At 36.4% G+C, this 72,089-nt stretch overlaps 3 protein-coding genes and 1 long non-coding RNA gene across 20 annotated transcripts; 1 reads left to right on the forward strand and 3 right to left on the reverse strand.

Annotated features, from left to right (window-relative positions):
* Positions 1–22,219: 22,219 nt before the first annotated feature.
* On the reverse strand, positions 22,220–23,818 carry LOC125593017 (secreted RxLR effector protein 161-like). Its single transcript, XM_048768912.1, has one exon. The coding sequence runs from the start codon at positions 23,631–23,633 to the stop codon at positions 23,154–23,156; it is 480 nt and encodes a 159-aa protein (XP_048624869.1). The 5' UTR covers positions 23,634–23,818; the 3' UTR covers positions 22,220–23,153.
* A 3,472-nt stretch (positions 23,819–27,290) lies between these two features.
* On the reverse strand, positions 27,291–33,566 carry LOC106395766. Of its 17 annotated transcripts, none has more exons than XR_007328906.1 (11): positions 31,992–33,566; positions 31,791–31,890; positions 31,673–31,721; positions 31,418–31,586; positions 31,123–31,226; positions 30,934–31,038; positions 30,766–30,841; positions 30,523–30,662; positions 30,261–30,443; positions 28,415–28,563; positions 27,772–28,325 (listed from the first exon to the last, which is right to left on the reverse strand). It is a non-coding gene; the product is annotated as an uncharacterized LOC106395766 (long non-coding RNA). The 17 variants fall into 17 exon arrangements; XR_007328904.1 differs by having other exon boundaries at positions 27,772–28,357; positions 28,430–28,563; positions 31,992–33,565; XR_007328905.1 differs by having other exon boundaries at positions 27,773–28,357; positions 28,454–28,563; positions 31,992–33,565.
* An 18,275-nt stretch (positions 33,567–51,841) lies between these two features.
* Positions 51,842–53,320, forward strand: LOC106394263. The gene has a single exon (XM_013834846.1). It carries the CDS (start codon positions 51,842–51,844, stop codon positions 53,318–53,320), a length of 1,479 nt encoding a protein of 492 aa, XP_013690300.1.
* A 12,196-nt stretch (positions 53,321–65,516) lies between these two features.
* On the reverse strand, positions 65,517–66,679 carry LOC106395618 (actin-depolymerizing factor 7). The gene is made up of 3 exons (XM_013836021.3): positions 66,528–66,679; positions 66,111–66,370; positions 65,517–65,933 (listed from the first exon to the last, which is right to left on the reverse strand). The coding sequence occupies exons 1-3, from the start codon at positions 66,528–66,530 to the stop codon at positions 65,783–65,785; spliced, it is 414 nt and encodes a 137-aa protein (XP_013691475.1). The 5' UTR covers positions 66,531–66,679; the 3' UTR covers positions 65,517–65,782.
* Between the last annotated feature and the right edge of the window lie 5,410 nt (positions 66,680–72,089).

The following is a 72,089-nucleotide window of genomic DNA, read 5'->3' on the forward strand; positions in this document are numbered from 1 at the left end:
AGACTACTGGAAAGATGAGATGGCATGCCGAGCATACTCAGACGGATGGTGAGATGACTCATCCATCAGATGCAAGAGCCTGGAAACATTTCAACAAAGTACATCCGGATTTCGCTAGCAATAGCCAGAATGTGGATCTTGGACTATGCACATATGGATTTAGTCCGTTCGGAATGTCAGGGAGACAATATTCATTGTGGCCAGTCTTTCTTACACCATACAACCTGCCACCGGAGATGTGCATGCAACGGGAGTTGCTATTCTTGACCATATTAATACCTGGTCCGAACCATCCAAAAAGGTCCTGGACGTTTTCCTACAACCACTAATAAAAGAGTTGAAGGGTTTGTGGTCAACAGGGGTGAGGATGTATGACTGTTCAACGAAGGCGAATTTTACGATGCGAGCGATGCTTTTGTGGACCATAAGTGATTTTCCTGCCTATGGGATGTTGTCTGGATGGACTACACATGGGAGATTAGCCTGTCCATATTGTAATGGAACGACAGATGCGTTTCAACTGAAGAATGGTAGGAAGACAAGTTGGTTTGATTGTCACCGTCGATTTCTTCCCATTGGCCATCCTTACCGAAGAAACAAGAATTTGTTTAGGCACAAAAAGGTTGTCAGAGGCACTCCTCCTCCATATCTAACTGGAGAACAAATTGAAGCGCAAATCGACTACTACGGAGCTAACGAAACAGTTCGTTGGGGTGGTAATTGGCATGTCCCTCGTAATATGCCTGATTCTTACGGTGTTCATCACAACTGGTACAAGAAGAGTATATTTTGGGAGTTGCCATTTTGGAAGGATCTTCTTCTGCGCCACAACCTCGATGTGATGCATATAGAGAAGAATTTCTTTGAGAACATCATGAAAACAATATTGAATGTCCCAGGGAAGACAAAAGACAACATAAAATTAAGGTTGGACTTGCCGGATATTTGCTCAAGAAGCGAGTTACATATTAAAAGCAATGGACAAGTTCCCGTTCCGATATTCAGATTATCTTCAGAAAAAAAGTCGGTGTTGTTCAACTGGGTGGCATCAGAAGTGAAGTTCCCTGATGGATATGTTTCGAATCTCTCTAGATGTGTTCAAAATGGTCAAAAGTTCTCCGGGATGAAGAGTCATGATTGTCATGTCTTTATGCAATGACTACTGCCCTTTGCATTTGCGGAGCTACTTCCAACAAACGTACATGAAGCACTTGCAGGTACGTAGTGTATTATATCACAATAATTTTATAACGGTCTAATTTGGAAAATAATATATGACTAACAATGTGTTTAATTTTTTTTGGATATAAAAGGCATTGGAGCATTTTTCAGGGATCTGAGCACACACACTCTTAAAGAAGAAGTTGTGGAACAGCTTCAGGAGAACATTTCCATCTTATTGTGCAACTTGGAGAAGATATTTCCTCCCGGAGTTTTTGACGTCATGGAGCATCTAGCACTCCACCTCCCATATGAGGCATTGCTTCGTGGACCTGTACATTACAGATGGATGTATCAGTATGAGCGAGCCATGAAATATTTGAAGGGAAAAGCAAAGAACCTCGCCAAAGTTGAAGGTTCTATAATTGCTGGAAGTTTGACGAAAGAAGTTTCTCACTTCACATCGTACTACTTTGCGTCAAAAGTACGTACCCGGAGAAGAGCTCCAAGAAGATATGATGATGGTGGTGTTGCGCCAACATATGCAGTTGCTGGTGTTCCAGACATCTTTAGCCAGATTGGGCGACTCGGTGGGAAGTCTAAAGAGGTTTGGTGGTCGAGTGAACAAGACGCTCATAGTTCACACACCTATATTCAACTCAATTGCGAGGATCCATTGATGCATTATTTTGAAAGGTAACATATATTGACACTTCGAAACACATATAAGTATAATTAATTATATAATTGTGAGAGATTCATTCCTATAAAATGTGATTTTACAGCATATTTGTTTCTCAAGTCGAAGAAACATTTCCTGGTATATCCACAAGTGACGTAGACAAAAGGAAAGATCAACACTTCATTAAGTGGTTGCGGAATCAGGTATTAACTTAAACTCTTTTTTCATACATGATCTGTATTTCATTAACATTCTCTTTATTTTTTGAAGTTTGATTATGACGACGACGATGCAGATTATCCTAAGTGGTTACACGAAGTAATTCAATCTCCACTTGTAAAGGTCACCACATCACAGATGTATTTCACACGAGGCTATACTTTTCATACATATGAGTATGGTAGACAGCGGGCGACCAGTAACTATGGAATATGTGTGAAAGGGGAAACAGATATCTACGGGATCTTGACGGAGATTATTGAAGTCGAATTTCCAGGGATACTGAAGCTGAAATGCGTCCTCTTCAAATGTGAATGGTTCGACCCCGTCGTCAATAGAGGTGTTCGGTCTAACAAATTCGGTGTAGTTGATGTCAACGGTGGACGAAGGTACAACAAATTCGAGCCTTTCATCTTAGCTTCACAAGCAGACCAAGTTAGCTTCCTTCCATACCCTCGGATGAGAGATTCAGGTATAAATTGGTTAGCAGTGATCAAAGTTACACCCGAGGACGAATCATCAGTGGAGAAGAACCATTATTGCAAGAAGAACAAATAAATGAAGTCGAGGAACCTGAACAAGAAATTGATGACATCCTTCTCATTGATCCGCATAATCACGAGTACGAAGATCTTACCGATGATGCCACAGACGAAGCTGTTGAAGACGAGTTTAAAGAAAATGATGATGTTTCTAGTGATGACGAGAATGTCGATGTATCCGATTGATGTATTTGTTTTATGAATAAGATGTGGGAGTTTGTTTTATGAATAAGGTAATGTGGAGTTTGTTTTATGAATAAGGTAATAATGTGGGAGTTTGTTTTATGAATAAGCAAATGTGGGAATTGTGGTTTGGAATGGAAATAAAGATGGGGTTTGGAATATATGAAGTAGAAAATAAGGAATATGGGGTTTGGGGTTTCGGATTCTAGGGATTTAAACATAACACTCGTTAATTCCACGTAACTAAAAATCGTCGTAAAGGACTCGTAGGTCAACGAGGAAATAACGACGAAATATAAAAATAAAGAACGTGGGACTCGTTAACTCCATGTAAGCGAACACCACGTAACACTCGTTAATTCCACGTAAGCGAACACCACGTAACACTCGGGTTTCGGGTTTGGAGTTTTGGATTTTAGGGATTTAAACATAACACTCGTTAATTCCACGTAAGCAGAAATCATCGTAAACACCACGTAAAAAGAATCATCGTAAACACCATGTAAAAGGATTTAAACATAACACTCGTTAATTCCACGTTAGCAGAAATCATCGTAAACACCACGTAAGCAGAAATCGGCGTAAATACCTCGTAGTGTAAAAACTAGAAAAAAAGGAAAAAGATAAAAATATCATATTAACATGTGGCAAGACTTCCAGCAATTATAATACGTAAGTCTCGCCCACATGAATTCTAATATCTTATCCTTTTCCTATTTTTTTCAAATATTTATAATTTGAATAGGATTTTGCTGAGGAATGTGATTTCAGATAGGGTGTGATTTGGGAGTTTGTGTGTGGTTTGAGAATGAGAGTTGTGGGTATATTTATAGGAAAGCAAGGCTCGTTAATTCCACGTAAGCAAAATCGTCGTTAATACCTTGTATATAAAAACACGGGCCTTTGTGATTCCTCGCAATTTCCTCGTACAAAAAAACACGGGCCTTTGTAACTGCTCGCTATTTCGTCGTAAACTTACGAGGAATTTGCGACGATATGTAATCTTATATATACCCCCGAGCGCTCACTCTTTCTTTCCTCTCTACTTCCTCTCTACTTCCTCTCCATTTCGTAGCAATGGTAAGCCTCTCTAATTCCTCTCTAATTTGGTTAGTTTAGGATAGATTAGGTGGTTAGTATAGGGAATTTAGATAGGTTTGCGGATTTTATGTTATTTAGTGTTGATTAGGTGGATAATGTTGGGAAATATATTGTTGATGTTAATTTTAAAAATTTAATTTTTTTCCCAGGTTCGAAAAGGAAGACTTACTGCCCATTACAGAGAGATCTTCGGTGAGCTGGGTAGTCGTTTAGACCCGGCCTCTTCTTCAGCTCCCGGTTCTTCGGATCAGGAGATTGTCCCCGAGACTCAGTACACTCAGAGAGTCTCTGGGTCTACTTCTTCTAGTGCACCATCGGCTCCTCATGTGCCTTCCCCGATGGCTCATCCGACGATGCCCCCTCCTGTGCCTCCTCCGATGGCACCTCCGATGGCCGCCGATATTCATCCCGATTTGATGGTGCCTCTGAGTGCTCCTTACTCGCAGTACACTGTAGAGGACATTCTCCGTCTGCCAGACAGAGAAGGTTTACCAGTCATCGACCCCGACCGACCGGACGGAACTTTGTGGTATGTTGCATTAATTTTTTTTTTAATTCGTTTAAAATTTTTTTATAACATTAAAAAATAATTTATATTTTGAATTTGTATTTTCCAGGTGGGGGGTTGACAACTGTCTTGCATCGGACGTAACCGACACGATCAAAGGTTACTTCTCCATGGCACATCCAAACTGGAGTAAGACGCCTCACTACGTCAGAAAGACGTGGTTCAAAATTTACACTGTAAGTTTCTATTAATTAATTATATATACTTTAATTTTTTCATGATTTATATATATACTTTCTAAAAAACTAATTGTTAATTTATTTTTTCCAACAGCAAAAATATAATTGGGCCTTGGGGATCACTGAGAGGGTGAGGAAGAAGTTTAACGCGATGGCGAAAGTTCGCTTGTTGGACACGGTCTCCAACTGGAAGGGTGACTGGATCATGAAGGGGTATGAGCGTGGCAAACCCGCTGAGCTCACCACGGATGTGTGGGATGGCCTCATCCGTTATTGGCGTCTTCCTGATTCCATTAGAATCGCCCAGTCTTGCTCTAACTCCCGTAACACGGTCGATGAGCACGGAAACGGGCTGGTGCTTCACACTACGGGCCAAAAACCCCACGCCGGTGTCCGTTTGGAAATGGTAATTAAATATTTTATTAAATAAATTTTTTAATATATATATTTTATTCTAACTTTCTTAAATGTTTTTTAGGACAAAGAGACGGGACATCTCCCGTCTCTTATGGAACTTTACGAGAAGACCCACAAGAACAAGGCGGGCGTATTTGTAGATGGCAAGTCCGAGCAAATCTACAACGACGTGGTTGCTCGGGTTGAAGACAGTCAGACTCAGCTGATCCAGCAGTCTACCGACGGATTACCCGTCACCTTATCCACACTTGAAGTGGATAAGATTTACGAGGAGGTAAATTTTCAAAAAATTTAATTTTTTATTATTCATTTAATATAACTTTAAATTTTTTACTAACAATATTTATTTTTTGTTTTTAAGGTTGTCCCTAAAAAAAAGGGACGGATGTTGGGGATTGGTTCCGTCAACGATGTTCCGAGAGCGACATCGTCTTATGGTCAGCGACGGGATGATGAAGTCACTGAGCTGCGTAACGAGTTGGCCGCGACAAAATCTCGTATGGGTGGAGTCGAGGGCTTCTTGGACGTTATAGCGGCCACAAATCCGGAATGGGAGTCCATGTTGAGGAACATGCGACAACAACATTCCATTCGAGGCGAATCATCCGACGTACATAACGAGGCGGATGTTACGAGGAGGAGTCATGAATTCTACCAGGCGATGAACGACCCTTAGTTTTTTTTTTCGGTTGTTGTATTATAAATTCAAAACTTATTTATATATAAAATATTTTCACATTGATTTATTTTTATTTTAAATTTTAATTTTATTAATAAATTAAATAATTTTAATTATTTTTTAATTATATTTTTAAATTCTGTAAAATAATAAAAACGAAGTAAATTCGTAGCTAATGTACGACCTATTTACGTGGAAACCTTACGAGGAAATGACGAGAAATAATAAACGAGTATTTTACGAGAAAACATTTACGAGGAAATAACGAGGAAAGATAAACGAGTATTTTACGAGGAAATCCTTTCGTGGTCGTTACGTGTATTTTGCGAGGAAACATTTTCAATGTATTTACGTGTAGTTTACGAGGAACTCGTTTCGAGGTATTTACGAGGAAATATAGCGACCTCCTCACGTGAAATATTGACGTGGTCTTTACGACAAAATGATCTACTTCGTCTTTACGACGAAATATATTCCTCGCTAAGTTACGACGAATTAGCGAGGAAATATGTGTTACGACGGATGAGTAACGAGCAAACGTGGTTCCTCGCTAATTCGTCGTAAAGCCTCTTTTACGACGAACTCACGAGAAAAACCGCCCTCGTTAAGATTATGTTTTCTTGTAGTGAAACACCAGTTATTTATTGACTTCTAGCAAAATTGTTCCAAATAATACCGAATAAATTAAAAAAACCAATTAGCTAATCATATGAACAAAGACAGTAATCTATTCTGTTAAAACACAAGTGTGACCTATTGATATTAGTTTAGTCCAACAAATATTTTCCTTGATACCTACCTTTTGATATGATAACTGTATATAAGAAAAATACAAACTTTATACAATAACCACCGCATCAGTTAACCTAATAACCACCATAACTGCATCAATATATTTGGGCATCAATAATATACCCGGGCGGGTCACTCTCTAGTTGATATCTTAAGCAGTAAAAAATTACATGGCACACGTAGCTCTGGATCATATTATAAGACATCATATTAATACTAAGTAACAAAACACTAATATCATATGCATAAACAACTGTATTTTTTTGGTCAAGCGATAAACAACCGTATATATAAAACCACAAATTCTGCAAAATAAAATACAAATGTTCATAGCACAAATATATGACATCCCGCGCGTAGCGCGAACCGACTCTAGTGTGTATATATAACACACATATACCCAAAATATATTTGTATTGTTTTGTAAATTTATTAATTTAGAACATTCAAAATAATTTATTTTAATAAATAGTCATGTAATATTTGCATATAAACGTGACTTAAACATAGCCCGAAAACAAACAATGTAAAAACGTGACTATTTGATCCACGATTAGTCACGGTTAATATTAGTTGCGATCATATATATATGGTTTTTTTACGTGGATTTTCGTTGCTTGGACAACGTATATGTCAGAATAAATAAAAAGGTAATCCAAGTCCCACATCGGATATTAGATAAAATTAAAGTCTGTATATATATATCTGGTCCAATCTCACTTATTATGAGACTTTTTGGGAGTAACGACCCAACAACAAATCCGTAAGGGCTTAGATTCAAAGCGGACAAAAGCGGACAATATCATACTAAAGGAGAGATTGGACTTCTGGTGACGGACGTCTGGTTCTAGTTGAGCGTCTGACCTCCAGCACAGACATCCGATCTGCCTCTAGTAGAAAATCTGGTCCAGGAGAACATCTGGTCCGTCACAACAGATTGGTTCCATGGTCCAATATCATACTAAGCGAGGAGGTGGACATCTGGTGACGGACGCCTAGCTCTAGTTGAGCGTCTAGCCTCCAGCACGGACATCCGGTCTGGCTTTAATAGAATATCCGGTCCGTCACAACAGTATAGACATGAAATAATACGTAGACACGAATATTTAATGTGGCTATATCACAGTTTTTTACTAGTGAAATCGTCATGCTCTTGAACTTGTCATATGGGATATGTAATATGAGCGCCATAATGAGATAGGCGATCAAACTCAGCTTGGTATTTTCTCACGGTCTTTCATTAGGCTTAATTAAGCTCTTCATACATCATCCTCATACTTGATCTAACAGACTCTGAAAAGTATAAATCCATAAATTCCCCACTAAAATCATCACAGCTCAACTCTACATTAGGACGGAAGTCATAATGCTTCCCCACCAGTGTTAAGCATCTCATGAAAGTTGTTGAGTAACCATTTGAAACTTAAAAGCCTCGGGTTTACCAAATATTCTTAGGCTCTTTAACCAGGTCAAGCCATATTTATGCGTCCATAGGGTCAAAAGAATCTTCGAAATTATGCAAACACACTTTCTTTTGAACCTATTTTGTAATACCCAATAGTCTGTATAAGGATTTACCTGCCGGGCCATCTGTGGATTAGCTGACTGAAGTAGCTGCTGCAACAAAGTTAGTTGGAAGGCGGCCTTTTAAGGAAACATTTGACCCATAGTTTGAAAACTATGTCGCATATCCTTCATAAGAACAACATTTGGTGCAGGTGGTGGAAACTGAGGACCATTAGGAACATAGGCAAGAGTTTCGGGTATAGCTAGAACACCTCGACCACGGGGAACAGCATGTGTTTGCTCTAGAGAAACACCTCGCAGACGTCCATTTGTAACCAAACATGATTAATTAAATACTTAAACTTACATTTAGGTATACTTTATCACTGGTGTTTTGCTCGCACATGCGGGCATAACCTTTTTAATAAGAATATTTATTAATTTATTTTTATTAATTAAAAATCATCACGATAAGTTATTAAGCTTAAAGAAAACATCAAATTATTTATATATGAAAAAATTAACTTTAAATATATATGTTTTTATTGTGTTAAAACTTTTAAAACCATCACATATTAAAAATATTTTAGAAAATATATTTATACAATTTTTTTTCTTAATTAATATTTAATTATAAATTGTTTTATATTTTACTTATAATTTTTTGAATATTAATTTTTAAATTTTATAATATGAAAAATATTATTTCAAGATAACAATACAATATATAAGAATTATTTTATTTTGATGACAAAAAAAAGAATTATTTTAAAAATCAGATATTATTAATATAAAAGTCGTTCTTAATTATATAATAAATTATATATATAATTTATTGAGGGTATCTAATAAAAATTTAAATATTTATTATTCATTAAGCTTATAAACGATATTAACTATCTAACTTTTAACGTGAGAGCTCGAATGCGAAAAATCACTTCGCAAATAATAGTATAGATCAAAAACTTATTAAACTGACATTCTACTTTCTATAGGAAAATAAAATAACTTTATATTTAAATTTCATCTTTTAATCATAAGTTCGTAAAATCATGCTTTGATAACAAGTGTATCATCTCCAAATGATTCTAAAAGAAAAAAAATTGGGAATAAATTATTAGATAAATTACTAAAACCGACAAATGGAAGAGAACTTGTACTTTGAGATTAAATATAAATAAATATTGTTGCTACATTTTCTATACATTAATGAGAACTTATTTTTCACAAGAATAATAACTAATTTTACAAATATATTTATATATTTCGACTGTCGTAACTTATTTAATCACCAACCTTGGCGAACCCATTCAACCTTGAATTCAGTATGTGTTGGATGTGTACATGAATTCGATGGTAGGTTATTTGAAAGATGCTTATTAATAATCAAAGAGACGATGACAAACAGTATTAACGAAGATCTAATGAAAAGTTGGTGTTTTAGCAAGAATAAGGTAAGGAGAGGAAACCATAATCTTGTGCCGAAAAGACAGTGTTTGTGAATAACTTCTTCGATCTTCAGCCTTCTCTTTATATACCAGGTCTTCTTACCTTTTTTAATGTCTCCAAGTCAGCGTTAACCCTAGCCGATTTTATTCAATTGAGCCGATTTTTATTTAATCGTCGGACCTTATCCGAGGGATGTAATTCATCTCAAACATACCGCCACCATTCTAGTGTTTATTACGACACTGTATGTTTTGTCTCTTTGATCTCTCTTTTTGATTTCCGAGAATTGCAAGAAGAACCGAAATCTTTTTGGGAGCACAATGATACAAATCATACAGTCTACACAGTTTTGTTTGATCCATTAAATGTGTACTTTTTAACCGTTCGGATGAACATTTGATCTATCACTGGGTTGTTGCAATGTGGGATACATAGAACGGTAGAAGCAATCTGGATCTACTATATACTAACCCCCGTACGTTGTTGTGCCAACCAGAGTGAAAATTGAATACACTCTGTGATCTCTATGATACATTTTTTCCCACTTAAGCTGTTATCTTCTGCAATCAAGAGTCGGGCACGAGGGAATTATATTGAAACATTTCTTTAAAAAAATTAAGAAAAAAAGATATATATATATTTGCGAAGGTTCCGTTGATAAGGGAAAAACTATTTAGGCAACTATTTTCAAGTGGTTGCTGCATTTTCTTTCGGCTTGCTCATCTTGTCTTTTTTAAGAATAAAGTTTAGTTCAAATAGCAACAATATGTATTAAATTTTTTGGTTTATTTGTCAAATTTAACTGAATACTAAAACATATATATTATATTTTAATTATTATGATTTACACAAATAAATTTATATCATAACAGAATGACAAAAAAATTATATCATAAACTATAATATCTTACACTATTAAAAAGGTTTAATTCTCAAAAGGAGAAGCATGCCACGTAGGATTAAAAATTCAGACCAATCAGGAACAAGTTGTTTGACATGTCAGATAAAATTAACCATGTGGGTTTAGTTATTTAGCTTAAGCCCAAGACTATCAATTTCATTCTCCGCGTGGACTTCAACGTATGGGCTTATTCAGAAACCCAAACCTACGAAGGATGCGTCAATTGTAGTAACGAACCTCCACCACTTCGTCTTCTCCGATCGAATATCATACAAACTCATTTCTAATCGATCCACTTATAATCAATCAATTCTCTTCTTTACTCTCGTCAATCATTATTCTCTTAATAAGTTCGTTTCATCTCTCTCTTTTTCTCCTTCTTTATATACTTTTTTCTTTGCTTCCTACAAAACAAAAACTCTAGAACCAGTTCTAATTAAACTCAAGTCATGGCGATGAAACCAAACGGCAAGTCCCCTGTCTCCTCCGTGATCATGTCTCCTCCGGCAATGATCACGAAGTTATGTTCTTCAAAGATATCTCACCAGGTCCCCACGAAACCCAGTTTCGCTACTGTCTGATACATTTCTGGGAGGCTCGAAATCCAGTAAAAAAACACTTATTGGTCTGGAAATGCTCCTCATCGACGAGTAGGTTCGTGAATTAAAATTATGTTCCCACTTATTTTATTTTAAACATGGTCGTCTTACATATTTTTCTTTTGTCTTATGTTAATCTTCACATACATGGAACTGTTATTCAAGAATTCATTTCATTAGGACGTGTTATAAAATATTTGCCTGACACGAAACAAGGATCAGTTTACAGCTTCTTAAACTTCTACGTATCCAAAAGCAAAATGCTATATCGGGTTGTTGATCATAGCGTAACCGTTTCTTTCTCACACAACACTGCCATTTCGGTTCTTGAGGACAGTCCAGTCTGTTGGACCCAATATTTGTCAACTAAGCTATTGGGCCCGAATGGCTTGGCCCACGCAACCACGAGAGGAGCCCAACTTCGGCGAAGCAGGAAGAAGACCGATCCAAGGAAACGGAGATCGCGGAACGGCTGCGAGCATCACCGGAGCAGTCCATTATAAGAAAAGATCAACACATAAGGAAAGGGCACGTTGAAAACCCTAGAGAGAGCTACACCCATACTTCGACCTTGTTTTCATTCATCTTTAGATATTTTCTCTTAACGATCTCGTTGTAACGCTCGATCTTGTTTTGCTCATTGTATTCGATCTTATTCATCAATAAAAGTACAATTTTGCCTACCGGAAACTGATTACATTGTTGTGTTCTAAAGATATCGTTGCCCACATCCTTTACCTTCCCTAGATTGAATCCCGATCACTATCAAATTCTTAGTGTAGATTTTAGGATCTACGTTTTCGCGCCGACTATGGGGATAGATAAACGAAAAACATCTTTTCTAAGAAACCGATCTAAGTTTCCTAAGCGTGACTATGGATCCTAATCACGCACGATCCGACTGCATCGAATCGATCAATCTCGACCTCTCTAGATCGGGAAAACCAAAGTCATCGAAAATCGTCCACGACGCGAAGGATCAAAGCATCTCTCCCCGAAGACGAGATTGTCCCTTCAGTGACCAACTATCCGACACCTCGCGACAAGCAACTAACGAGCACGGCGTCGCACCCTCCGAAGAGGCAATACGTGAAGTCGAGACTATAAATTCCAACAACACGAAATCGCAAAGCTCGACATACCTCACGACGATGCCCTAGTCATCACGTTGGAGCTTGCGGGCTCCATCTTCTCGAAGATTCTCGTCCACACCGGAAGCGCCGTCAACGTCGTTTCACAAAAGTCACTACGATCGATTAATCAACCGACCCCAGTAATTGATCACGAAACGACTCCCCTCAATAGTTTCGAAGGGAAGTCGGTCTGATCACTCGGGATCGTGCCACTGATCGCTAGAACTCACGACGTCGAACTGGAGACCCGGTTCACCGTAGTTGATCATTTCATGCCCTTTGACGTCATCGTAGGACGTCCCTGGCTACACCAGATGAGGGAGGTCCCTGCGGTTTACCATCAATGCTTGAAGTTTTTATCACCGACCGGCGAAAAAACCATACGCGGGAGCCAGAAAAAATCCCGAGCCTGCAATATGACCGGATTTCATAGGATGCCCCCACGAGGAGAGAACGTCTCACTCGTCCGTGATATCACGGTAAAAGACCCCGCCAAAGATCTATCGAGCATCATCGCTCGAGTCGAAAGCTCCCCAGAAAAAGGCGTCAACATCGGAAACGATCTCCCTCCTGAAGTCAGGCACGACCTTTTGTCTTTCCTCAAGCAAAATATCAAAACATTTGCATGGTCCAAAGCAGACATGCCCGAAATCGACATGAGTATCACCTCCCACGACCTAACCGTCGACCATACGTTTAAGCCTGTCAAACAGAAACGAAGAAAACTAGGAACCGAACGAGCCAAGGCTGTAAACGACGAAGTAGACAAGCTCCTAAAACTCCGTTCCATTCGCGAAGTCCAATACCCTGACTGGCTCGCATACCCAGTCGTAGTAAGAAAGAAAAATGGAAAATGGAGAGTGTGCATCGATTTCACCGATCTAAACAAAGCATTCCCAAAAGATAGCTTCCCATTACCACACATCGACCGGCTGGTAGAAGCCACAGCTGGACACGAACTACTTTCCTTCATGGATGCATTTTCCGGCTATAATCGGATCCTCATGAACCCCGACGACCAAGAAAAAACAAGCTTCATCACCGAGCGGGGCACCTACTGCTACAAAGTGATGCCATTCGGATTAAAGAATGCTGGAGCTACTTACCAAAGACTAGTAAATAAGATGTTCTCCACGCAACTCAGAAGAACGATGGAAGTTTACATAGATGACATGCTAGTAAAGTCATCAAGAGCCAGCGACCACGTTCTACAGCTCCAAGAGTGCTTTAACATTCTCAACAAGTTCGGAATGAAACTGAACCCTACAAAATGCACTTTCGGAGTAGCCTCCGGAGAGTTCCTCGGATACCTCGTGACTGAAAGGGGAATCAAAGCCAACCCGAAACAGATCACGGCGCTCATCGATACCCTACCTCCGAGGTCGATCCGAGAGGTACAGCGCCTCACCGGCAAAATAGCTGCATTAAACCGTTTCATTTTCAGGTTAACCGACAGATGCCTTCCTTTCTACAAGCTATTGAAAGGAATAAGAAGTTCGAATGGAACACCGAATGTGACTCTGCCCTAAAAGAACTTAAGGCATATATCAGTGAGCCGCCCATACTATCAAGACCGATCATAGGAGAGACCCTCTTTTTATACGTCGCAACTTCCGAACACGTAGTAAGCAGAGGGCTAATCCGCGAAGAAAGCGGAGAACAAAGACCGATATACTATGTAAGTAGATCAATGGTCGACGCTGAAACCAGGTACCCCGTAATGCAAAAACTACCACTAGCAGTGGTAACCGCGGCTCGAAAATTAAGACCCTACTTCCACTCGCATTCGATCACAATCATGAAATTGCAACCCCTACGGACAGTACTCCACAGTCCAAGCCAATCTGGAAGATTGGCAAAGTGGGCAATCGAGCTCAGCAAATACGACATCGAGTACAAACCACGAATGAGCTCGAAAGCACATGTACTAGATGATTTCGTCATCGAACTCGTTCCGAAGGAGGATAACGCGAGATCGAATACCCAAACATGGAAATTACACGTCGATGGAACCTCGTTGAGACAAGGGTCCGAGATCTGAATACAACTTGAATCCCCGATATGAGAAATGATCGAGAAATCATTTCGCCTGGGATTCAGCGCATCAAACAACGAAGCCGAATACAAATCCCTGATCGCCTGTTTACGACTCGTACGAAGCATCGGCACCCAGGAAATTAGCACCTTCAGCGACTCGCAGTTAGTCACGAGCCAATTCCACGGAGAATATGAAGCAAAAAATGAAAGAATGGAAGCATATCTTGCAATTCTACGAGAGATCGCTCAGCAGTTCAACAAATTCGAACTCACGAAAATCCCAAGAGGAGATAACACGCCGCCGACGCTCTAGCCGTGCTAGCTTCGACTTCCAACCCGAAAATAAGGAGAGTAATACTAGTAGAAGGAATAGAGAAGCCCAACATAGATCTTCCATGCAAAGCAATCGACCTTCAAGAAGATAATCCTCCTCGCATCGGCGCAATCATGACACGAAGCAAAGCCCAGAGAGCAAACAAGAATCTCGACGACAAAACCAACTGTGAGCTCGACGAGTGACCATCCCCTAACGAGCCACCCATCAGGACTAGGAGGACCGCGACCTCAGCAACTATCCCTGAAGAGGCCGTTCATGAAACTAACAGCGAAGCGCACAAAGCTTTCCAAAAAGGACTTGAGGCCAGACCAGACTAGAGAGTCCCAATATTTAACTACATAAAAGATGGCGAGCTCCTCAGAGAGAGATGGGAAGCCTGAAAAATAAAAGCCCGAAGTTCGCGTTATTGTATTATGGAATAAAAACTATACAAACGTAGCTTGAATGAGCCCTATTTTCTAAGTGTATCGCCCAAAGACGCGTTCACAATCTTGAAACAGACCCATGGAGGGTCGTGTGGGAGCCACTCCGGTGGACGATCTTTAGCAATTAGGTTAAAAAAAACTTGGCTATTTCTGGCCAACGATCGCCGATGACAGCGAGCAGTTAGCACTAAAATGCGACAAATGCCAAAGACACGCACCGATGATACATCAACCGACACAAAAATTATCTACGATATCATCGCCATACCCTTTCATGAAATGGTCCATGGATATAGTAGGTCCGCTGATATCATCGGGACTGGCCCAGTTACGATTCCTTTTGTTATTAACAGATTATTTCACCAAGTGGATCGAAGCCGAGGTATACCACAAAATAACTTCTGCGACGGTAACGAGCTTCATTTGGAAAAACATTATATGTCGACATGGTTTACCGTACGAGATAGTAACCGACAACGGACCGCAATTCATCTTGAAAATAATCAACGAATTCTGCAAAAAGTGAAAATCAAGATTAAGGCCGCAAGCCCTCGATATCCAAAATGCAACGGTCATGCCGAAGCCACAAATAAAACCATAATGAACAACCTCAAGAAAAGACTCGACCTCAAGAAAGAGAGGTGGGGCGAAGAACTGTACGGTGTCCTCTGGGCCTACCGGACAACTCCTCACACAGCAACCCAAGAAACCCCATTCTCACTATCTTACGGAATTGAGGTCGTAATCCCAGGCGAAATCGAGGCCCCAAGCCAACGACGCAGAATATGTCCAGAAGACATTGAGCTCAACGAAGAATTACTGATCGGTCAACTAGATATATCGAAGAACGACGAGAAAAAGCGGCAGTACGTGTACAAAATTACCAACAAGCCGCGGGACGTTACTACGACTCCAATGTTAGAAACCACAACTTTTCCATAGGCGACCTAGTCCTTCGAAAAGTGTTCGACAGATCAAAGGAACCAGGAGCAGGAAAACGGGGAACGAGATGGGAAGTCCCATACAAAGTAACCAAAGAAATCCGAACCGGAGTCTACGAGCTAGAAAAATGCAAAACTGGCCTCCTCGAAATGAGACCTTGGAACGCTTACAACTTAAAAAAGTACTACAAATAGTACAAACCCAAACCTCGACCAAGTCTATCAAGCTCCGAGCTGGGGTGCTACCGATCCACAGCTCAGTAAAAATGAAACAGAACTACGAATAGGCTTGATCCCTCGAAGAGAGTACGTGGGCAGCTCGACACCGAGCGCAGCCCAAACAACCAAACAAATTTTGTCACTTTCCTTCTATCACTTAGAAGACTTGAACTACTAGCATAACTGATATCTTGCATATTTACATTGTTTTATCCATTCACCCATGTGCATTTCGATCATATAGACTAGGATTTAGCCATGTTTAGGTTGCATTTTGCATACATGAGTCTTTATCAGGTATTGGAGTACCACATGGATATCCCTCAGAACTGGTTCGACAATCACTATACTACAACATTTGTCTTAGGAGCCTTGAAAACTCCTAACATCAATAACCCACCTGATCGATTGTGCCATCAGGCCGTATCAAGGCCCACAAAATAGATTCCTGATCAGTCTCTGTTCTACACCTTCTAAAGGTTAAAACAAACAAGCTCAATGAAGCTAAAGTTGAACAAAGCATTCGATTAGAAAGGTATTAACCCGATAATCCATTTTGAAGACATATATTTGTTTCTTCAACAAACCAAAAGAAAATTAAAAACATAACAAACTACAAACTCCAAAGCAAGCGGATGAATTCTCGCATCAATCTTAATCGACCGAATCACCAGAAATCTCAGGAAGTTCGAGGTGACTAAGGGAAGGATCCGACACCGAAGCAAGACCATAATCAACATCGGGTGAGATCTCCTGGTCTCTAAGACGCTCCAACTCCTCTTCGAGCTCGAAACCACCTTCGTTGTACTCGGTCAAAGCCTCAATACGAGCTCGGACCTCCTGCAAACGAATATCCGCAGCCGTCTACTTCTTCTTTTTCCGTAGCTTATCTTTCACCACGGCCAGAACCGCATCATATTCTCGAGCAAGAGAACGACGAGCAAGATTGCGTTCCTTGCGAGCTGCCGCGTCACGACCTTCGATCTCCCGCCTATGCTTCTCTTTCATCGAGTCGAGGTCATTCTGAACAGCGATCTTCTCTGTCTCAGCAGCAGCCAACTTCCCCTTCAATCCCTCAATCTCGACTTCACACTGCTGCTCCATCACTCGAACGGCCTCCAACTCACCTCAAAGTTGCTGAATCGTGAGAAGACGACTCCCGACCTCCTCTTTGCTGGGAAAATCAGCCAACCGCCTCTCCATCAAAGCGCCATATTCATTGCTCGCCTCTGTAGCCTAAGCAAAAGAAATAATAAAGTTCAGGCAACCATCATTTTATCCAATGGAACGTCAGAAGCAATCGCGGGATAGATTACCTTAGCGTTCGCGACCGCCATCCGAACATAAGCGTCACGTTCTCGCATGTCCCCCAAAGAAGGAAGCTTGCATCCCTTCTCTCTATATCTTACGCCAGATCAAAGCGAGACGCTCGGGATTCTCGAGGATCGGTACCTCGTTATCGTACGAAAATCTCCACGAAGAGATCTCATGCACGTCCGGAAGATGAGCGCTCGGGTCAACCTGAGAAGTACCTTCACCGGAAGTCCGCAACAGCGGAGGAAGCCCTGAGCTCGGCGAATTCGAACTCACAGAATTGATTTCCTCTAGAGCTCGACGTCGATGTCGGTGAGTCGATGATTCGACGTCGTCGTCAAGAGCTCGATCACCAACAGAAATGGCTGAAGTATTCGGCACCCTTCGGGTCCCACCCACAGGAACAGCCATCGACACCGGCCTAGCAATAAGACCAGGAGACTGAGCCTGCGACCTCGATCTAAGAGTCGGTCCGCGCCGAGCTTTCTGAGCTCGTTCCAACGACCCGACTCCAGAGGACTCGTCAGGACGATCCGGTAACGCCTCCTTCTCCCTCGCCCCTGAACGAAACAGATTTGGGGAATTGAGGAACACGCAAACAATCTATCTCTGATCTTTTCGAAAAATGAAAGAGAAGAAAAATCAGCTTGCTTTTGTTACGACGACCCTTACCCTGTCGAACAGGTGCCGCCATACCAATAGGGGTAGCACGGTTTTCACCCGGTGGAAGAGCGTAAACAGTTCTAATTCGATCCACAGTAAATGCGAGCCATCGAAGACTACCTCGCCGCAGAGTGGCAATTAGTCCACTAAGCTCGGGAGTCATAGGGGCAGGACCAAAGGGCTCTACAAATAAATGGAGAAATGTTGAGAACACCAAAAAGAGATCGAAGAGCAGAATCCACTTCGAAAAAGAAAAACTTACCAATCTCGTTGGATCACTCCCTAGGGATCCTTCCGAAATCGAAGTCGCCGACCGACGCCGGGTTGATCTTGAAAGTGAAAAACTTCTCCCTCCACCGGTCATCCCTGTTAGGGATACCGCCTATGATAGAACGGCCGGGTCGAGGGGCGAGAATCATTGTGCCGCGGAAGCCACTATTTCGCTTAATAGCAAACAGTTGCTTTAACTCCCCAAGGCCAAACTCGAGACCTTCCTCCAGAGCTCGGACCCACAAAGCCAAGAAGTAACGGAAGAAATTAGGCGCCATCTAGGCAAAAGCCATCCCAAGCTCCGCAAGCGCCTCAAGAAGAAAACGAGGAAGAGGAAATGACAAGCTTACGCCTTCAAAATGCGACATGTAGGCCCCACAGTACCTTGGCCTCACAGTCTCCAGAGTTTCATCATCGTCAGGAAGTTCGATCTCGACGGCATAGTCGACTCCCCAGAGTTCGTAGATGGCCTCGATATGTTTCACATAGAGGATCGTCGGGAGATGAGGACCAAATTTTTCAGGCGCCATAGATTCGAAACAGGAAAAAATACCAAGAGGAAGACAATGAGAGAAAGCAGAATCGTTGTGTTGAAGAAGACGATATATTCGGTAAAGTATAATATATATACACAAAAGAAAAAAACGGTTCCCGAAGCGTTTAAAATTAACCGGCCACGAACTATCGATCTCAACCACACGATTTGAAAAATGGCCACCAAGTCAAATCAAGCCGATGCGCGTGACATCCCACTTCCCGAGAATCGCGACGACGTCGGGTTATGTCAGTTCTCACCCTTTCGGTTTCCCCATAAACCAAAAGGGCTGGGGGACAAATGTTGGACCCAATATTGGTAAACTAAGCAATTGGGCCCGAATGGCTTGGCCCACGCAACCACGAGAGGAGCCCAACTTCGACGAAGCAGGAAGAAGACCGATCCAAGGAAACGGAGATCGCGGAATGGTTGTGAGCGTCACGGGAGCAGCCCGTTATAAGAAGAGATCGACGCATAAGGGAAAGGGCACGTTGAAAACCCTAGAGAGAGCTACACCCATACTTCGACCTTGTTTTCATTCATCTTTAGATCTTTTCTCTTAATGATCTCGTTGTTACGCTCGATCTTGTTTTACTCATTGTATTTGATCTTATTCATCAATAAAAGTCCATTTTTGCCTACCGGAAACTGATTACATCGTTGTGTTCTAAAGATATCGTTGCCCACATCGTTTACCTTCCCTAGATTGAACTCCCGATCACTATCAAATTCTTAGTGTAGATTTTAGGATCTACACCGTCCGTTTTGGCGAAGACCATTTCCGGTTCCATTCATATGAGGATTTTGAAACTAACTGTAATCTCAAAGGTGACCTTTACGGTAAGCTCTCTAATATTCCAAAGCATCTTTGAGTTACATTATTTTATGATTGGATGTAGTTTCTAGCCTTTGTTCCTGCTTAGATACAGTAATCATTCTCTGAAGTAAAGCTTCTATGAATGAAATTCGGTTGGTAACATAAAGTAGCACAACTTGTTGACATTCGCCCTTGATTTTTTTTATCATCAAAGCCTAGCTTACTGTAAATGGGATTTTTTGTCTGCCTTAAGTGAATGTGGGTTTCAATCTCATGTGTTGATAAAATATTAGAAATTTTATATTGGAGCCATCCTTATATTCTTCATGAACAATGTAATAGATGTTGTTGGCCACATAAAGCTGGTCAATGGACAGACTCTCACTGAGCATCTCATCCTTGACGAAGTGGAGATAGCAACTACGCGGCGTCTTTTGGTTCATGTGCAATCACATGAGTACATGTTTTCTTATTTATTAGTCACCACCTCTCTGTATTTCTCTTAACCCGCCAGTGTCTTTATTTTGCAGCGAACCTGTGGTGAAGCTCTACCTTTGGGACCAAACTGGAACAGAATTCTGCAAGAAATTCAAATCCTATGAAAAGACTCCCACCGTGCTATTGGTCACCACTGCTAACACGAAACATCTAGGAGGTTACCATTTCTCTCTTTAGTATAACTTATTCATTGTTATATATCTTCACTTAGTGTTATTTTTAATGGGTTTTCCATAATACAACATGCACCCTAGCCCTCACCTCTATATCCTCCTCACGGGTTTTTATGGACTATGATATCCAACCTACCATAGATTACTTCTCCTGGTAAGTATTTATGTATTTAACATTTAAACTTTGACAATTTCAAGTGATATGTAACCCCATAGCAGTGACTGACTGAATTAATGGTTTATACTTTGTCTCAGGTTGGGCTCTAACCCAGAGATTGCTAAGCAGGTTAATGCAGAGGAGGTCATTAAATTAATGGTTTATACTTTGTCTCAGGTTGGGCTCTAACCCAGAGATTGCTAAGCAGGTTAATGCAGAGGTGGTCACTAAACCTGAGACACTGACTATAGGGAAATATTCTCCTACATCAAGCAGGAATCTGCAGAGGTACAACTAAAGCTATATGTTTCTTACTCATAATGAAAGGCATAGCTATTTAGATCACTTGCTTATACACAGTCGCATGATGCCTTTTTTAGTGCACGGTTACGATTAATGATGTTGTGCACAGCTCTGCTTGGTATTTTATTGCCTGCAGTGGGTGAAACACTAAGGCTACCAAAGGCCCTACTTCGCTGATGTGTACAAAATGAGGGAGGGTTAACATAGCTGGTGTTGCACAGTATGAACTCTCGCCTCAATATTTAGTTACGCTTTTCATGCTATTGGCTTCTCATTTTTTCATAACGGGTACCGTGCAAAGATCTCTGTTTATGACAATAGTGACCAGGCTGTTTTTGTCCTACTTGGTGATGCTGGTCGTGAGTTGAATGGAAAGTATAAATCAAAATTAGTTAGCAGCTACTTTCAAGTAACTTAGCATCAGGTTATACATCTACCTCAAATTATTTAATCTTACACTGTTGTACTTGAATGTTAGGCCAATCAAAACCAAGGAGTTAACCATGAGGTGCTTGTCCCGGCTGTTGGAATTCATACCGGTTTATAACGATTTATAAATCAACCTGTGAATTTAGTTTGCCTAGATCTCATGAAAATACTGAAATAAATCTAGATCTTAGGGTTTCAAATATACCTGGAAGTTTTGCAGTGGAATGATGAATAAACCAAATCGAGATTTCTAGCACTCCAAACGTCGTGCTTCTACAGGTATCCACACACACACAAACTGGATCGATACGGGATGCTAGTACCGTTGAGACTTCTATCAAGAACTCACGAGCACTTCGTCTATATAATTAAGTTGCGGCTGAGGGAAAACCCTGCACATATCATAATATGTGTTTGGTATATATACACGTAACCTAAATCAATTAGGTTTGCTTATGGGCTCAGCCCATACTTAACTTTAACTTTGCTCTTTTAATAATAATGACCATCATTATTATTTCAAAGTAACGTGACCCTCTTTTATACTCACATCACGTATGTGAATATATATACATATATTATATCATATATAATATTTAGTATGAACCTAATATATATTAATGATCCAGTTTGCTTAGGTGTGTGACCCTGTAGGATCATATAATATTAGTAATGAATTCTCAATTCATAGACTATAAGCAGTTTTTAGCAAAACATTATAATCACCTAATATTATATGACGGTCGAATCTCGACGTTACGACTTTAACTAGAGTAAGTACAACAGATTTCAGGACATTCCCAACAATCTCCCACTTGTACTGGAATCATCTATTCCCATAATCCATTTGTCTCTATATCTCGATCTTAGCATAAGGCAATAACTAGTGTCATCCTTATTAAGCTAAATCATTTTTATCAAACTCTGATTTATACAGATAAAACAAACGACTGGTATTCACCTCGTTTGAACACGGCCATGCATTTTTCAGTATCAAATCTTCGATAGGCCCAAAGATATTTATCTCCAGTTATATGGGAGGGACAAATCCCATCTTGTTCCATCCATGTTCCTTACAAACTTCATAGAACACCTAATCAATGCCTTTATAATCACCACGTTTGACAAGGTCAAAGTGAACTAATCCACGAGTAAAGAATCATGATGAACTCAGGTTTAAGGACTATACTCTATAGTCATAATGAGAAACTCTTATGACACTCATGTAACAATCTTGTAGAGTTCTCACAGCGGGCCAGTCCGATCATGTGTTCTCTAACACATATCCATGTGATTGACTTCAATACCACATATTGAATGACTCCATGAAACTTAGTCATCAATCACCTCACATACTAATCATACTCGGTTGTTAATGTCCCAAGTTAACAACCTTGACTAGAGACCTCAATAATTTATAACATCTCTCACATATAGGGTTTCATGATCAAGTCACGTACTTGATGGCCTATAAGAATGATATAAATCATTTTGAGACTTTTATTTAATTATCCAATAATAAAATAAATCTGAAACAATTTCTTTAATTTTAAAACATAACCAAATGTATGTAAACCTGAACATCATATCATAAAAGAAAAATCTCCCACTAGAATCAAGATCACATCTTAAGAAACTTTATGCCTATAGCAGTAGTATGACTCTCATGCTTAGGTCGTCGAAGAGGTTTAGTCAATGGATCAGCAACATTTGCATCCGTTGAGACTCTGCTAATCTTCACATCTCCTCTATCGACGATATCACGAATGAGATGATATCTCCTTTGAATGTGTTTGGATTTTTGGTGGGATCTAGGTTCCTTCGCTTGTGTGATGGCTCCAATGTTGTCACAATAGAGATCCACTGGGTTAGAAATACTCGGAACCACACCCAGTTCAGCAATGAACTTCCGAATCCAAACAGCTTACATTGTTGCTTCAGAAGCAGCGATGTATCCAGCTTCAGTTGTTGAGTCTGCTACGGTGCTTTGGTTGGAACTCTTCCAACTCACTGCTCCTCCATTAAGACAAAAGATGAAACCAGATTGTGATCGGAAATCATCTTTGTCCGTCTGAAAGCTGGCATCAGTGTAACCACTCACAACAAGTTCATCACTTCCTCCATATACCAAGAACTTATCCTTAGTATTTCTCAAACACTTGAGGATAGTCTTGACTGCTGTCCATTGACTTTCACCTGGATCAGATTGGTATCGACTCGTCATGCTCAAAGCACATGCAACATCTGGACAAGTACAAAGCATGGCATACATGATAGATCCTAGAGCAGAAGCATATGGGATTCTACTCATGCGCTCTCGCTCATCATGTGTCGACGGACAATGAGTCTTACTGAAAGTTATGCCATGGGACATCGGCAAGATGCCTTTCTTGGAATCATGCATCTTGAATCTATGCAAAACCTTATCGATATAAGTATCTTAACATAATCCAATAGTCTTATTTAATCTATCTCTATAGATTCTTATTCCAAGAATATATGCAGCTTCTCCCATGTCTTTCATTGAGAAACAACCTCCAAGCCAAGTCTTTACAGAATTAAGCATAGAAACGTCATTTCCAATGAGAAGTATGTCATCTACATACAACACTAAGAAAACAACTGCGCTCCCACTAGTCTTCTTGGAAACGCAACGTTCTTCTTCATTTCTAATGAAATCAAACTCTTTGATAACCTCATTAAAATGAAGATTCCAGCTCCGAGATGCTTGCTTCAAACCATAAATGGAACGTTGAAGCTTGCATACTTTCCCAGCACTTCCAGGGACTGTGAAACCTTCAGGTTGTGTCATGTACACATCCTCTTCGAGATTTCCATTAAGGAAAGCTGTTTTCACATCCATTTGTCAAATCTCATAGTCATAATAAGCGGCAATTGCTAGGAGAATCCGAATGGACTTAAGCATTGCAACTGGTGAATAGGTTTCATTATAGTCAATACCATGAATTTTTTTGTAACCTTTAGCCACCAATCTAGCTTTGTATATCCGTATATTACCATCCAAGTCAGTTTTCTTCTTGAAAATCCATTTACACTCAATGGTTTTAACACCATCAGTTAAATCAACCAAAGTCCACACTTTGTTTACTGACATGGAGTCCATTTCGGATTCTGTGGCTTCTCGCCATTTATCGGAGTCTGGACCCATCATAGCTTCCTCAAAGGACATAGGTTTATCGCTCTCTATTATCAATAGATCATGATGATCTGTCACCCAAACCCCATATCTAACAGGTTCGTGACGTGTTCTCTCGGACCTATGTACCTCAGGTTCCACAGGTGTAGATTCTACGACTCTTTGTAAATCTAATTGATCATCTTACTGAGAGGATGAAACATTTTCCTGTGTGTCTCGAACTTCTTCGAGTTGTACTTTACTCTCATTGTTCTTCTTAGAAAGAAACTCTCTCTCAAGAAAAACGCCACTACGAGCAACAAACACTTTGTTCTCAGTGGAGCTGTAAAAGTAATAACCTTTGGTTTCTTTGGGATAACCAACGAAGAAGCATTTATCAGATTTTGGTCTAAGCTTATCTGTAAACATACGTTTGACATAAGCATCAGAACCCCAAATTTTCAGAAAAGACAAATTTAGAACTTTTCCAGTCCACATCTCATATGGAGTCCTTTCAACTGATTTTGATGGACATCTACTCAGTGTAAACGCAGATGTTTCTAGAGCGTATCCCCAAAAAGATGGTGGAAGATCTGCATGACTCATCATAGATCAAACCATATCTAATAAACTTTGATTTCTCCTTTCGGACACACCATTTCAATGTGGTGTTCCTGGAAGAGTGAGTTGTGAAACAATTCCACATTCTCTCAGATGATCATTAAACGCTTGACTCAAATATTCTCCACCTCAATCAGATCGAAGAGCTTTTATTTTCTTGTCAAGCTGATTTGTACTTCATTCTGAAATTCTTTGAACTTTTCAAAAGATTCAGACTTATGTTTCATTAGATAAACATAACCATATCTACTGAAGTCGTTAGTAAATGTAATGAAGTACTGATAGTTTCCTCTACCATGTATACTCATTGGTCCACATACATCAGTATGCAAAAGTTCCAACAAGTTTTTGGCTCTTTCACCGTGTCCAGTCAAAGGAGCCTTAGCCATTTTACCCAATAAACAAGGTTCACATTTTTCATATGATTCATAATCAAATGAGCTCAAAAGTCCATCACTATGAAGCTTTTGAATGCGTTTCTCATTTATGTGGCCCAAACGTCAATGCCAAAGAAAATTCTGATTCGTGTCTTTAGACTTGAATCTTTTAGTACTGATATTATAGATAGGCACGCTCTGGTCTAGAATAAAAAGTCCATTTTCTAATGGACCGCTACCATAAAAGATATCATTACGATCAAAGGAACAACACTTTTTTTGATCTAAAACTGAAATCCTTCCAGATCCAAATAAGGAATGGAAATAATATTCCTACTTATAGCAGGTACATAGTAGCAATTCTTAAGTTCTAAAACCAAGCCTGAAGGTAAAGGAAAGTGAAATGTTCCCACGGCTAATGCAGCAACTCTTGCTCCATTTCCCACTCGTAGGTCCACTTGACCTTTCTCCAAAATTCTACTATTGCTTAGGCCATTTATATTCGTACAAATATGAGCACCACAGCCGGTATCCAATACCCATGAAGTAGAACTAGAAGTAGTAACATTTACTTCTATAACAAAAATACCTCTAGACGATGTTTCAAAAGTCTTTTTCTTTTTCAGATCTTCCAAGTAGGGTTTAAACTCTTGTTTCAGAACAATTCTCGGGTTTCGATACCATTGGAGGAAATTTGATCCATTCAATTTGTCCTTCTCAAGGGCATATTGGAATGAAAATGGGTTGTAAGGAGTTAACATTGCTAGAATAGAATAATAGCGAATATTAATATGATGTTCGGGAATTAGAAAAATCTCAACGATTAAGAAAACTCATATTATATTCAAACAATTTCCTCAAACGAATATAATAATCCAAGATCCATATTTCACTAAAATTCGAGTGAGCTTTTGCTCATCGCCCGAATGTTTAGCTATTTAGGTAAGCAACACTTTGCTAATTATATCAAATATAATTCTTGGTTGTCAGACGACATCTTATGCCTTATCCAACCTATGTCTCTAAGCCCAAAACTGTTTTGATAGCCTAGTCATGTAAACCAATCTTATATTCATATGGTAACCGTTATCATCTACCTCACTTATGTAATTGCAGACACCTTGCTTTGGCAAGCCCATCTTACAACGAAACAAGCCTTGATAGTTGATAAGATTGGGTAGACATCAAAAGTACTTGAAATTAATTGAGGAACAAATTTTAATTCAATTTTAACTTATATTTAAAATTTATATCTAATATAAATATAAATATAACTAATACATATCTTATATGTATTTTAATTGAATTAAATAATTAAATTAATTTAATCTAATTAAAATAATTAATTATTTATATATTTGATTTTAGAATTTAATCTAATTAAAATCTGATCAAACGACCAACCCAATTGGACCAAACCAATTGTATTAAACAACCTAAACCAATCATTGGTTCAATTGGTATATACACATCTCATATGTGTTTTAGGTTAATTTAGAAACACGCATTCAAGTATTACAGTAATACGATTGCCTCTTGAAATTATATGTATGCAACATGAACAAGATCATCACATGACAACGCGTATATCTAGATATTCTTAATCGGTTAATTATAATAGTTGGATTGATCGCATCAAACAAAACTATTATCAATTAACAAATAACCATGCATTTTTCAATAAAGAGAAGCACTAACGCTTAATGGTTATTTTAACAACATATTGTTCTTACGCACGAATCAGATTACGCTTCTGCGAAATTGATAACTACGCCAATTTAATTCTCGTTGAAACTATAAGATTATTTATCTATACCAAATTATAGACTAAATAAGATTTGATTTCAGTATTACGCAAGTAGGCTCTGATACCACTGCTGGAATTCATACCGGTTTATAACGATTTATAAATCAACCTATGAATTTAGTTTGCTTAGATTTCATGCAAATATTGAAATAAATCTAGATCTTAAGGTTTCAAATATACCTTGAAGTTTTACAACGGAAGGATGAATAAGCTAAATCGAGATTTCTAGCACTCCAAACGTCGTGCCTCTACTGGTATCCACACGCACACAAACTGGATAGATACGGGATGCTAGTACCGTTGAGACTTCTCTCGAGAACTCACGAACATTTCGTCTATATAATTAAGTTGCGGCCGTGGGAAAAACCTGCACATATCATAATATGTGTTTGGTATATATACACGTAACCTAAATCAATTAGGTTTGCTTATGGGCTCAGCCCATACTTAACTTTGCTCTTTTAATAATAATGACCATCATTATTATTTTAAAGTAACGTGACCCTCTTTTATACTCACATCACGTATGTGAATATATATATACATATATTATATTATATATAATATTTAGTATGAACCTAATATATATTAATGATCCAATTTGCTTAGGTGTGTGACCTGTAGGATCATATAATATTAGTAATGAATTTTCAATTCATAGACTATAAGCAGTTTTTAGCAAAACATTATAATCACCTAATATTATATGACGGTCGTTTCGACTTTAACCAGAGCAAGTACAACAGATTTCAGGACATTCCCAACACCCGGAAGCTCTATTTAGCACCATTGGACAAACACATAAGTTTTGTGTGAATGTTTCAGAGCGCAACTTCACTGGCAAGACCCGAGCTATAACTGTCACCAATATCCTCTCCCTGGAAACTCCACCACCTATAGAAGCCTCTGTTGGAAACCGCTTTGCTGCAATGTTTGAGGAAACCTTGCAGGTTGGATATGATGTGTGTGAACCTTCCAAAAGCTGTGGAGATTTTGTAGATGAGGGAACTAAGAGGACGTGTGGCAGTGATAAGCCAGAGACAGCTAAACGCCCAAAGTGTGGGAATCAGAGCTTCCACTTATCTTCTCAGAAATTGCAAGGTTCATTGCTGTTTAAGTCTTTGTTTTGCAGTTTAATTGTTGACTTATGCTTTCCTTTCAGTTTGCACCTTTATGAGTTTTGTTTCCTTGCAAACAGTTTAACTACTTTAATTACACGTTTAAAAATGGTACGTAATGATTACCTTCTTCAGCATTACTCTGTTTTGTTTATAAAATAGTACTTCTGTTGTACTTCCGTTGTTAGCTTTGAACTGGAGTGAAAATGGTACTTATGTTGTTAGCTTTGAACCGGAGTGATTCCTTTTCTTAGATCTTCTTCAGCATTACTCATCTTTCAAAAAAAAATATATATAAACTGATATCACATTATCCTGTTTGCAATGATAAATTCTCAATTAGTATTCCTTTCTACGATGTAGTTATAGTTGCTAAGTTATGTACAAAATCACGTTACAATAATAGTCAGGTGACTGTATGCTAATCATGCATAACTCTTTCTCTCATCATTAATATTGATATCAGACAACTCTTCTAAGCTAAAAACGTCTACACTGCATGAAAGCAATGTTCAAAGTTCGAAATTTAGGCACAAAACCAAAACAAAACGGTCTTCGTTCATTGTCAATTATATGTGGCCTCTCATGGTAACTAGCAAAACTGGGTTGACAATCATAAAAGGAAAAGATTCACATCTACTAAAAGTGAAAAACATAGTCTATAAAGAAATCTTCGGCGATCTTCCACCGCACACGTAAGTAAAAAAATTAAAGTTTAGCGTTTCACTCCAACGGTTTCTCTCTCTTCTTATTATTAATTATTTCATTTAACAGATTGACGGTATTCTAGCTATCGACCGAAGGATAATATCACCGCTTAAGCTTGCCCCACCAAGAATTGCTACCTAACCACCGCCAAGTAGGTCTATCTATACTATAAATAATATGTCTCGATTTCTATTTAAATTCAAGTCAACTAATTGCTTCTTTAACTATTTCAGGTTCTCCTTTTCTTATGGTCGACAATACAGCTACCCGCCCTCTTTTAGAAATACTAGATTCTTTGTCCGCGCTACGCGCGAAAAATGGGATATATTAATTTCGTGGTTGATTTGACATATTTTATTACTATTAGTAATCTTTATATTAAGAAAAATTGGCTATTTCAATTTTGTGTTTGATTTAAAATGTTTTATTACTATTAGTAATTTTTATGAAATATTTGTAAAGTCAGAGCAAATTATTAAATTATTAGTTGCTCAATGAGGTATGTAACATGGTTAAGACAATACTTCACGACAATTGGCCTTGGTTTTAAATGTCGTGTGGCGAGGATTGGCGAAAGGAGGCTCGACACTCGCCACTCGCCATGGCGTTTCATGGCGATCGCATCGCGTATCAGCCGCTCAAAAGGTACCTTCTATTCCTAATACCATAAATTATATGAAACTTTGAAAAAAAACATAGTAAACATAATTTAAAAAGAATGTTAAGCTATGTATATAATACAAACTAGGTACATAAACGTATAAGGTTCTTAACACAAGCTAAGAAAATAACCTCTAACAAACAAAATGAATGATGCATGATATATAAGAGGTTTGCGTGAATAAAGAAGGTATGTGATAAAGAAGATATGACACTATGAGCCTTATATGTGATCAACATGATGTGGTAAACACTAAAACTTTAACTAACAAAACAAACCGATAAAGTAAAGAAGAGCTTATGCCGTCAGTAGCTTAGAGAAAGCAAGAGAACTTGTGAAAAAGTAAGGGGGACGTATTACTATTATATAGTACATTCACTTAGGGTTTTTATTTTTTAGATGGATTAGGGCATTCGGTTAGAGTATATTTAGCGTATATTTAGAGTATATTTAGAGGATATTTAGAGTATAATACACTTATATGCTATTTTACTTATTTTGAAACCAAAATTTTGTTAACGGTTTGATTATCAACAACGTAGCGACGCAATGATCGACTCAGTGTATACAGGTGTAGCGAGGAAAGACGGTCGACTCTCGTACCTCGCTTAGCATTGGGGTCCTGAGTCGTTTTGGAGGTCGCCTCAGGCCGCTACTCGCCATGGCGAGCGAAGCGGTCGCCTTTTAAAACCAAGCAATTGGCTTCTTTGATTTCAACAGGCTTTCCCTCGGCCTCAGACTGGAACCTTCTTGAGAAGTTGAGGAGAATCTTGCACAGAGAAGTTGCTACATTATACAAAGATTGTGTTAAAGGTTGCAAGAGGGTAATTAAAACAGAGCAAGAAAAGGGAAAGAGATGGAAGACCTAAGTTGTTGTCAAGGGTTTTAATGAACATGAGCTTTTGCCTGGCCCATTCTCTTTCAAGCTCACTCATCTGCTGCTTCAATCGCTCGTGTGAATCCTCTCTTTTTTACCATTTTTTTTTACTTCAATATGAATTAAGACTAGAATGAACACAGAATTCGGTTTATAAAAACACAGAGTCAGATGAAAATTCAGGACTCAGTGGTTAAGAGGTAAAAGAGTTGGAGATGTCTTCCATCACACCTTTTCCATCTTGAGCATCATAGTAGAAGAAGTTCTTTACCGGGTCTCCTTTCCCTGATACAGCTTTGATCACTTCCTGCAATACAATCAAACCTCTCGTGTCAGTCAAATCACAAGTTTCCAGTGCGAAGATATACAAATGACAAAAGAGAGTGAAGGAGAGAGAACCTGTGCTAATATTCCACCTACAATGGCACAAGCTGGTGGGAATTCGATAGTACCACTGATAAGTCTCTTCAAGAGACTATCTGGTATATGTCTCTCGCTCACAGACTGTCGCAGCAATATTCAGTTTCTCAGTGAGATTTGAGTAACATTTATAAAGAATTAAAAACATAAAACAAAAGAAACACTCACGTTAGCCTCACAGAGTTTCTTTTTGATTTCCAAGACTGTGGCAAGATCAAGCAGTGAACACTCTCCATGTTTACGCCCTTCACTCTCCTCAAACACTTCTATAACTGAAATAGTAACACCAAAGATTACTGTCTTTGAATGTATCTATCTCTTTTAAGATCCCAATTATAAATTGTGTGTAGATAGTAATAACTGTTACGGCTGTCTTTGAATGTATCTATCTCTTCTATTGAACCTATTCTCCACCATGAAGTCAGAAACGATAAGAAGGTTATATTTCATTTGATTTACGAACCTGAGATCAGATGTAAAGTTCAGCTTAACGTCTATTCTCTCTCTGTCACTCAATTGCAGGCAATGGTTGCCAAGAGAGAAGATGAAATCAGCAAGGCAATGAGACGTTGCTATGAAAAGCATGTCACAGATTCTGATGTTTCTATGTTTCTCTTCATCCTGCATAAACACTTAAAAACAATCCTTTTTAAATATAAAAAAACAAAGCCTGCTCTGAAGTCAATCATCATAAGTTATGGGAGTGATGTGTTGGCACCTGGCACCATACCGTCAATGTGATTTCCTTCTCCAGAAGGTATCTTTCACTGAAAACTAAAAACTTTAGAATATAAGAAAGAACATATCACCTATTGTGTAAGAGGATATCTAAGTACCATGATATTTGTATATGTGAAATTATTTCACTAACAGAAGTCGTCAGATCGATTTGGATCAAAATAAAGGTATCTTGGGGATCTGTAGCCTTGATTTCGTCTGATACCGAGACAAACAAACAAAGCATCTAGATTTAGACAACTCACAGATTCATGTTCAACGTTTCAAACTTCAGTAAAAGAACTATAGAATTTACTTACAGTAGATTCTGTTCCAAGGGATTCACAGCTTGTGACTTTCCGGTGGAGCTTTCCGTTGGATTCCATGGCCGTAGCTCTAATCCAAGAGAGGCTCCAGCTTTGGCTATGTTTTGTGTCTCCCAAAAGTTGATCGTCCTGGTGAGATGTCGTTGAAATACATGGTGACGAGAGATTTTCCGGTGGTTATCCGAGACTTCGTGGTGGATTTAATAGCCATTGATGTCGTTTCTGCCGAATAGTTTTTTTTTTATTTAGGATGGATTTAGGTTTAGAGATAGAACTTTATATAGGAGGATTATCAAGGAGAGGTAGAGAAATTTTTTTAAAAATCCCTTTAACATCGTCATTGATTGAGAAAGTAACGAGAAAAATAGAAGTTGGAGAAAATGATGAAGTGGAAAAGTCGGGAGAAAGTCGCGAAAATCATTTTAATAGATTCAATGCGAAAAGCCCATTTTTTCTCAACTGTACTTACGTGACCATATAATAATCTATGATTGGTTAATTTTTCATTCTGACGTGTACACCTTTAGAGGGCTTAGTATCCTCTTTTTAGTATAGTTTTGATTCTCTACCATTTTATCCAAGATTTCTGCTTTCTAACATGATATCAACTTTTAATGCTTTCATACATGATCTAATCATTATTTCAGCTACCCCACCTTTTTTAGAATATCCCTTGCGTACTCAGACACCATAATAACAGTTTGACACAGCCGACCAATCGTCTTATTTTCACCCACAAATATACATTAAAATTTCCAATCTTTGCTAATCCTATTAAAAACCTTAACAATATTTTAAAGAACACGCACCATAGCTTAAATATTACAATTCTAGTTAAATAACGCACCACAGATGAAAACCTACATATTTTCATAAAACTAAATATCCACATCACGCTCTTAACACTTAACAAACCTGGCCTGCTTAGGCTATGGCTAATTGTACATCTTTTTAACAACGGTCCAATCATACATATCTACAGAAAAAACAACCAAATAAACTAGCGTCTTCTCACTGGTAAAGCAACAACCCTTCAGACTTCTCACTTTCAAATACAACATCAAATCAAATAATTATTAAACTTATCATTTACATTTTTAACACTATTAACAAACCTGGCCTACTCAACTTATGGCCCAGTCGTACTTTATTTTAACAACGACCCAATTGTACATTTCTACAAAAAACCTAACGAACTACACACATTGCGCAAGCAACAATCCTTCAAACTCAACATTTTGAAATACAACATCAAATCAAATAATTATTAAACTTAGCAACTACATTTTCTATAGTTTTGGAGAGTTTTGACCCTGCGGTTAATATATTTATACGCATATTCTGTGCATAGCGTGGATATCGCCTCTAATTTAAATTATTAGTCTTTATTAGAAAAAATTAAAAGTGTTGTATAATAAAAGTGAGGTGGTGTTTATATTTATTATTGTATATATATTAATTAGTAGGTGTGTAAAAGTGACAAGACAAAAAAAAAGAGAGAGATGAGACAACGATGGAGAGAGAGATGTTGAAAGTGATTCAGATTCTTGATTAATTCATTTCTCTTTTACAACTCTATTTATAGAGAGAAAGAGTCGGTTTATTCACCGACTGATAAGAAAAGAACAAAAATATATATCTGACATCTGTACTGCTGATAATACAAAAACCTCTTGGAACATATGACATGTGGAAGTGATGAGGATGATATAAGACCGTAACAAGTGTCATTGGATAATTATTTATATTTTAACACTCCTCTTTGATTATCCAATCTTGTATTACGTAGTGCCTCGTTAAAACTCTGGTCATGGAAATATTAATTGGGACAAAAACCATGACAACGAAAAAAGAGTACACTGCTGTAATCTCTCCTGAGAATAGTAGACATAGTTTTCTCATTACAGGTCACGCAAATGCTGCATTCCAATACCGTAGACGTGTTTTCGGAATGTTGTACTTGGAAAAGCTTTTGTGAACAAGTCAACTGGATTGTCGCATGACCGTACATATTCAATGTCCACTTCTTGGTTATGTGCTTTGTTCTGTCGCTCTTGATATAGCCTTCTTTGAGTTGAGCAACACAAGCCAAATTGTTTTCAAATATTTTCGTCGGCTTTTTCTCGTTGACTATTCTGTTTGATTCTTGTATGTGGTGATTCATTGACCGAAGCCACACACATTCTCGACATGCATTGTGAAGCACAATAGTTTCTACGTGATTCGAAGATGTCGCAACTAGAGTTTGTTTCTGGGACCGCCAAGAGATCGCGGTTCCACCAATTGTAATACGGTTTGCGATCGAGCCTTATAAGGATCTAATAAGTATCCAGCATCTGCAAAACCAACCATACCAAACTCGGATTTTCTAAAATACATTAACCCAAAACCAACTGTACCTTGGAGAGAACGAATATGTTCTCGACGCCATTCTAATTTCCATGAATATGAAATGAGCATTGGAGTACTCAAAGGAGTTGCTTTGTCCATATAAAAGGGTTTCAATAACCTTTTCGTATAGTTTGATTGATGCACAAATATTCCTTCTCGGAGATGCTCAATCTGAAGCCCAAGACAAAACTTTGTCTTACCGAGATATTTCATTTCAAACTCCTCTTTCATATGAGTTCGAGCATCATCAACCTCCTTTTGAGTTCCAATTATGTTCAGGTCATCTACATATACAGCAATGATCACAAAGCCAGATGACGATTTCTTTATAAAAACGCATGGACATATCGCATTATTCACATATCCTTTACTCAAAAGATATTCACTTAAGCGATTGTACCACATGCGTCCGGATTGCTTTAATCCGTAAAGTGATCGCTGTAACTTGACCAAACAAATCTCCCTGGATTTTTCTTTCAATGCCCCTGGCATTTTCAATCCCTCAGGGAGTTTCATATATATATCGTTATCCAACGATCCATATAAATATGCAGTCACAATATCCATGAGATGCATTTCAAGATTTTTAGACGCCGTTAGGCTCATCAAAAATCTAAACGTAATTGCATCCATTTCCGGGGAATATGTTTCCTCAAAACCAATTCCCGGTCTCTGAGAAAAACCTTGGGCAATTAATCAGGCTTTATATCGTGTTACTTTTCTCACGACTACCCACTTATACCCAACAAGATTTATATTCTCAGGTGTTATGACTATAGGTCCAAAGACATTCCTTTTATTTAGGGAGGATAATTCAATTTGAATGGCCTTCTGCCACTTCTCCCAATCATGTCTTTTAACATTCCAAAATGGACCTTGGATCCGGATCATCATTTTCATGATCGATATCTTTGGACACAGAAAAGGAGAACATTCCATCAACATCTTTTATCTATTACTTTTCCTTAAGGGCGTAGTTGATGAAAATCTCATACTTTTATGTTCCCTTCTCGTCATCTGGATCCATATCTTTATTTGGTTCTTCTTGAACCTTTTTATCTATGCTTTCTTTCAGACATTTTCAGTATCAGGTTCTTCTGGAACTTTTCCACTTATGCCTTCTTTCATACATCTTTCGATATCAGGTTCTTTCTGAACCTTTCTGCTTTGCTCAACAATTTTTTTTCGGGGATTTTTATCTTTAGAACCCGCTAGTCTCCCCCTCTTTAACTGAACCCTAGGCTCATTCATTTTGTTACCATCAGTTTGTCTTTAGGAACATCAACTCTTGATGGAACATTTTCAGCGGGTATATCATGTCGTATCTGTGAACCCATTTGGTAACTGGTTTGCCAAATTATGCAAATGCACAATTTCCTGAATTTTCTGTTCTCTTTAATTCATAGGGGATTCAAGGTGTAACAACGATTATGTACACCATGTAACATCTTTAGGAATTTCTCTAATTGCTCCCCCTAACACTGGAAATTCATTCTCATTAAAATGGCAATCGGCGTACCGTGCCATAAACATATTACCAGTTACTGGTTCAAGATACCTTATATACGGCTTGTTCTAACTCTTACAGAGTTTTATACATTTCCGAGAGCATCTTTAACTCTCCAGGGACTTCTAAATATCAAGATGCAACTCAAGTCGTTTATGTCCTGCCAGATATTTCAATATATTGCATCTGTTTTAAAATTTCCCCAATGACCTTGGAACAAGGCGTTTTTCATACCTCATGGTCATCTTTCATTTCATTTTCTGGAGAAATATATATACCTTGGACTTTTAGTCCAAACATTTCTCGTTTTTCTAACGAGCTTTATATCGAATTGATGGCCAATCAATTCACTCTACCCTCATACATAGATGTAGATTCATAATCCTTATTTATAAAGCATTTTTTTTATTTTATTGTTGACAATCTATTTTCTCTTTGGTTTCATCTTTTTACTCGTACTGATATGGTTAATCGAGATATCTTTATCATCGATGATTTACTCAGGCACCTGACTATTATATTAACCATATCAACGGTCTCATTATGAGATTCATCCTCTATTTATATTTTTGCTCCTTTTCGAGGACTCTTTGGAACCAAAGTGGTCTATCACGTCTCTAGCGTGCCATAGACTCATATATCATCCGTTTATGACACATTTTATTTTTGGAGCCTTTTCAGCTGGAATATGAGATTTCATTATTTCATCAAAATGTCTGGCAGCCATTTTATAAATGGATTATCCTACTTTTCATTGTAATCCATTTCATATATCTCATTCCATCAGCTTATCATATGCTTCTAGCAAACTTGCGAGCATATTTCTAAGTATCCATATACTTTATCCCTCTGGATTGTATATGTCTTTATTACATGCACAACTGCATGTTTACACACAATCATGGAGATCATCTTACTTGAATTTACTTTATCAAGTTCTTTTTCGAGTGCGAACATAATTTTTTCAATGCTCCACTTACTAGGATTCTTTAATCATCTCCCTTGAGATGATGACACTCCATGTCTAAAATCTCGTACTAAATCCCACTTTAGAACCAATAACATATTCAGTTTTCCCATTTGAGACGAATCATGTTTCAATTCCTTTAGAGTGAGATCTTAATTTGGTGTCTGCTTAAAGAAATCACATATAGTAAACTTGTTTGATGATCCATCACCCATGATGGTTTCCTTTATTTTTTTGACATGCTATATGTGAAAAACTTCTGGTTTTTCAACATTTCACAATAATGGCGATAACATTATTGGAGATGGCTATATATCAGTAAACTTCAGGTTTACCACTCATTTATACTTTTGTCATCTTTTTTTTATACATGTCTTTTCATCGTAAGCTCCTCTAGAGCCAATAATAATTTTTATAGTAATAGATATTATACTTACTTATTTTGAGAGAGGAAAAATATTTGTTACCTTTAGTAGTGATGTACGATGACCCAATATCTGATAGATATAACCTCCATCCTGAATCTCAAAATCTTATTCTGGAAGATAATTTTCATATCACATCGATATTTTATTTTCATTTTCTGGACCAACCAGAAAATCTGAATTATCAAGATGAGTATTCAAGCTATGAAAAATGGTTTGGGCTCATAAGAGACGAAGTTTATTTCACTTCCTTTTTCTTTTTCTTTTTGATTCTCGATAGAGATCGGCAAAATATTTGGGAGTACGACAAATATGTACCCAAAATTCTTTCTTGCCGCATCTATAGCAAACATTTTCTGTTTGCTTTTTATCACCCGACCACTTTCATTTTTCGTGGAAGTTTCCATTATTCTTATAGGGATGGAATCTTCTTCCTCGTCCTCTTCCACGACCATGACAGCAGTTTCAACCGCATCTACACCCTCATCCTTTTCTAGTAAGACCGACTTGATGGTTTAGTATCATGATTTCATTATTTTTTTCAGTTCACTTGGAGGATTTACATCAACTTCGATCCTTTCTTTCAAGGATTTAACTATCAAAGACCTTCTAAATCTTTTTTCATGATACACCTCATCTTCTAAACCTTCATTGAATTGGTGTAAATATCATGGTTTTTCTTTTTCTTATCCGATATAGTTTTCAACTTGTCGATGATTTCTCAAAGCTCATTTTTTCTCAGGTACATCTTTGCACCCACTGCCCAAGTCTTATAATTATTTCTCGTAATATCAAGGGCATATATTTTTAGCTTAGTCAAATTTGACATGATAACCATATCCATAGAATAATAATATATAAAGACGGAAATTTAAATGCATAAATTAAAAGCATAAAATAAATGCATAAACTTAAATTACAGAAATTTAAAGAGCATAAATAAAATCGGGAGGCTTAGCCTACCACATGATCCGAGGAGTCATACACTACCATATTGATCATTTTTTCAAAATCCGAAGAGACATGGTTTACCATTTTGACTTTTACTTATTTCAAGGTCCGAGGAGATTTAGTCTGCCATTTTTGATTTTTTTTTTAATTCACGGAGGCAAAGCCTACCACTTGTTTCTTTGATCGTGAAGGCATAGTCTACTATAACGATCAGTCGGGAAATGCAGCGGTTATCATTCCGATAAATAGATGGAGAAGGCCTAGCCTCCCATTCCGAAATAATAATAAAATTTAAATAAATAAATATATTGAAATACATAAATTTAAACATTACTTCGACTGGTTTAAGAATTTTCAGATTGATAAATCTCAGTTGACCAGAGTTTTGGCGCTGATAACGTGTTGTATAATAAAAGTGAGGTGGTGTTTATATTTATTATTGTATATATATTAATTAATGGGTGTGTAAAAGTGACAAGACAAAAAAAAGAGAGAGAGATGAGACAACGATGCAGAGAGAGATGTTGAAAGTGATTCAGATTCTTAATTAATTCTTTTCTCTTTTACAACTCTATTTATAGAGAGGAAGAGTCGGTTTATTTCACCGACTGATAATAAAAGAACAAAAATATATATCTGACATCTGTACTGCTGATAATACAAAAACCTCTTGGAACATATGACATGTGGAAGTGATAAGGATGATATGAGGCCTTGACAAGTGTCATTGGATAATCATTCATATTTTAACAAAAAGAGTTTATAAATCTCTTGTCCAGCTTTGTCTGCAATATGGAGAGAAAAGTGGATTGGACAAAGGGGAAGATGATGAATAGCAGCTATAACATCCCGGTTTGTGGTTTATGAAAAAGTTTAAAAGAATTGATTTGGCTACCTATATCACCAAAGTGCACTTATCTTTTTCGTCACACATCCGTTTAGAACTCTAGGGTTAAGTGTGCTTGAACTGGAGTAGTGGAAGGATGGATGACCTATCGGAAAGTAATTCGCGATACCATACGAGTGAGGCCAAAGCACGGAAAAATATCATGTGGTGATTGCAGGATCAGTAAAGAATGATTTCGAACCTTCGGAAAAATTAACGGACCGACTGACAGACGGAATTGGGCCATAGGTCGACTGAGAGGGCATAGATGGCCCATTATCCGTGGATGGTCGAGGCATTACTGCAACTTTCATCATCTCGTCAATTCATGGGGAAATGCCTCATAAGGAGAGAGACGAGACCATTAATGTGTTTCCTTTATGCGGCAGTCACATTCTGATCACTATAGATGTGTATGTCACGTGGGATTGATCAGTACCGGTCCTGGGTACAAGATGGACAAGCAGCAGCTTCCGGCCCTAGATAAAATAACAATATTTTCGGCCCTAAATTTAACAAAATCTTTAATAGTTCTGGTGATTTAACTAGAAACTGATACGTGTTGATGTGAAGAGTTCGAATCACTCTTGAGTGTTTTTTTTTTTTACTTTTTCCTCTTTTTTCTTAAATTATTAAATTATAGGCTCACAATTTTTTTTTTGCTTCCAGTCCTTAATTTCTCTGGACCGAGCCTGGATTGATCACTACAGATCAATGTGTAATGATCTCGTTGATAAGTGATATTGTGTGGAGGCAAGAAACACTGGGACTAGTATGTCACCCTTATACTCGGAAGTGGAAGAGCTTGTCTGGACAATGGAATGCATGAGAAATTTATGTTAGTTTCATGTCAAATTTTCAACGGGTTGTTCTCAATTAATGAAAATGGTTACAGAACCAGAAGAATAGCCAGATTTTGCAAGTTATTTGAAAGATATCAAAATCTTGAAATGAAGTTTTCACAACTCAGAGATCATTCATGTACCACGAACACATAATCAAAGGACGGATAGTCTTGCACGTAGTGCGAAGAAAAAAAATCGTTTGTCGTTCACATTGATGCGAAGTTACTAGTGTGGTTTCCATAGTCCTCATGAGTCTATTTATGTTGTTGACAAAAAAAAAAGTATTCAAGTCAATGATACCAAACATTGAGTTAAGATGATTTCTTAAGTTGACATAACCATTAAACCAGATATTAAACCTCAGGCATGAATTCTTCTTATATTCATCTTCAGATGCACCTTTGTAATGATTTATATACTAGTTACTTAATAAACTTAGATTCAAACACATTAAAGAGTTTTTTCAGTTTTTGTAAAGAGGTATAAAATATTACTATACAAATATATATGCATTGTATTTTTGATACACACCATACCAATTTTCGAAGCAGAGATCTAAAGTCATCTAGACGTGATCCTACAAGCGTAAAGTATATATATGCTATATCCAATGTACATAATTCGATGTCTCTTACATCGAGTGATGATCGATATGACGTTCGACAAAATATTTGGATTTCTAAATTTTCAATGTTTTGTTTTGCTATAATCTTTTTTTTTTCTTGAGTATATAAATATATCTAATTTACATATTTTGTATTATTTTAAATATAAATACTTTGTACTCTTAAGTCTTACTCATAGATTTCAAGTTTGTAACATCACAGTTAGATTACATTTGATCTCTGATTTAGATAATTTCATGTTGTGCATCAGCAGTACGATGCATACTAGATGAGGCGCAAGCGCGAGGTGAATTTCTTATAGTAATGTTTGTTCATTAAATGATTTTAACATTTTGCAACACTAACATTTTTATCGATTGTAAAATAATAAATACAAACGTTTATCTCTTAAATGTATCATCGTTGTTGAAGAGTTAAAGTATTACAGCTTATTTTAGTTATTTTTAAAACTTCATACGCACATAAAAAAAATTATTTTTGCGACATCGATTGTAAAACGACGAAAGGGGATTAGGTTTTCTGCTTTCGATTTTTTACTATTGATTCTCCATAAGTGATTTTATTTTCTACCTCTACAAAATTGTGTTTTCGTTCTCGTTTTTCTTTTATTGAGATGAGTTTTGTTTCGTTTATTAACTTCTTCTACGAATTCGGTGAATTACATAAGTGTTAATTAAAAAAGATAGACATCTGTAAAAATTAGTTCCACTCCAGATACATATCTAAGAATCAAATTTTTGAAGAAAATCACCGACAAACTCTATTCACAGGTTAGTATTCAAATCTAATATATCAAGCTGTTATAGAATATAAATGAATGCTCAAAATATAAATGTCTGTCTAGTATATATTCACCAGTTCGGTCTAAAAATCATCTAATTCTAGAACAACAAAAAAATTATTTATTTTATTAACCTACGCTTTTGAGGTTTAGTTACTTAATATTATACCGATAAAAATATATATAATACTCTACCATTCTAGTTAAATGATTTATTAAATGATAAATCAAAAAACTTATAAAATAGTTAAAATCTATCGTCCTTACAGTTATAATAGATAGATAAGATGTTAGGGAGAACCGAATATAAGACAAATGATCAAATCTCTCATTCTTCAAACAAACTCAAAAGGAGGTGATTCGAATGTTGTCATGACCAGGGTTCTAAAAATCGGTCTAGGCGGCGCCTAGGCCCCCGCCTAGGCAGCAACTCAGTCCTATCCGAAATGATTTTTTTAAAAATCCGATTTATATGATTTAAATTGATTTAAACTGTTCTAAATCGGTTAAAATTGGTTAAAATCGATCTAAAATTTACTATATATGTTAAATAAAGCAATAATATTATTACAAATCTACAAATTTGTCTACTTTCTTTTGTTTTGTATATCTAATTTTGATAATTCATCACAATAATTTTATAATTAAATTTAAAAACTAAAATATGTTATACAAATGTATAAAATATATAAAATAAATCAACAATTTACTAACGCCTAGGCCCCGAATAATCCGCCTAGTCGCTAGTCCTCTATAAAGCGCCTAGTTACCGCCTAGCGATTTTTAGAACATTGGCCATGACATTTCATTAAAAGCCTTTTAGGAATAAAAATCAAGACTAAATTATTTAATCTGAATGAAATAATATATAAATAGTACTTCCAATATAAAGAATCACTTTGATTTGAAGAAGTGAATTTCTGGAATTATCAGGATCAAATAACATATTAGAAACCAAACATTTAAAAAATAACTTGTATACATAAAATTATATACATTAGAATAAGCATATAAATCAAAACCAATATCTTTTGTTAATTTACAATCAAGTTTTTTGTAAATAAATCAAAACAATTATTTTATTTATTTGATATGGTATATAATTAAACTTTAGTGATATTGACATGGATATATATATATATATATATATATATATATATATATATATATATATAATATTTTAGTATAAATATTTATTATTGACACTTCCTACTCATATGATTTTACTAACATTTGTATATTTGTTGTAACAAAAATTTAAACTATTAATCACAAAACTTTTAATGTGAGATTTTTCTATACAAATTTAAAAATTAAACATTAAGATCTCAATAATTTTTCACTGCAAATTTTGAAATTAACATATCAATATATTTTATGTAGTATATCATTTTATTTAAATGATATTAATATATATATATATATATATATATATATAATATAAATATCTATTAATGAGACTTCATTTTCATACGATTTATGATCATTTGTGTCTTGCTTGAATCAAAAAAAATTAAACCGTTGATCACAAAATTTTCAATGTGGGACTTTTACCAGTTTTAGTATTTTATAGTCGTTTTAAAAAATTTAAAATATAACATATAAAACAAATCTAATTTTTTATATGCTTAATGTTATTGTTTAATTTATTTTAATAATATAAAATTAAACAAAAATAAGAGAGAATACAAAAATTATTATCAAACATGTATTATTCATAATCATCAATTATCATATATATGTTAATCATATTAGGTAATTCCATAGCTTTTATTTAAAGAAAGAATTGAGAATATTTTTTTGTATAGTACTAATCAATTTGATATTATATTATACTTTTTATTAAACTAACTATCAAATTGATAGTTAGTTTAATGTAATGTAATGTAACGTTCTAGTAATATTTTACTATAATATCAATTTGATAGTTAGTTTAATGTAGTGTTCCAAGATTAATATATAGGAGATATGTTTGTCTTGTAATATTTTACTAGGTAATAACTCGTGCCTTGCGCAGAATTAACTATTTAATAAACGTAGATTGAAAATGTACGAAATTATAATCATTTTGTTAAAAGATATGTAGTTTACATTTACGGGACGTAACAACATTTAGGACAATTTGTCTTCATTTGATTTTAACATAAATATATATGTATACATTTTATCAAAAAAGGTAACTGATTGTATATCATATATATAAAAATACACTTTAAAATATAGATTATTAACATAAATTATAAACTTACGGTTTTAAAGGTAGTTTGTTAATATATAGTTATAGTAGTGAGGGATGTTTCTGTATACATAGTATGTATACGAAGCCTATTTGTATTTTTTGTATAATTATTACTACTAATTTGAAACGTTTTACATATATATGTACAATTTTTTATAATTTTTTATAATAAAATGTAAATATATATTTTCTTTTCAAATTTACCAAAAATAATAATCACCTTTTTATACAAAATATGATTCATTAATGTACATAAAAGGTATTTTTTAAATATAATTATCTTTTTCACAAAGGAAATCAACATTCAGTAAATATATATATATATATATATATATATATATATATATATAAATGTACATAAGTGAAAATATTTACCTTTCCAAATTTTAATTATTTCAAACCTCACGACACATAGCACTGAATGTTGACCATGAAGCTAGATAGCTTCATTAACATCTGAAGCAAATTTACCCCACAACACCAATGGAATTGAATAAAGTAATTGTACTCAATGTTGCGACGCAGTTCAATCCAAACTTTGTTACTTTCCCATTGACTGGCACAACTTCAAGATGTGTCACTTCCACGATATGTCCGATCAAATCTGCAAGATTGAAATAAAAACTTTGAGAACCATGGTAGTTAACATAAAAAAATTAAGGATTATTTAATAATTTACTTACTTACCAATCAAGTAATCCGAATTGAGAGTTCCCTCTAGAATGGTTTTGTAATTGAAGTCACTGCTCTTGGTAAATCTTCACTGTTTCTCACACGGTTGTTGACATGAAGCTTATCTTGTAAAGGTGTTTCACCCGAATCAAAGAGAAGTTTGTGACATTTTTTGATCTGCCTCCAGCCAGGAAAGGATTAAACTGGTTCGCTAAATCTTTTTCCAAACTTGCGTGAATCTTGTCACCCTATTTAAGAAAGAGTCAACAAATTAATTTAAGATCTTGTAGCATATAGAACTAAAGTTAGAAAATATTCATGTTATTAGACCATGGCTTGTATCATTGTATTCATTTGTTTTTATGCTTACAGTGACGTAGGTCACTAATAAGGTTACTCACATTAGCATTGATGAGCACTATTTCATATAGTGAGACCACCGGCGGCTGAGTACTACTTTCAAAGTCGGATTACCTTCATCCTGATTTCCACATTGATTTGAAAGTATTGAGCTCAGAAGCTGTGTTAATGACGTCACAAAAGAGAGAAGAGTTTTGAAGTTTATTCGGGTATGGGTTCTCTACTTTAAATACTAATCTTGTTTCCAGTATTGATAGTTCCATGTAAAAACTATTCGATATATTTTGCATTAATATAACTTTCCAATATCACAAACTAATAGAGAATATCTTAATAATAAAAATATTGACAAAACATATAAGGTTTAAAAGCTTCTACACCCAGGTCTGGGGTTCGAACCCCAGACAACGCAATTTTTACAGGAAGAGGTCTGAGTTTCAATTCCCGGAAAAGACGAATTATGCAAAAAATTAGAGAAAATGCTTACAAGAGATCTTCAGCATTGCGCAAGGAATACCGTCAGGAATGGATCTCATAGGGCTACTCAGGGTGATGCAGTCTGGCGTGAATCCTCAAAAGACAGGTAGAATTGTCGGCTGTAATATCGTCTATGTAATATTTCTCATAATTTGTAATAGCATAATTAACCAGACAAAAAAACAACATATAAGGTAACAAAACTAATTACTAAACTTTATACCCAAGGTTTAAAATTCTTTAGTCTAAAGTAAAATTTCCTAGGCAGGCTTTGTATTACCTTTTACTCAACCGACTACATTTTTTAATATTTTCTATACTCACTTTCTGTTTGAAACTTTGAATACAATTTGATAACTTATATAAACTTCCTAATCAAGCTAAAAGTCATATAATTAATTAACTATATATGTGTTTAATAATTATTAATATGCATTTCAAAAAGACAATTATAAATAAATGCCAAATCAGTTTAGACTAAATCAATTTTGTACTTTGGTTTAAAAATCATTTTTACTTCGTTATATGGTTTGGATTATATAGTTACTAGAAGGGTGGATTATTGTTTTATTGCTGTTAGATATGATTTTTTGGATGATGTAATTAAGTGGTCTTTCTTATTTGTAAAGAGAATTATTTGATGTTTTATTGTGTTATGTAGTATTAGGTAATATGTTAATATATTATGTGTTTGTTTTTCAATAATGTGTTGTTGTGTGTATAATAGTAATTGTGTGGTGAAGTGAGCTTTAATGTAAATTATATTGAATTTTAATAACTTTGCATTTAGGTATTTGTTAATTTTAAGATTGATGGTTTTAGCGTCAGAATTGTATTTTAATTTGTCACATTTTTGAACATTACTCTTTTAAAATGTTTTTTGCCCACTCTCCATATTTTGACCCTGAGCCGTCCTCATCTATGTAATTCGCTTACCTTTCCGGTGTGCGGTGCTTCTCGCCATCACTGAGAAAAGACTCACCTTTGTGTTCTTGTTTTTCCTCACATTCATCTCTTGTGATATTATCTGGTATTTGTTATAGATCATGCTTACAAATTCCCAATTGTGCGGTTGTTTTTCACTGTGTTGTAGGTTGTTTTGATCAATATTGGTCCTCTTCTTTTTTAGATTTTGGCTAATTTTAGGAACTACATCTTGTTGGGTTGGGTCAGAGTTCAGTTGTCTTTGATGTTGTCTTCCTCTCGTTGACTTGCCGTCGATAGTCTCTGCTCGTCTTGGTTTTCAAGATCTGGTTTTTGGTGATCTGACTTCTATGCTCTTTTTCATATCTCGAGGATGGCTCCACGGTTTGATGATTTTGTTTCGTCTCCTTTTCTATCTTTGTTTTCTCATCTTGTTGCACCTTTCATTGCTGCTCGCTTCTCTGGTGGCTCTTTTTTCGCCATATTTGCTACTTCAGGTTTGGATAGTGTTTTCTTCTGTGTATGCTTTATGTGCTTGGAAGGTTATTTCTAGTCTAAAGTTTGAGCTTTTGTTTTTCGGTGGTAGACTTCCATTCTCCCTCCCTCAGGTTGTTTCTTTTCTTCTCTTACTTTCCTTGGTGTAGGTGTGCGGAGTTAGTCTTTGGAGCTTTGATCTCTTCTACTTAGAGCTTTGTGGTTCTTCGCTGGCATGAACGTCTTGTATGTGCTTGTTTAGTTTGTGAGGTGCTTCTTACCTTTTAGCTGGTGGTTGTGATTCCGGTGCTTGTGGCATGTGTCTTCTTGTTTCGTGGTGACTCTGGTCTCCTGATGATTATTCTTTCTCTGACCTTTTTGGTTTTTTGGGTTTTTTGGGTTGGTGTTTGATCACGCTCCTTTGAGCTCGGAGGAATGTTTTGTCTTATATTTTACTCCCTCTGTTCCAAAATAGATGATGTTTTAGAAAAGTTATGATGTTTCAAAATAGATGATGTTTTGATATTTTATATTAATTTAAATTTTATTGAAAACTGTGTGACCAGTGATGTTTTATATTTATTTTTAAGGATTGGATGAATTAATTTTGGTTTATATTTTTAATGTTTCTTTTAGAAAAAGTGTATACCTTAATTCTTGTTCATACGCTCAAAACATCAAATATTTTGGAACAGAAGGAATATCCTTTTATCTTTTCTAACATCTGCTTGTTCTATCCATGATATTATTGGTAAGATGAGGTAAGTTAGTTTTCTTTGTTGATCTTTTTCCGGCTCCAAACTTTTATTGAGTTAGTGTTACTATAGTATAATTGGTTTTTTTCTTTTGGTTGTGGAAGTTGTAGGTTTAGATTATGCGTTGTATTCTAGTTTTTTCTTATTAGTTTGGTTATTTGTGGAAATTGTAGGGCAGTTCTGAGCGAAGTGACCTATCTTATCACATCGGTAACACTCAACCTTTGATGTGTCTCTCTCTTGCCTATAATATCTGTTTTGTTGATATCCAAATCTACCACGACCTCTTCCTCGATATCCATACCGACCGCCTCTTCCCGAATCATACATATCCTGTTGTGAGAGTCTGCATACATAAGTTTATCTTGGTTTTGCTCGTCATGCTTCTCTTCTTCCTCATCATGAATCCTCTCATCATAAAATAATAGAAAATGGTAAAATAACAAAAATAATTGAAAATATTTAAAATTATTTATTTATTTATTTTATTTATTTATTTTTTATTCATCTTGAATTTTAGTGACCAATAAAATAAATTATCAAATTTTATACACAGATGGTTAATATTAAAAGAATAAATAGTGCATAATTAGAAAGTACTTCGCTAAATTGCAATAATCTATAAGAAAAAAGACTTAAAATGTTAAAAAAAAAAATATGAAAGACACATGTCGTCAAACTCTCTTGCCACTTGTCATATAACTTTATATATAAAGAAGATTGGGTCAAAATTCAATCATTCCACGACGACATGCACCCATCTGCTTTTTCTAGTTTCTTGTAATATCTAGAAATGATTAAAAAAACATAGTAAACATTCAAACACCCATCTGCTTAATATTATGAAATTAATATGTCTAAGTTTTATAACTTATAAAGAAAAAGTAAAGTACACAGGCCCGGCCCTCAAAAGCTCTACAAAAACAAAAGCTGGAAGTCCAAAAATAAAAAGTTATCCGCCTGGTGGTGTCGAACCCATAACCTTGAGGGGATTTTCAACCTAGTTTCACCATCTAACCTACTGAGATATTTTATAAATAGGCTGAACTTTCTGTTAATTATCAAGGACCGGAATCGGATGCTTCTAATGCTTATGCCCAGGGCCGCTACTGAAAGTACATCCAAACAACCATGCATGTACGTCAACATGACAATCATCGTCAACATGAATCTAACACTTGAAGGTTCATTTTGCTATATGCCCACAATCATGGATACATACGTTAATTCTTTTCTCTTGGCAACCTGTTTTTTTATATCGACTCAGTCGCATCGCAGAACCCGTTGCAAGGTCTCCGCCACAGTTAAAATTTCGCTGTAACTGCTCCACCATTTCTCAGTCTCTATCATCGCTAGCTTCTCGTCTGTCGTCGTATTGCTAGAGCACTCTCCCGGGGACTTTGAGAGAGCTCCGTAGGCCACTTAGTTAGCGAGGGAATCTTTCTCATTATAACCATGGCATTTAAAAAGTTAACAGAAACTATAATGTTAAAGAGTTTTTATTGCTATCGCAAGCTTACTGTCAGATATCAAAACTCTTTTTATTTACTGACCCGCGAGATGTAAAAATTGGAAACATGTTTTGTTAATTATGTAAACTAGGTTAAGATCCGCGCCTTGCGCGGGATCAACATTATATATATAAATTATTTTATGTATTAAATATTTTTACATATTGTAAAATAATAAATATATATTAAATAATTAAAAATCAGTAACTATTAAATATATAATTAAATTGGTGCGAACATATAAATCAATTTTATTAATCCAAATTTTTTTTTTATATTTGATAGGAAATGTTATTAAATTTAAATGATACTAACATAGATAATATATTTTAGTATATTTTTAATATTAATGTCTATTAAATGATGATTTTTACTCATATAGTTTTTTTGATCATTTGTATCTTTAATAGAAAAAAATTTAAATTATTGATAACAAAATTTTCATTGTGGGATTAATGGTTTTATTAATTTATAATTTAAAAAAAAAATAAGTTGTCAATCATCGTTCAAAACTTTTATCAAAAAAATTGTTCAAAGTAAATTTTGAAACTAAAATATTGTATTTTATATGGTTTATAGTTAAATTTAAAACGATATATATATTAATCTTAATAATTAATTAAATTAGACTTTTTACTTATATAATTTTTGTAATCATTTGTATTTTGTCATAACAAAAATTTTAAACCATGGATCATAAAATTTGAATGTGAGATTTTTAACAGTTTTAGTAATTTATAGCCGTTTGTAAAAATTCAAAATATAACATATACATAAAAATCTAAATTTTTTTATATGGTTATTGTGGTTGTTTAATTTATTTAATAGTTTAAAATTAAACAAATATGATAGAAGATATACTATTTTTTATCAAATCTTTATTATTCAAAATCATTAATTGCCATATATACTTTAGCCACATTAGGCAATTCCGTAAATTTTATTTAAGAAAATAATAAAGTACATTAATGATGAATTTATTGTTAGTTTAATAAAAAGCTTATTATATAATTAGATGGACCAACATAATTCTCTAATGATTCTTTTTTTTTTTTTTTTTTTGTCAGCAATTCTCTAATGATTCTAAGAATTATTTTATTGATGACATGTGGGTACAAAAAGAAGTTGTAATGCTTCTCAAATAATATATAGGGGATTTGGGATGAGAAACGTTCTCCAAGAGACACGTCAGCACTCTAAAATTTAAATCATTGTGAGGCTGACATGTCACAATAGTAATGTGAACGCATTTATTGACAATGCTTCTCTTGTAATATATATTTAAAAAAACTTGTAAATTTGTTTTGGATATAGATTTCTTATCTAATTATACCAAGATTGAAATGCAACTAAGATAGTGATATATATCCATTACATGCAAATGTATCTACAAACTATGTTCCAAGACAATAGTAAATACATCATATTCCTTTCTTTTTTTTGGTCTAATGTTAAGACATATTCCTTTGTTTAAAAATGTAAAAACACTTTAGGAAAATAAATTGATGTTTTGAAATATATGATGTTTTGATTAGTTTTAATTTTACTAAAAACTACGACTAGTTACATTGTGAAACTTTTTATAACTGGTTGAATCATTTTTAATAATAAGTTTTGAAAAATAGGTTCTTATGTTCTTGTTCTTTTATCCAAAACTACATGTTGGAAGCTGTGCGAAGGGCGATAAAAAAGGCGATTCTCGATCTCTCAATCTCCGCTGTCTCCGACGACAGTTGGGATGGATCCAACGGCAGGCCAGGGAGATCCTCCGGCTCCGATAGTGAACAAATCTTGGGTTACGTCGGCGAAGCAGAATAAGGTTTTGAAGAAGTATGATCTGGATATCTCAACCTCATAAGGGAATCAATCAGTGGAGGTGCCATCAGCGGTAATCGATGAAGCAAATCTGCTATGGGAAGACTTTGTGATAGCTCGATTTCTAGAAACAGCTCCACATGTCGCGAAGGTACATGTGATTCTGAATAAAATTTGGACGTTTGGAGATAAGTTGCAGAAGATTGATGTGTATGAGATGGATGAAGTCACTATGAGAATTCGAATTCCAAATGAAGCTGTTAGGGAGAAGATTGTAAGGCACGGTATGTGGAACATAGCAGGAATTCCGATAGTGGTATCTAAATGGTCTCCGGTCAAAGATGAATCACAAGCGAAGTTAACTCTCCTATGGGTACACTTGACGAAGGTTCCGATGAATATGTACTCTTGGGAAGGACTGAGTTTCATAGCGAGTGCTGCTGGAATACCAGACAAACTACATCCATAAACGATTGCGTGCACAAACTTTGAAGTACCAAAGGTATGTGTCAAAGCAGACCTATCGAAACAGCTGCCATCGAAGATGAATTTTTCCATACAAGGTGTGGAAACTACGGTGGAATTCACATATCCTTGGCTGCCTTTGATGTGTGGATCTTGTGGGAAGTGGGGTCACTCTGAAAAGATATGTTCGCTGAATAAGATGGAAAGGATGAGAAAAAAGAAGCACAGGAACCAGAGACAGAAGCTCGAGGAGGAGCAGAAAAACTGGAAGGAAAAGAAGAGAGTAAAACAGAGGAAGAAGTGATTAATGTTACAGAAGAGGACGAAGAAGTAAATGCTCAACAATGGAAAAAAGTATCTCCAGAGAAGGCTAGTAGAAGTCCATTGAAACAGGAACTGCAGTTTGGACATGTGAGAATTGCTACCCCATCGAGATTTGCGGCACTGAGTGTATTGGATGAGGAAAATGAAGAAGGTAATCATAAGCAAATGGAGGAAGGTGAAATACATCAAGAGGAGTCAGGAAGTAAAAAGCAGGATGATGGGAAATTAAAAAGAATAGAGATGGAAGGAGGAAGACAAATGCTTCCTAGAGAATCAAAGACCAGATATAAAGTACTTTCGGCTGCTTCGAATCATACCAAGAATGATCTTGGGAATATGGAAAGGAGTACCCAAAGAAATCATTAATGTTGGGTTTTTTCTGGAATATAAGAGGATTTAACTAGTCAGTTAAGCAAGGTATTGTTCGAAGTTGGGTAAGGAGTCAGAATATGCAGTTTGGATGTTTGATTGAGACAAGAGTGAAGGAAAAGAGGGCAGGGAAGATTATTTCAGAAGTTTTTCAAGGTTGGGACAATATATCAAATTACGAGCACCACAGATTGGGAAGATTATGGGTTGTTTGGGGGCCAATGGTGAGATTGACTCCAGTGTATAAAAGTAATCAGCTCATCACGTGCTCTGTGTTAATGAAGGGGAAGGGAGAAGAGTTTTTCTGTAGTTTTGTTTATGCTTTGAATGGGGTTGAAGAGAGGAAGAGTATGTGGGAAGAGTTGAAGGATCACCATGATGCTCCGATGATAAAACACAAGAAATGGATGATAATGGGGGATTTCAATGAGATTTTAGAGGGAGAGGTACATTCAGATTATGAAGATATTCCAAGGGTTCCACCGGGTATGAGGGACTTTCAAGAGGTCGCTAGATACTGCAGTCTAACGGATATGAGTTACCAGGGGTCGAAGTTTACTTGGCGCAACAAGAGGGAAGATGGACTAATATGTAAGAAGTTAGATCGAGTTCTGGTTAATGAGGAATGGCTTCATACTTCAAAAGCTTATTGTGTATTTGAATCGGGATGGTGCTCGGATCATTTAAGATGTAGAATACACTGGGATGTGGAGGAGAAGAAGAAAATAAGGCCTTTTAAATTCACAAATTCGATTTCTAAGATGGAGGAGTTCATTCCTTTGATGCGGGATCAATGGAGGGGCAGAGAAGCCTTATATCACTATACTTCTGCAATGTTTATGCTAACTAAACAACTTAAAGCTTTGAAGCAGCCTCTGAGAATGTTAAGTAAGATAAAAATGGGTGATTTGTCTAGGAGAATGAGAGAAGCGTTTGTTGATCTATGTGAAAAGCAGAAGTTAACTCTAGAGAGACCAGTACTGGAGACAATCAATGAAGAGATCAAGGCTTATGATAAATGGCAAAGGCTAGCAGGGTTAGAGGAAGAATTCTTAAAGCAACGATCGAAGTTACATTGGTTGGATGTTGGCGATGGAAATAACAAGGATTTTCACAGTGCTATAAAGATAAGAGAAGTGAGAAACAGTATAAGGGAGATAGTTCGAGCTGATGGCACTATAGCAAAAACGGATGATGATATAAAGGAGGAGGCATATAAGTTTTTTGCTGAGTTTATGACGGCTCAACCTCAGGATTTTGAAGGAGTTACAATGGAGAAGTTAAAGGAGATATTGAGATTTCAATGCAGTAATGAGGACTGTGAGAAGTTGGAAAGAGAAGTTTCAAAGGAAAAGGTCAAGAGTGCTTTGTTTAAAATGCCAGGAGATAAATTCCCAGGACCAGACGGTTTTACATCAGAGTTCTTTAAAGAAGCATGCCCAGTAATAGGAGAAGATGTAACAGTGGCAGTCCAATCCTTTTTCCAGAAGGGGTTCTTACCTAAGGGAGTGAATTCCACTATTCTGGCGCTAATACCAAAAAAGAGGAGGCAAAGGTAATGCCTAAATGTATATCTCTCAGCCAGTCTGAGTTCATAAAGGAGAGGCTTATCATGGAAAATGTTCTTCTAGCAACAGAGATTGTGAAGGATTATCACAAGGAGGAAATATCACCTAGATGTTCTATGATGATAGACATATCGAAGGCTTTTGATTATGTACAGTGGTCCTTTCTCCTCAATACTTTACGAGCTATGGGGATGCCGGAGAAATTCATTCTTTGGATAGCACTATGTGTCACAACGGCCTCCTTTTCGATTCAAGTAAATGGAGAACTTGCTGGGTATTTTCAGAGTAGAAGAGGTTTGAGACAGGGATGTTCTCTTTCTCTTTATCTATTTGTGATCTGCATGAATGTGTTATCAAAGATGCTAGATGATGCAGCACAAAAAGGTCTAATTGGATACATCCTAAATGTAAGAACATAGATCTCACCCATCTATGTTTTGCAGACGACTTAATGGTGTTCGCAGATGGGAATAAAAGATCAGTGGAGGGAGTTCTGAGGGTGTTTGAGGAGTTTGATACAATGTCTGGATTAAAAATAAGCCTAGAGAAGTCTACATTGTTCTTGGCTGGTTTCACTGATCAAAAAAAGGAAGAGCTGCTAAATCATTTTCCGCTAGCTGTGGGGAAGCTTCCAGTGAGATACTTGGGGCTCCCTTTGCTTACAAAAGATATGACAGTTACTGATTTCTTGCCGCTTGTTGAAAAGATAAGGAAATGAATTGGAACTTGGACATGGAGATTCTTATCGTACGCAGGGAGGCTACAACTGATAAACTCAGTGATCACAAGCTTGGCGAACTTTTTGATGGCGGCATTTCGTCTACCAAGTGGGTGTATTAAAAACATTGAAAGACTATGCTCAGCTTTTCTGTGGTAAGGACCAGAGTTGAATAGTAGGAAAGCTAAGGTTTCCTGGTCAGAGATAAGCCGAATTAAACAAGAGGGAGGATTGGGTATTAGGCCACTGAAGGAGATGAATGAAGTTAGTATTTTGAAGTTGATATGGAGGATCTTATCTGCAAACTCACTATGGGTGAAATGGGTGCAGACTTATCTCATACGGAACAGTTCAATATGGACAGTTAGAGAAACTGCTTTAGGCTCTTGGATGTGGAAGAAAATACTGAAGTGTAGAGACAGAGCAAAGCAGTTCTATAAAGTTGAAGTGAGAAATGGTATGAAGGCATCTTTTTGAAACGAAGCTTGGTCCCCGCTTGGCTGTTTAAAAGAGCTTGTGGGGAATGGATATTATGATATGGGAATTTCAGTTGATGAGAAAGTGAATGATTGCAGAAGTCATAGGAGGAAGAATCATAGAATCCCAATATTAAACAGAGTTGAAGTCGAGATTGAGAAGTTTAAAGAAACAAGACAGCCTGAGGAGGAAGATGACTCCCTCTGGAAATGTGGAGATGATAAATACAAAAGGAGATTTCTAACGAGAGAGACATGGCAAATAATAAAAGAGAAGCACCGAGGTTTTGATGAGTACAAGGCAGTTTGGTTCAAACACTCATGTTGAGTTGCTGTGAAAAATAAACTTGCTACAGGGGATCGCATGTTGAGTTGGAATGCAAATGTTGATGCATCATGTATCTTCTGTAAAGAACCGGTGGAAACAGTTACCCATCTCTTTTTTGAATGTTCTTTCTCGCAGCAAATATGGGGATGCTTGGCAAGAGTTATGAGAGAGCATTACACAGACTGTTGGTGGGAAATCCTGAGATTTATTACTGATCAATGTCATGATAAACTTCAGCTTTTCACAGCGAGATATGTTTTTCAAATGGCTGTGCATAGCATTTGGCGGGAGAGAAATCGAAGAAGACATGGGGAAAAAAAACCCCAGCTACTCTATTGACAAGATTGATAGACAAAACAGTGAAAAACAAGTTCTCCATTATTCAGAAGAAGAGAGATAAGAAACTGGAGGGAGGTTTGAGCTACTGGTTTGGAGCAAGATAAAGTTGAAGCAGTATAGAAATTTCATAATGGAGGTAGTTTAAATTCAAAAAAGTTTGTATAGAGAGGTTAGTAAATGGAAGCACACAGATGTAACAAGGGTTTTTTTTTAATTAATTTAACAGTCAATTCAAAAAAAAAAAAAACTACATGTTGAACAGAAGAACTATATTGTTATGAGATCTGCTGTGGAGGTTTGGTTCCAAAGCCTAAGAATGTCCGCTCAAGCCTCAAGGAGATAAAACAACGGCACAATTAACTATTGGCTCACGTTTTGACTCGTAAGATTAAGATTGAAGGGCAAAAAAACTTCAAATAGTTAAAGCTGCTCAACCAGCGTAACTCATCATCATTAGGTCTATTCGGGTCTAGATGGGCCTCGAAACTCTCCCCAAAAATCCAACGGACCCTCGCGACGATTCCGCTTCCCGGCATATTATGGAAGGAAGAGAAAGGGGAAAACTCGAGGCGTCATTAAATTCAACCGGGCCCGTTGGGCCTCGAAACTCTCCCAAATGCCCAGCGGACCCTCGCGACGTTTCAGCTTCTCGTCTAAATCAGATGTCGGTCATCTTAAAATCAGAGTAAACCAACGGTTAATCTAGACACGTCAGTCGAGACTCGAATATCCGCGACTAATCGATTTCAAGCGGAAATATTCCAGAACCCTCCATGCGACACAACGATCAAAAGAAGCGATAAAGCTTCTACTGCTCGCTTCGGAGAAAACGACGCTGTGCAACTCACCGACCAACCGCTCCAACTTTCCGATAGGCCTTCTATTCCCTCAAACCTTCAAACCTTAGAATCCATCACGAGCCAGAAAGCACTTTGCTCACTAATGGACTGGGGGGGGGGGGGGGGACTTACTGTAGAGGATGGATTTGACCATCCCACAAGGCCCGAGGAATAGAAAGGCCTGGCCCGGATTAGAATGAGCTACGGCTCGATCGGTCGGCTCAAGAGTCAGGTCTCTCGGCTTGACTCTTGAGTACTTTTAGTCAATCATCATCGACTGAGATACATCCAGCTCAGCGGCTGCTTGGACTCCTACGGGCTTCTCGGCCCAGCAGAGGAGGCCCACCAAGATGGCGTAAATTAGGTCAAGGACGAGGCATCAGAATGTCTATATAAGGGAAAGGGGAGACAACGAGAGATGGATCCGAAATCATTGACCAAGACTTGGCGGCTTGATTAGGGTTTTCACCTTTGCTTCATCTCGCCGTTAGTTGTACTTTTCCGGTAGCTCATCGAGCCACCGTCTTTCTTTCTGTCGCACTCTCTTCTTTCCCCTTGTAACCGACCGAACGTTCGCCCGACCATAAATAAGACGTCTTTGTTAAACCCACATCTTCTTTATTACCGTTTTCCGATCAAACATTATTGAATTACGCGGCTTGACCACATTCATTTGGGACGATAACGGATATGCCTCGCTCAGACATACCGACTCGTTTAAAAATTGTGATAGATAAGTAATATTCTATATTATTTAAATAGAAGTGCAAATAAAAATTAGTTCTTAGACTTGCCACTGAAGTAATTAATTGAGCATATGTTTAAGTAATCATTGTCTTTTTTAAAATTAATGATGTATTCTCTCCGTTTCGATTTAGTTGTCGTTGTAGAGAAAAATTTTCGTTTCAAAATAAGTGTCGTTTTAGAGTTTCAATGTAAAATTTATTAATAAGATTCTCCACTTTATTTTTCTATTGGTTGAAATATGGTTAGGTGTATTATTAATTGTGTTTTTATTTTGGAAATATACAAAATCATATGTTTTATTAATCTGTGTGCATAAACCTAGAACGACAATTAAAATAAAACGGAGGGAGTAATAATTACTCTTAATTTTAGGCTTTCCATGTCTTTTCCAAAATTATAAACATTTCCTAAATTGAATCACAACAAATTCAATATAAATCTTTTAACTTAGCTATCTCATATCAATACTAGTGCTTTAAAAGTGTTGTGAGATCTCTCTACCGCCTAATTTATTTCTAGTTCTACCGCCCAAATTTTTACCAATCATGCTTTGTAAATTTTTTTAAAAACTACGTATTTTTCTTTTCTTTTTATTTATTTTTAGCTGTGGAAAGCCATAAATCTAGAGCACTTATTTTTTACTTTAGAAAATTTATATGTAAATCATTGAATCTTTTTAAATCTATAGCTAATATTCTACAGCAAAATTATACAGCCACAGCAAAAAAAAAATCTTAAGTTTTATTTCTAAAATAAAAATATAAACCTACAACTCCTTCCAATTATCTCCACTGTCTATACTATCAAAGCAAGATACACTTTGTTCTTTTTTCCATTAATTTCCTCTAGTTTTTAGTCTAACCGTGTCTTTCATTATGAGTAATTTAAACATTTTAAAATTGAACCATATTCGTTAACAAATAATGTGAAGGAATATATGTAATTTATTCTCGCCAGAATTGTTTGCTATGTAATTGTTTAAAAGCTGTTTAAATGTTATTCCTTAATTTTAGCCTTTCATTATTAATTAATTTCGACCAAAAATTTAATTTAGGAATATTCCAGAAAATAAAAATAAAAAAATTACATTTTATAATCTCTATTTTCTACCATTTCCTTTTAAGGACCATATTTATTATTCTAAAAACTATTTACTTGAATTTTCTAAAAATATACCCACTATAACTTTGTTTTTTTATTTATTATTTAAAGCTTATTATATTCAAAACTTATAATTTTACTATTTACCAAAATGTTATAAATTTACAATATAATATTTGTAGTATGATTTATATGAAAAATAAAATATTAAATCTATATATCTATGAATTTTAATACAAAATCATGTAATATTAAATATCTATAGTAGTATATGTCAATTAAAAAGTTGATGTAGTCTACACTCTAGATTTGTTTCTTATATATATTTTTTATTTAAATATTTGTAGTGAAACATGTCATTCAAAAAATTATTGCAATCAACTGACGAGATATCTTATCTTCTAATTTCATACTTTAATATTTAATATTTATAGTGAAATATGTCACGAAAATTCTGATGCAATCCACTCAGGAAATATTCTCCTTTACCTATACTAGCAAGATATTTCAAAAATAATCTTACCCTATAAGTTTATGATGTTATTTTTATGCTTCTGATTTAGTAAATTTATTTATTTTAGAATGTTAAGACTTCATATATTTACATATATTTTTTGTTTGCTGATTCTTCATTTTCCTCAGTTTTTTCCTCTGAACTAAGCAATTGAATTTTCTATAAATCTCAGGTAAATTCATTATCTTCACATTTCATATTTATTTTCCAGATTAGATCTAATCATGGTCAGTTTAATGTCACAGATTTATTTCATTGGAATAACTATGGAAAAAATAGTCGCCCAAAGAATCCAAAACTATTTGACATCAACCCTTCAAATTAGAGTCTGATTGGTAAGGGATGTAACTTTAAAATTTTTGTTGTACAAAAAAATCTATAGACTTTTTGCTGTGGCTTTAGATTTTACTGCTGTAGAATTTTATGGAAAGCACTAAAAAATTGGTTTGGATATTTGGCTCTGCAGAGCACTTGTACAGCTGTAGGTTATTTCAAGAGCTGTGGTTTCAAAAAAAAATTTAAAGCTTGATTGCTCTGAATTTGTTGCTTTAGAAATAAATATGGATGTGGACAGCACCTACAGCAACTACCAATCACTCCCTTAAACACTGGATTGTATTGATAAATTTTCTTGACTTCTATTTTCAGTTTAATAACAGTAACGATGTAAACACCAAATAAATCAGAACCAATGTAAAAATAAGTAAAATATCTTCATTATTGTTTATTTCTATTAACCATGTTAATATATACTTTCAAACAAAATAGTTTTGATTTCGTGTAACCTAATTCTATCATTAATGTGTATCATTTTCTTTGCAAATTTATATGTTTTGATTACAACAATATATTCGGAACTTTCTAAACTATATATAGTAATATTCCTATGAATATTTTAAATTTATTTTGTTAATCAATACAATAATTGTTAAATATTGAAACTACATTTTAAAAAGTATAGAAATCTATTTTGAAATGAATATCTGTGTTGTTTTATAAACTAGAAATCATAATGTAGTAGGCTATCTCATACAAAAACATGTAATCCGTTAACTAACAAACTTTTATAGAATTTAAAAAGAAAATAATATCCGCATTTTGAAATATTTATGATGTCCAGTAAAGTTTTGGCATACATTTTGTGCTAAATATTTGTGATAAAAATATTAACCTCTAATTTTTTGATACATAAATTATAATTCAATATGATTTATATTTGAATTCAAAGAATGAAATTTTGTCACCATGTAAAACACATAAAAAAACTCTCTAAAACGTTGAACTCCAAATGTTTTCCTATATTTTAATTGAAAGTTCAATAATATATATAAAAATGAACTTACAAATATTTGACACATTTATATAACATCAATAATATACGCAAAATAGTTATGTAACAATATAGGTTACAGTTGTTTCACTCCCCCAACCACCCACATAACTCTTCTTTTTCCTTTTTTTTGAACAAACTCTTCTTCTTCACCAATATAAATCTATTACATGCATCACTATAATTTTTGTTTTTGTCATCAACTTATACTGATTCATACTGACTTTGTGAACCAAACTAGGAGATCTGCATCCATGTGAACGACGAAACACGGTTGCTTCCTGACATTGCGTGCTAAGCTATCCGCCTTCAAATTTTACATAGATGATCTCTGATTGGAGGAGACTTTCTTTCAGGATCTTAATATCTTTCAAATAGCTTGTGGCTCCGAAACCATCTTCATTAACTGAGAACAATCCGTTGCAAACGCAACCTGAAATTGTCGTAAGTTCCTCATACATTCCATTGCCCAGAGTAGCGCTTTCATCTCCGCATGAAGAGGAGAGAGGCTAGCCCGTACATTCCTCACCCCCATCAGTCCATCAAATCCTTCTAAAGTGCTGAACCAACCTTGTATGGAAAAATTATCTCTCTTTCCAGGAACCATCTACAAAACACCTTCTTCCTGGAATTGACGGTAGTGTCGTAACCTCTACGTGTGGTACTCTCATCTGTTCATTCAATATTTTGTGCCTCAGCCTAGAGTGTTGATTATGTTTCTGCCAATTTAAGTGTATCCCTAGGATCAATGTCCAGGTTACTGAAAACTTTATTATTTCTTCCTTTCAAAATGTACCATAGTATCCACGCAAACTGATGATCGTCCATCTGTGGGAAAACTCTCCAGAAAAGATGATCCATGTTTATGAAGAGAGAGCTTGTTGGGAAAATAGTTGGATTTTATGGTATCTTTGAGAGAGCCCAAACCTGAAGTACTGGAGGACATTCAAAAAACACACAGCATATATCCCCTTGTATCCCTCGCGCCCGCATATTCTTCTTGACTTCTATACACCCTGTCACCAGTTGCCACAAAAAATGTTTTTTATCTTTGGTGGACACCGTAATTTCCAGTAGAATGCCTTCAATACATCACATGTGGGTCCGAACAGTTGTGGTGGTCTTTTCTTATCTGGGTAAACCCGTTCTACCTGATATCCTGATTTAACCGTATATTTTCTATTTTTTGTGAAATGCCATCTGTCCATATCTACCATTTGAGTCCTACTCAGTGGTATACTTTCTATAAGTTTCACATCCTGTGAGTCCACCAAAACCCGAATTGCTTGCGAGTTCCAAGTTCGCGAAGTAGAGTCAATGAGAGAGTCCACTGTGAGGTCTGCGTAGAAATTGTGTTGGCTTTTATTAACTGGTCTCGAGCGAGTGGTTGGGAGCCATAGGTCATTCCATACAGATATAGATGAACTTGATCCCACCCTTTTAATTAGTCCTATGTTTAACATAGATCTAGCAGATACGATGCTCTGCCAGCCATATGACAGAGAATATGAACGAATTGGTTCCAGGGGTGAGGCATTCCTGTAATACCGACCTTTGAAAACTCGATAAAACAAATTGTTTGGTTTCTCTATCAGACGCCATAGCTGTTTACCAAGCATCGTTGTATTGAAATCAGTGATTTCTTTAAACCCCAAACCTCCTTCATCCTTATTTACACATACTTTGTCCAATGATTTCTAGTGCATGCCTCTTGTACTTCCCCATGGACTCCACCAGAATTGTGCTACCGAGCTCATCAACTTTATTGTAGTTTCCTTAGGTAATTGATAGCAATACATCACATGATTTGGTAATGCCGTAACCACCGATTTAATAATCACTTCCTTTCCTCTTTTTGTGAAAAACTTAAAAGTCCAACCGTTGACCCTATTATTTAGCCGATCATGCACAAAGCTAAAAACTTGTATTTTAGAGCCCCCAAGATTTCCTAGTAAACCTAGGTAAGATCCTATTCCTCCTAAAATCTATATGCCTAAAATATCCCTTGACTCATGTCTGACAGATTCTTTGATCTTGTGTCCAAATTGAATCGAAGACTTATCAAAATTGATGAGTTGACCTGATACTACCTCATATTCCTTTAAACATTCTGAGAATGGTTTGACACTCTTCTTTTTAAGCTTTAAAAAAGAAGAGGCTATCGTCTACAAAGAGCAAATGAGATATCGATGGACGTGCTCTGGCTACCTTCATTCCAGTTAGTTATCGCCCTCTCTCCGCCTTATTTATATTTGCAATTAAAACTTCAGTGCACATAATAAACAAATAGGGAGATAAATGATCCCCTTGACGTAGACCTCTATGTGGAACAATGAGGCCACATGGCTGACCGTTTAGTAGAACCCGATATTGATATACACTCCATCATTAGTTTATTCCAATGAAGATCAAAACCCATCTTCTATAGTAAGACCTTGATAAAATCCCATTTCACCCTTTCATACGCTTTACTCATGTCCGTTTTAATTGACATATATTTTCCTTGACATGCTTTATTGGTCCGCAATCCATGAAACATTTCCTGATTGAATTTCTGAAATGAGGGAGGGGAGGCATATTTTCAATCGCTGACACAAAACCTTCGAGATAATTTTATACCCTACATTACAAAGACTAATTGGCCTTAGTTCCGTCATCCTTGTAGGCCACTCTGTCTTTGGATCATACAGATGTTAGTAATATTTAACCTTGAATCCATTTCTCCTGAAACCAAAAAATTATTTACCATTTCTACCAAATCATTCTTAATAATATGCCAGGAGTGCTGGAAAAAAAAGAGTTGTCATGACATCCGTTCCTGCCGTTTTCTCTGGATGCATCATAAACAAAGCCTCTTTAACCTCATCCTCGGTCGCTATCCTCAACAAACGTTGATTCATCTGAGGAGTGATACCCGGTGTTACCTCTGTCAGGAAACTATCAAACTCCGATGGTGAAGTGGTACTAAATAGATCTTCAAAATAGTCTATTGCCACCTTTTCCACACCGTTATCCTCTGTAATCCAATTTCCCGCAGCATCATGTAGCCCGACAATCCTATTACGGACCCGTCGTTGCTTAGTTAACGCGTGATGGAATTTTGTGCTAAGATCTCTAGATGAATACCACATATTCATGCTTTTCTGATGCCAGTAATCCCCTTCATCCTTGTATGCATTTTGTAACTTCCAAGATACCTCCAGAATATCCTCTTGAGACCTGGTGTTATCTCTTTGTACCTCCTCGAGGGCTTTTTGTAACTCACTGATTTTTTCCTTTCCAAAAGGTGGATTATTTTTCCTTTCCAAAAGGTGGATTATTTTTCCTTCAGTTAGCAATTTCATGACGACAATTACTAATTTTTGCCACTATGCTCTCTGCTCCTCCTTCGCTATAATCTGACCAGCCCATTGTAATTGATTCCATAAGACCTTCTTGTCCAATCCATCTCTTATTAAACCGAAATTTCCCTCTCGTCCTGGGAACTTTATCTTCTAGATAGGTCACCACCAGTCAATGATCAGATGCCACAATCCCTAAATATTCTGTATAAGAACAAGGAAATAAAGTGTGCCACTCTTCGTTTGCTAAAGCGTGATCTAGACGACATCTAATCATCACTGCCTTTTTCCCTTTTCCTCTTCTCCCTTGCCATGATATTTTGTTTTCCCGAGCCGGGAACTCCAATAATCCACTATTTCTTATCATGTTGTTAAAAGGAATAAATGAATCTGCATTTCTCAAAGATCCTCCCTCTTTTTCATGGTTTCCAGTGATCTCATTTAGATCACCAATGATAAACCAGGGTTCGGATCTCGAGAGCCCATATCTAGTTAAACGTTCCCACATTTGTTCCCTCAGTTTTTGAACGGGGTCACCATACACAAAAGTTAGATAAACCGTTTTCCCAAGAGCCACCGCTTCCACATCTATCATTCTGTTACTAGAGTATAAAACCTTAATCTGATACTTATTATTGTAAAAAAGCGCTAATCCACCACTTCTCACCACTGGATATATTGTGACCAAATTATCAAATCCAAAGTGTGATTGAAAGTCTTGAACAAACTCAGAATCTTGCTTTGTTTCAGATAAAAATAAAAAATCTGGTTTATGTTTATGTCATATCTCCCTTAGATAGCTTATGGTCCATTTCTTCCCATTCGTCGGCAATTCCATTTATGTGTGTTTATTTTAATTTTTTGAGAGTTATTGTTAAGTGTTTGTATATTTTTGATAAACATTATTTCTATTCTTAACAAACTATTATTTTTGAACACACATAATTTTTAAAAATATTCTCTTTTATTAAAAACTAAACCAGCTATTAAAAATCATGCTCATTCCTTTTTGGGAGGGAAAACTAAATACTTCCTATCATTTAGCTTTTTATAAATAAAATTCTATAATTGATTTAATGTAACATTTATTTAGCATATACAGTAGAACCTCTATAAATTAATACTCGATAAATTAATACTCTATAAATTAATACTCTATAAATTAATAATTTCGCCGGTCCCAACTTGGACCGGTTTAAAATTTGACATAAATCGATAAAATAATAAGATGATATTTTTTTTAGAAAATTCTATGTAAAATATGGTCTCATTAAAATTATAAATTAATAATTTATATGTATACATATTTTATATAAGTAAGAACCTATTATTATATTGTTTGTTTTATATTCACAATGGAATTATATTTATATTTCTTTAACACTTAATATATTTTTGATGAGATTTAGTAATATTATATCTAAAATCATATTTAAGTTCTATGCAATATAATATATATATATATATATATATATATATATATACACACCAAATCATATAATAAAAGTAGTATAAATATCAAATTTCAAAAAATAACAATTAATTTCTACACACTAAAATCAAATACTTTTCTTTATCTTATAATAAATATATCTTTAAATAAGAAATCTAAATAAGAATTATTTTGTAAATTAATATCTCCATAAATTAATAAAATTTGAAAGTCCCAACATTATTAATTTATAGAGGTTCTATTGTACGATATTTTTCATACAATTTTGCATTTTACGCTCCTATTTAACCATAAATGCAATACCTGAGTTAAAACCATGATCAAAATATACGGGTTAAAAACCATGATCAAAATAAATATTTACATACTTTTACAAATGTAAAAACATACATGTCTAAAACCCTGATCAAAATATAAATATGAAGTTATATTCATTTTTTTTTTGAACAGCGAAGTTATATTCATTTAAACTGTAAAATATAAATAGTCAATTTATATTATATGAATATAATATAAATTAGTCTGTCAATATATTATTTTTATTCATATTTCATATAAATAATAAGCCAGTCAAATCTAATACGATACATATATAATAAGAAATATGGGTGATACAGTTGACGGCTCAAAAACATAAAATAAAATTATTCAATATAGACTATAAAAATTAGTGTATTTAGAAATACCATATTTAAAACATTATTTTATACATATAAATGTCAAATATATACCATTATTTTGTACAAAACAAACAATTACTTAAAAAAAGTTTTAAAAAAAACACCCGCACGGTCGACCATGTCATGTCAAACTCAAGTTTTATTTTAAAACGGAAGTATGCAGCTATTACACAAGAAGCTACATCGTTTTAAGCTTCTCCAAAGGCAAAGTATTAAACCCATAGCGCTATAATTGAGTTACGCGGGTTGAGCACATTCATTTGGGACTAGCGATAACGGATATGTCTCGCTCAGACATATCGACTTGTTTAAAAAATGCGATAGAGAAGTAAAATATTTTATTTTACAACCAAAGTATGCAACTATTACACAAGAAGCTACATGGTTTTAATCTTCTCGAAAGGCAAAGTACTAAACCCACGTAATTAAAATGTAAAACAAAAAGAGAGAAAATATTCAAGATGGAGAAGGATGAAAGAAACCATGCAAGAAAGTTACTAAATTTCATGGAGAAGTTCTTTAATTTAAATGATGATGATGGATCATTTGTGGATGGATATATTATAAGAAATCAGGCATAAATGAACCTACAGAGCTCGGCTTTTGATGATGTCGAAACTCATCTCACTCGGGTCCGTGGCTTGTAACTCCACTTGAATCCCATCCAATTCTCTCTTGAACCTGTCTTTTGAACTCGCATACACCATCTTCATCCTCACCCTCGATGAATCCGGTGACCTAACATATACGTACATGAATCATCCAATACAATCATTTTTATATGTTTGACAACATGTAACCATGACATTTAATCTAAGTGATTTGTGCTACACATGTTCAAACCCACACTATGCATGATATATGTAACTGTTTCATAACATAAAAGGTTTATGTTTCATGAGGGTTTTGTAATACCATGCTATGAAGAAGATCTTGCTCTTCTGGCAATTCTCAGCAGTGGTGAAGTCAAAGTCAAAGACAGCATAGCGACACTCATTGGCAGGTAGGGAATTGGAGAAATCGTCGTAGTTCTCCTCGGGACTTCCCAGCTTTTCCACCACCACTTGTTGTCCATCTATCCTGAATATTATGAACCTATAGTTTCTTTTCGATTTTAGCTCCAAAAACTTGATCTTACATTCATCTTCCACCGCCATTCCCGACGCCGCGTTCGCCTTTTCAATTCATATAAAACATAAATTTAAGATAAAAATATAGACAGATAAGTCATAGTTCCAAAATATATGGTTGCGTTAGTGTATGAGGTAACAAGAAACAATGTTCAAACGTCTATAACACAACTTTCGCCACAAAGAGAATGAGAGAACACACCATTGTGTTTGTGGAGGCAAGACAGATGGGACTTTTTGTTTTGTTTTTGTTTTTGTTTTTGTCCTTTTTTGTGGGAGGAGAGATTCTATAGTTTGATTTGAATAAGCCAATGGAGAGGAACTCGGACAACCCCTCTTCTTTTTAAACATCAAACCCACACCTTTTCTTCCTCTATATCCTTCAAATTCGCTTAATCATCCCTTCTTTCTATTCTATTTTTAGAATATTTTTACTTTCTTCTTATCCATCCATGCTAATGCCTATATATATATGTATATCACTTAATTGAGATAACTATTTGCGGTTTAAATCAATTGGTTCTTGCTCAGTTGAATCATTTTATAGCAATTATATGAAGCAGAATAGGATATGTGGTTTCACTATTGTAATATTCGAATATACAAAATTTTGTTTAATAGAATTGATTTAGCTACCTATATCATCAAATTACATTTAATTTTTATGTTACATATCCAGATGGACAACAAGTGGTGGTAAAACCACTCCATAATAATTAATGATATTCAAATATTTTTTTGTGGTTTTACTCTTTTCGATTAGTTATTATGGAGTGGTTTTATATCATTCAAATTACCTTAATGAATGGTTTTACTCTCTTAAATAAGAGGTTCAAATTGTATTACTTAGGGATCAAATCCACAAAGAGCTAGGGCCACAATAGATATAATCAGCAGTGATTAAGCTAGGTAAATTATGAAAACAATAAATAGAAAGCAAAGCGAACAAGGCAGTTGTTCAGTTGATTGGTTTTTGATAGGCCATGGATTTTACACACTTTTAGCCATGGTTTATAATTGTTTTAATAACTAATTATTATGTTTTAGAGTCTATTTAATATATTTATAGGTTCAGGAGTGATTTGGAAGAAAGTAATGATTTTGGAGCATTTTGGAGATAAAAGGAGAGAACACCCGAGATGACCATCGAGCAAGACCAGAGGTCGACATTCAGAGGAAATAATCGATCAATGCACGCCTTGTGGCATCGATCGAGGCGAATCGCGCAGAATCCCGTTTGGTTCCATCCGACTTAGAGCCCAAGATTTCACCAAATTACAAGATTGCCCCTGACGAGTTTCTAACCTAATATTTATAGCTTGTCAATGTGTTTTAGGCAAAGTGTGCTTTCTTGTTCTCTTGTTTTCACAGCAAAAAAGGTTCTCTAGGATTTAGTAGAGTTGGAGAGAAAGATTCAGAGAAATTTGTGATTGGAACTCCATTATTATCTATTTTATACCTATGCAGTTTTTATACCTTATTGTTGTTATGAATTGCTTAGCTATGTCTGAGTAGTTCTACAGTTAGGTTTAGGGTTCAAATAGTTTATGAGAGATTAGCCCCAACTATAGATTGCTAGTTGTGATATTCATCATTATGATTGTCATTAATGCATGTTTCTAGTTTAGCTAACTTGAACCTTGACCAAAGAGTTGCAGGTACAGGTTAACACTTGAATCTCACCCGGAATCCGTCCTAATTGAGCTAGGATTGTTAGAGTGAGGCGAAAGCTGATCTAGTAAGCCTAGTGAGCATTATTCAACCCACGCGTAAAGCTTGACTAAGAGCGCGTCGATCAATATTCCTATAGAATAATCGATTGGCGGTGCAAAAGGTGTATCGATCGATGATTCTAGAAACACTTTCTAATTGGTCCGACTTACTGTTCAGACCATTAGATCTGGTCAATAGACAAACCTAGAAAGCGAACGCCGATCGGTTTGTTATCAAGTGATTGAGCTCTATAATATCATGCATATAACCGTTAAGCATCTGTAGGATTATAATCATGATTACCTGAATAGAAATCCTAAGTCTAGCTATTTCATTTAAGTGTCAAAAACCCAATCAAACCAACCGAGCAACTACTTTGCTGACAACTTTCTGTTTACATTTAAACATAATGAACCTAGCTTAATCACTCTGATTAGATTTATTAGGTTCCCTATCACTCTGATTAGATTTATTAGGTTCCCTAGCTCCTTGTGGATTCGATTTCTAAGTACTACAATTGAACCTCTTATTTGAGAGAGTAATTCACTCCTTAAGGTAATTTGGAGTGAGATCAAATTTGGCCCGATACTGATGCTACAGGAGCTGCTAACCTATAGATGATGCTGCTCGACCCAGAACGTTGGCTGATTACAACCATCCAGATCAGGTCTATGCCAACAGATCAGCTATTCGTCGTCCAGCTATCCAGAGAGGCGATTTCGAGTTGAAGCCGCAATACTACACACTCGTGAGACAGAAACCTTACTGTGGGTTATCCCACGAGCATCCTATGGACCATCTGGAGAGGTTCAAGGATCTTATATCTGCTATCAAAGTCAATGGAGTTCTTGAGGACTACCTATTTTGCAAGCTCTGAAGGACTCACTTGCTGGAGAGGCTTCACATTGTCTTAAGCAGTTACCACCAGGATCTCTTACATCCTCGGCCGGCAATAAGAACGCATTCTTGTGTAACTTCTTTGATGAGGCACGTGCTGAAGACTTGAAGAGCAAGATTGCTACATTTACGCAGGAGCCTACAGAATCATTCAGAAGCTTCTGGATCAGAGTCAAGTCGTACCAACGAGATTTTCCACACCATGGATTAAATGAAGTGCAGCTGCTCAGCACTTTCGTCATGGGCATCGCAGTGCAGTATCAGATGGCTCTTGATGCGTCTTGTGGGAACCGAAATTCGCACTGTCGATTTACGTTTAAATTAGGAAACTAGGAAAACCCTAATTTCCCAGAGGTCCCGGATCTCTGCGAGAGCCAACGGCAAGTGACCAAATATATGCGGAAATCATGAAAAGATAACAAACGAGTTTAGAGAAAACAATAGATCTTATTTCGAGTCCACGTAAGAGCGTTGCGATCATTACAAGAGATCATAAAAGCTATGGACGCAAAGGCTGTCAGCGAGTAACCTAGTTCTAGCGGCCTAAAAGTTCAAACCTAGTTGAGTCGCAGCTCGATAACAAAAGACGAAGAAAATACAAAAAAAAAGGTTTTTTGATTGATTTCGGACTGAACCTTATGAAAGGCTGCCTACGTACCCCTTTCGAGGATCAAGCCGAACATAGTTCAAGAGTGAACCAAGAGATCGAACTGCTTGTGCGCGTTCGTCTGGTAATCGGGTGCCAGTCATGGAAACAGAGCATGTCGAGAATAATGCCTCAGAGTTTCTAAGTGCCGAGAGTTCTGAGTCTAAAAAGTCGCCCCACGAGCCTCTTGCCTAGGACTCCTAATATACTCGCTCCTAGGTCGGTTTACGCTTTTTCCTCTTCTGCCCTTAAGCCGTCAAAACTTAAAAATAGAGATATTCCGTTTTTCTCGATCTTTCTAATTATCTTCGAATACTTCATATTTATCCGCGGAAACTTGACATTTATCATTCCTTGCGAACCAAGCATAAACCGTCCTACGGTTTATGGGCTTTTGGTTAAGAAATCGTAAGTGGGTTTCGAGTCACGTCTTAGGTCTCTTTGGGCCGTTGTTTGACTCGAAACGTTTATTACGGCTTCTTTCGATAAAAACGAACTTTCCATGGTTTTTATCGTAAAGTTCGATTGATGACTTCAAATGACGAGAAACATGAAATGGATTGGCTACGGTCTTCGGGAGATTGCATTAAAGAGTAGACGAGAATGCATGGATTCGTGTCGTATCGAGTTATAAGAAAGCACGGTGACTACGTAACGACCGAGTCGTGTGCGTGCTCGGTCGCTACCTAGCAACTGAGCTTCGGGGAGACCTCGGTCGCTACGTAGCGACCGACCCGTGTACGTGCTCGGTCGCTACGTAGAGACTGAGCTTTGGTGAGAGCTTGGTCGCTACGTAGCGACCGAGCCGTGTATGTGCTCGGTCGCTACGTAGAGACCGAGCTTCGAGGAGAGCTCGGTCGCTACGTAGAGACCGAGCCGTGTATGTGCTCGGTCGCTACGTAGAGACCGAGCTTCGGGGAGAGCTCGGTTGCTACGTAGCGACCAAGCCGTGTAAGTGCTCGGTCGCTACGTAGCGACCTAGCTTCGGTGAGAGCTCGGTCGCTACATAGCGACCAAGCCGTGTAAGTGCTCGGTCGCTACGTAGCGACCTAGCTTCGGTGAGAGCTCGGTCGCTACGTAGCGACCGAGCTTCGGGGAGAGCTCGGTAGCTAAATAGCGACCGAGCTTCGGGGAAAGCTCGGTCGCTATGTTGCGACCGAGCCATCTACGTGCTCGGTCGCTACGTAGCGACCGAGCTTTGGTGAGAGCTCGGTCGCTACGTAGCGACCAGCTTTTGCGCTGGTTGCTACGCGGCAACCTTGTTCGCGTCTTTCTCCGATTTTTCGTGAATGTGTTTTCTCCGCAAGATTCTTCGTAAAAATAAATCTTTTTCTAAGATTTATTTTTCGTAAAAACGTTCATGCCGATTTTTACGGACTTCCAGACATTGATTCCGTCGTGACCGATTTTGACCCCAACAGCTAGCCCCCCAGCTCGTTAGAACCATGAGCTTCTAGCGTGAGGTTTTAGCGAGTGGTTTGGCAAGTTAGGTGAGTTAGGCGGAATTAATGGTCGTAAAGGTCCGTGGTAAGTGGTCTTCTCGCTTTTCTAAAAGTAGAACGCGATAAGATTGGGGCTGCGCCTTATGACGGCTGCCTACGTACCCTTGTTGAAGGGATCAAGCCTTTCGTAGTTCGTCTTGGAGTTAAGGTTCGTATGACTAGTTTTCCAGCGAGACCTTTACGGTCTGGTTTTTATTTAGAGGTTATCAGGCGTGTTGCTGCCGATGGCATTTTATATGGGTGTAGAAGGAAGACTACGAGTTGTCATCTCGTAATCTAACTCTGTGTGAACTGCTATATCCGTGATCTGTTTCGAGAGTATTCCGCAGTGTAAACTTGCAGGATTTCTGAAGACGCTCGAATATTGGCAAAGAGACAAATTTTGGGATCTCGTATCAAGGTTTTTGATACTATGCCTAGAGATGTTAGAAACCAGTGCGCTGGGTTTAGGGCAAGATCTAGGTTTACTCCTGGTTTTAGAGGGTGCGGTGACTAATTCGACTTATGTATCCCGTTTCAGTTTCATCCTGATTCCATACCGATTTAAAGTCTGCGATAGGTTCTCGGCTTATACGACTTGTATGGTTGGAACCGAGCATCTCTCCAAGGACAAGTTTTGGGTTTCTTTTATAGCGCTATTATCCTTGTGTTGGATGTACGAGAGTCATCTCTATGAGATGGCTAAGTCTGTTTAGGACGTTGAGAGTTTGTTGTTATCAGCAACAAACTTAATGGTTAAAATTATCGTTTCGTGTCTTCGCGAAGGATATGTTTTGAGAAGATGTTAGTGCGTATGACTGTCTGGTCTTCCAAGAAAGTGTTTTTATCGAGGAAGGAAATTTCGTCAAAGAACAAATCTTCAGGCGTATGCGACGTCTCGTGATGCTGAAGATTTGTTTTTCTTTCGTATGCCGTGTTTCGTGCTTGAAATGTTCGCGGGCTTGAAGATGTTCCGCGATGTTGCAAGGGATTAGTCTTAGCCCTACGTTTGGGAAACATTCGGGTT

This window comes from Brassica napus, chromosome C9 (genome assembly GCF_020379485.1).
Source record: "Brassica napus cultivar Da-Ae chromosome C9, Da-Ae, whole genome shotgun sequence".
NCBI classification, from domain to species: Eukaryota; Viridiplantae; Streptophyta; class Magnoliopsida; order Brassicales; family Brassicaceae; genus Brassica; species Brassica napus.

What these genes read in the sequence shown, in the direction of transcription:
- LOC125593017 (XM_048768912.1), bottom strand. Translation starts at nt 23,633, where the DNA reads ATGCATGATTCCAAGAAAGGCATCTTGCCGATGTCCCATGGCATAACT.
- LOC106394263 (XM_013834846.1), top strand. Translation starts at nt 51,842, where the DNA reads ATGCAGTTTGGATGTTTGATTGAGACAAGAGTGAAGGAAAAGAGGGCA.
- LOC106395618 (XM_013836021.3), bottom strand. An exon ending in AAGATCTTCTTCATAGCATG is followed by an intron (nt 65,934 to 66,110) that starts GTATTACAAAAC and finishes CGTATATGTTAG; the next exon opens with GTCACCGGATTCATCGAGGG.